This window comes from Notamacropus eugenii, chromosome 5 (assembly GCF_028372415.1).
Source record: "Notamacropus eugenii isolate mMacEug1 chromosome 5, mMacEug1.pri_v2, whole genome shotgun sequence".
Lineage (NCBI taxonomy): Eukaryota > Metazoa > Chordata > Mammalia > Diprotodontia > Macropodidae > Notamacropus > Notamacropus eugenii.
This window is the reverse complement of record NC_092876.1, coordinates 236,982,636-237,033,454: the sequence shown is the minus strand read 5'-3', so window position 1 is coordinate 237,033,454 and position 50,819 is coordinate 236,982,636. Positions and strand designations below refer to the sequence as shown.

General features: G+C 40.5%; 1 protein-coding gene across 1 annotated transcript; it reads left to right on the top strand.

Annotated features, from left to right (window-relative positions):
• Positions 1-26,634: 26,634 nt before the first annotated feature.
• CHRNA1 (cholinergic receptor nicotinic alpha 1 subunit) lies at positions 26,635-50,585 on the top strand. Its single transcript, XM_072612378.1, has 9 exons — positions 26,635-26,805; positions 34,357-34,502; positions 34,634-34,678; positions 35,560-35,669; positions 37,562-37,757; positions 38,719-38,956; positions 46,922-47,145; positions 49,691-49,930; positions 50,277-50,585. The coding sequence occupies exons 1-9, from the start codon at positions 26,763-26,765 to the stop codon at positions 50,406-50,408; spliced, it is 1,374 nt and encodes a 457-aa protein (XP_072468479.1). The 5' UTR covers positions 26,635-26,762; the 3' UTR covers positions 50,409-50,585.
• The last annotated feature ends 234 nt before the right edge of the window (positions 50,586-50,819 follow it).

The following is a 50,819-nucleotide window of genomic DNA, read 5'->3' as shown; positions in this document are numbered from 1 at the left end:
GGAGAAAAGCATCTAAACTAAAGCAAGCAGACACCAAGGCCTGTGTTGGAGATAACATCGTTAGTTATTAGGATATTGGAGGTTTGATTCTCAAGACAGCTGAGGGATCAAATGTCTGGGGTAAGGGAACATTTTCAGACATTTGAGAGTATCCTGTACCTTATTATTACCAGCCATATGGGAGGAGCCCATTAAGAAAATATTAATTATGAACCCATATGCCCACATTCCCATTTATACAACCTCTTTTTGAGAATAATCTACATTCACATTGAGGGCATAATTGACGAAGGAGTGAAAAGAGAAAAGATAGATAGACTATACCAAAAACTATGCTGCCACAGAGCCCATCTCTACAATCATTCATTTGCCAGAAAGGTGCAGAGATACAAAATCAAACTATGCTGTTTATGAATGACAAATAATGAAATCATGTCCATGACTATAGGGAAATACCATGAGAAAATTCCCTCTACCAATACATAGCAACACGTGCTCTGCATTGCATAATCTTAGAAAGTTGCCTTGTGCACTGTTTGTAACTTACCCAGGGTCACACAGCCAGTATTGGGAGAGGCAGGGCTTGAACCTGAATAGACTCCATAACTGACCATCTTGCTACTATGTCATGCTGCTTAAAGTTTATCTATTATGAAAAGTCACTGAATCCATAGAGCACAATGCTACCTTGAAGGTTCTCCTTCAATAAATTGTCTTCCTTACACGTGTAAAAATCATACAAAATTTCTTTAAAAAGGTAGCAGTAGAAATTACTTTGTTCACCCATGCCCTGATTATTGATAGAAACAAATGAAAATGTTGCTTGCCAAAGGTTTTCACCAGTGTCATGATGGATATTCAGCAGAGTCCAGATGAGGGTTGGATTGCCTAGAGATGGTGAGGCCCTCCAGATGCTCATGTTTTTCAGAAACATTGTACCAATTGCATCAATCCTAGAACTAAATTGCAGACTTTCCAAAAACAAATCCATAAGCACTTGAGTCAGCCTAACTATCCATGTTGGATAACTCTACGGTCTCCACCTCCTGCTTCAGCTGCCTTCATGACTGTTAGAACAAAATGTTCTCATCCACCCATTCCACCAGGGAAATCTTCACATGGTTACAAACAAGACCTCCTAACAATCCATTAACTTAGAAATCAGTGTTATGATATGCTGATGGATGGAACTGATCTCTCAATACACATATCTTGATCAGATATGGTGTATGTACAATAAACTGGGCCCATAGTTAAACAGGAGGAAAAGAGAGACTAGATTATAATTGTCTTTGGGAAATGAGTAAAATCCACTTGCAAGCAAATCCAGGAAGCAGAGCAGGAAGAAGTATGGTGGAGAGTATTCCAGGGAAGGTCAATGGGAGCAAGTTAAGAAAACATTGGTTTTGCCACAGTTGAAGGACTTGAAAAACATCATAAACCTGGCACAGAAGAATACTCTGGGAGTGACAGGGGTTTCATTTAGACATTTGGAGATCTGTGTTCATGCCAAAACAAAGCATAATTTCTTGACCTGATTTAATTATAATTTCATCCTTCAAAAAGTGTAGAAACCTACACAGTTCCATTCTCAATACAATTCTCACTTAAAAGAAGGAACTTGTTGCTGGGGTGGAAATGATAAGAAACTTGGAGAAAAGGAACTATTCTTCTTAGGATTTGTGAAAGAGGAAAGGAAAGAAGGAATAGTCCAAAATGCACCTTAGAGTTGGGGAGCTCAGATTTCAAAGAGTGTCTTGAAAGCGAAGGTAGGATCCTATGGATTAACATTCTAGACTGGAAGTTCTCAAGAATAAAAGATCAATGTGGCATCACAAAGAACGTACCACCCAGCTAAACTTTTAAAAACCATGTACAGAAGATGGAAGCAAAGGCAGGAGATGAAAGCTGGGAAAGTGAGGCGTGAGTCCTTGCTCATGGTTTCTGGAGCACTAACGCTCAAAATGAGCTGAAGCTGGCAAAGAAAGCTAAAGAAATAAGAATTTTAAAGCTAAATTTTAAAAAAATCAAAAAAGGGGTAAATGGGATACAGTTAACTGAAGGCAGCAATAATACAGAGGTCTAGTTCTTTGTGGCTTCTGTTTTCTCTGCCAAAAGAAATGATTGTTGAACTGGAAAGAGGAAAAAATAAATGAACAGGGAGACAATGAGAAAGCCACTAGCTGCCCTTGATGAGTTCAGATCAACAAACTCAGATCAACTACATCTGAAGGAACTGAAATAACTGTTAGGTGTGACTGCTGAGCAGCTGCCCATGATCTTTGAAAGATTCTGGAGAAAGGGAAAGGTTCTACAGGTCAGGGAAAGGGCAAGTAAAAGAAAAGAGAGAGGACTCTGTAAACTACACACCAAGTAGCCTGATTTTGATTCCTAGCAAAATGATAAAGTATATAATTAAAGGGAAGGCTGATGAAAATTGCTCATTCAAAAAAACATTTAAGTCCCTATAGTGTGCTGGGGTCTGGACCAGTTGGTAGGAAAACACATACAAAAATGAGGTTTTCCTTACTCTTAAGGAATGTACATTCTTATTAAGGGGAGGCAACATGTTCATAGATTAGCAAATACAGTATATATACAATATATACACAGTAACTGGGGAAGCTCTAAGAATCTGGTGAATCAGAAAAGGACACTTGAAAGAAGTTACAGTCTTTAGACCGAGAGCAAAGAGATGAGAAACATACTTATAGCAATAGCTATTAAGCAAAGGCAAATAAACCATTTTGGCTGGAGCACAGAGTGCATGAGGGACTAATGACTAATTAAACTGGAGAGATAGGCTAGAGCTAGAGTACAGTTAAATGCCAGATGCAGGAGTTTATATCCTAAAGGTAATGAGTAGCTATGGAAGCTTCTTGAGCAGAGCAGTAGCATAGTCTTTAGGAATATCAATTTGCCAGCTGCATAAAGGAGGGATTGGAGAAGGGAAGGAAAGGGATGAAGGGAGGTCAGCAACATATTTCAAATGCCTCGGCAGGAAGTGATGTCACAAAAACCAATACTAGAGTAACTGTAGCATAAGTAAAGAGAAAGGGACAGTTAGACAATAAGCATTTATTAAGCACTTACCGTGTGCCAGCACTGTGCTAAGGTACAAGAGATATGAAAAGAAGCTTCAGTTTCAGTATTTGCCCTTACAACAAGCAGTCTGAATTAATTTCTTTAAGTATTGACTGCTTTGATCTTCTTGCTGTTCAAGGGACTCTCAAAGATCTCACAGTCTAATGGGAGAATCGACATGAAAACAATCAAGTACAAACAAGCTATATGCATGATATATTGGAGATAATCAGTAAAGGAAAGGCACTAGAATTAAGGGGTGCAGGAAAGGCTTTTTGTAGAAGATGAGATATTAACTGGGGCTTAAAGTCAGGGTAGTCAGGAGGAAGAGATGAAGAGAAAGAATATTTGAGTCATGGGGGTAGCGGGTAACAGAAGTGTGTTGTCCCAGGATTTTGTTCTGTGAAGTTTGGGTTCAGTCAAAGGGCTGCACTTGAGGACCTAGAGGACCACATGTGGCCTAGAGGCTGTGGGTTCCCTACCCCTAGTTTGGACTAGATGGCTTCAGAAATTCCTCCTAATTTTAGTAGCCTAAGATTCTGTGAATTCCAGATTCAGAATCAAGAGAGTCATACTTACTAGCTGTGTGATCAGGAGCAAGTCACAACTTCTCAAAGCTTCCTTTTTCCTCATCAGTAAAATAGGAATAGAACCCTCAGAGGGTTGTTGTGAGGATCAAATGAAGTAATTGAGGTAAGTCACTTTTTAAACCCTTAAATCACAGTATAACATAGGTTAGTATTATTATGAAATGCTCAATTCCAATTCTTTTTTTCCTGTTCCTTCTACTGTGCTTTGTTGAACCAATTAAAAATGAGGGTGATAACTAAGAAACTGGCAGATGGGGGGAAAGGGAATAACAAAGGGTCTGGGTCGGGTAGGGAATACACCAAGTCATTAATTGGGCCCTGAATAAAGGAGATGGGTTAGAGGGGGTGGTAAAAGAGACCTCTGAAGGCTCACTGTGACCTCCCATGCTATCTGAAATACAGAGAAAGCTATCTCTCTGAACCTAGCAGTCTCTCCTAACCTTTCCTGCAGAGCTCCCTTCAATTTCTGGCCCTAAAAACATCCTACAGCATAGGACAATTGAGTCTACGTGAGAGACCCTGGATTGACGACCAACAGGTAAAGTTAATTATGAGAAGGGACAAAAAAAGTCAGTCCTTCCATTAAAAACAGTGTCTGTTCAAGAATAAGTGTGGGTATTTTCGATCATGTGGACAAATAGTGAATTGGTCTTAAAAAGAAATTCCAAAGACCCCATTCCCTACCTCTCCATCTTGAATCTTTTCAGGGAATTGGCCAATTTTCCATTGTGTAGAAAATTTGCAAGATATTCCATCACATCCTCATGATCAAAGGAACAGATATTTCAAAGTCAGAGACAAGAGGACCCAGCAAACAGACCAAGCTGAACATAGCTTAGTGTCCTGAGAAAACACTAACACAGACTCCAACAAGATTGCTAAGGCCTATGTAAGTCAAGTCTAGCTTTTCTCTGGATCATTGAATCACAATATTAGAGCATGAAGGCAACTCAGAAATCATCTAGTTTAACCTCATTTTAAAGATGGGAAGCCTGAGGCCCAGAGAATTAGTTACACAACTTGTTCAAGGTTATACAGGATATAAACAGCAGAACCAGGTTCCCGATCCAGGAACTGACTCCAAATGCCATACAGGCATACTTCAGAGATATTGTAGGCTCAGTTCCAGATCACTGCAATAAAGTGAATATCACAATAAAGTGAGTCACACAAATGTTTTGGTTTCCCAGTGCACATAAAAGTTCTATTTACACTATTCTGTAGACTATTAAGTATGCAACAGTGTTATGTCTAAAAAACAATGCACATACCTTGATTAAAAATACTTTATTGCTAAAAAAAAATACTAACCATAACCTGAGCCTTCAACAAGTCTTAATCTTTTTGCTGGTGGAGGGTCTTGCCTTGATGTCGATGGCTGCTGACTGATCGATGAGGCAGTTGCTGAAGGCTGAGGTGGCTGTGGCAATATACGAAAATAAGACAACAATGAGGTTTGCCATATAGATTGAGACTTCCTTGCACTTGAACATTTAGAGGCCATGACAGGGTTATTAACTGATGTACTTTCAAAATTGTTGAAGGTCAGAGGAAAGGTAGATAAACAGGCAACAGCTAGTCAGTGGAGCACACTTAACATTTATCGATTAAGTTCACCATCTTATATGAACGTGGTTCATGGCTCCCCAAAACAAATTCAGTAAAAACAACAAAAGTCACTGATCACAGATCATCGTAACAGAGATAGCAATAATGAAAAAGTCTGAAATATTGTGAGAATTACCAAAGAGTGACACAGAGAAACAATGTGAGCACATGCCATTAGAAAAATTATGAAAATAGATGCTTAAGGCAGGATTGCCACAAACCTTCAATTTGTAAAAAGATGCTCTAGTGCAAAAAATTGTTTTAAAACTTAAAAATGCAATAGTTTCTGAAGCTTCTTGCTTGATTTAGTTACCAGCAAATTTCTAAATAGTGTCTGTGTAATTAAATCAATCCGCACAGAGCCCAGGATGCCTCTTCTAGCATCATTATAAAGTAATTATTACTAATAACATCAATAATAAATAGATTACCTTAGTACCCATTAGAGTTAATAACTGTAACAAATCTAGTGACTGATCATGGGTCTACATTTCTTGGCATGTATTGGCTCAAAAGGTGGCTTTTGCAGAAATCTAGCAAAGTGAACATGTCCACCTGGGACACTAGGCCAGAGACTCAGCTCTTACGTCCAGAAGCAAACTCTGTTGTAACACCAAAGGCTGTGACTCTTAACCATTGTGACATGTGTCTAGTCCACCCACAACTCTTAGTAAAGCAATGCAAGTACTGGAAGGGGAGGGAGGAGTCTATATTAATGCCTATATTTCTTCCCTGGCATCCACCTGGCCCAGAATAAAAGGACCAAAGGGTCTGGGGCTCTAGGATTCGAGAGCCAGAGGCTGACTTCTGATTGCTTAATACCTTTTGGGGTCTTTGTAGTTCATCTGCAGAGATGCTCTGTTTGTAGGTGTGGGTAAGTTATGAAAACCTCCAAGCTTTGGAAATCACCAAGGCACCCCACCCCTCCAGATTACATCCAGATGTGTAGTCCTTCCAAATGCCCAATTGGAAATATGGGGTGTTTTGATGTTCTGAGTGTTTCTCTAAGTTAAACTTTGTTGCTAATTGGTATTGTATCTGACAGGAATGACCTTAAAAAAGGGGGTTTTGTAGTCAATTGTTTATTTCCTCCTGGAACACCACGAGAAGGGACTTTCTTAGTGCCCTGGAGAAACAGCTCCTCTCATTGAAGCTGTAAGCCTGTCTTTAATGAGATGCTCCCAGACAAAGGCAGGAAATAACATTATCATCCGCTGAATCCCCCCACCCCCTTCAGAAGTTTCTGTTGAATGAGAAATTGAGCTGTATCTGAATGCTAAGCAAGCTGGGTTTATTTCATTGCAATATCGTCCACTGCTCATTGAATGCATCTGCATGCAGGCAGTCAGGCTATGGAATTTCTTTTTAACTTACAAGGAAATGAAATGCACAAATGTTATTACTACAGCATAATAACTTGGGTTTAACTGCACTGAAGGAAATGCAGGGTCGCATTCCCCATTGCCTCTATAACTAGGCCACATGGTGCACATCTGGAGGAGGGAAAATTGAATTCTTCCTGCATCGGTTTTCTAGTCCAGGAATAGTAATTCTTCAAATGCTTTTAACATCTTGAATGGGGAATAGAGAAGGAAAGGAAGGTAGATAGATAGATGGTTGTTTCTCAAGGAATGAATGTTGTTTTAGCATATAATGAAAGGAGTAGGCCCCATATGTATAGAGAGGTCCACATGTGGCAAGGGGTATAACTTTGTGTGACTCAAAGGAATGCAGAGTAGACATCTCTAGAGTTTTCATCCCCCACCCTTCTCCAGGTGAGACTTCCATTCTTGACAGGAGGTGAAGCAAGAGGTTGGAGCCAGTCTCCTGGGAGAGAGGGAGTACAAGGCTAGAAGTATGTCTATTTGCTTCTGTAAATATTATTCATCTAGAGAATATGAATGGGTTCCATCTAACTTCTGATCTTTGTCATTTGGGGGCAAGGGGGAGTGTAGGATCCCAGCTTCTATATCCAAGGCTTGACCCCTTTCCTACCTAATACCAGTGGTCAATGAAGTGTTCAGGGAGGACTAGCACCTCTGCTGGGAGAGCTTGCTAAGTTCTTTTCAGGGCTGCTCATCCACCTTTGATGTTCATCCAGTGCCCTATTCTGTGGCCACAAGAAGCAAGAAGCTATAGTATGCACAGTGACCACATCCTGATAAAACCTTCTCAGCAGATGGGCTAAACCAGGCTGAGAGTTAACTGCAAGGCGTCAGACCTGTTGTTGAGTTAGGGCAGTGTCTATCCCAAACATGTTGAGACTTCCCCTGGTGGAATGGGAGAATGAGAACTATTTCTTTCAACAGCTATGAAGGAAGCTGAAGCAAGCATTTAGGAGCACTTGGTCAGAAATCAAAGATTCCAAGGGCATCCACTGAATCCTGGGCCATGGCCAATCGTCTTGACTTTTGTCTTGCCACTGGACTTTAATGACTCTGGAAGAGAAAGTCAAGCTGACAACTTTGTGCAACTCTGCCTCACTTAAATCCAATTCATGTACAAGTTAAAACATTATCCTGTGCTGTCATTGGTCCTCTTAGAAAATGAAGAATGAGGGGAACAGAACCAAGAGAACATTGTACACAGTTACAGCCACATTGTGCAATGACTAACTTTGATAGACTTGGCTCTTCTCAGCAAGGCAAGGTTCTAAGACAACTCCAAAAGTCTCATGATGGAAAATGCTGTCCACACGCAGAGAAAGAATTATGGAATCTGAATGCAGATGGAAGCAGACTATTTGCTCTCTCTTTTTTGTTTTGTTTCTTCTTTCTCATGGTTCATTCCATTGGTTCTAATTCTTCTTTACAACATGACTAATGTGAAAAGATGTTGAATATGAATACATAGAGGAGAGTATATATCAGATTACCTGCCATCTTGGGGAGGGAAGGGAGGAGAAGAAAATTTAAAACTCAGAAACTTGTGGAACTGAATGATGTAAACTAAAAATAAATAAATATTTTTTTAAAAAAATGAAAAACAAACAATGCCACCTAATACCAGTTCCCCATGATCACATATAGCAAACAGCAAAAGAAACTCTTTCATCCAAATCATAGCAAAATAGAAATCAGAGAAGGCATACATAGGAGTTAACACAGAGTGAAGGAGCTTTTCCATTGGGAGCAAGGTAAATCAGTTCAGCTAAGAGTGTCCTAGATCTCACCCAGGGTAAAGTTCCTTGAAGTCTCTAGTGTGCCAACCTGGATATAGGTACATGATGAAGACTGCCAGCTCCTTCCATATCTTCCCAGAGTCTTTTACTTCAGTCAGCCTGAAATGGACTTAACTTCTTCCATCTTCCCTCTTGAAGATGGAAATCAGAAGCACCTGAAACAACTTACCCAGCACTTGAAGTCTCAAAGACTGAAGCTTGAGGAGTCCAAAAGGGGACTGGCCCTAAAGAATCCTAAAGGGGGACTCTGCTTTTTGGGAATCAGAGGGAACTCTGGTTTGGAGAGTTCCATAAGGAACAGGAGAAGGTTGTAGTTCTCTCACCTCTCCCCAATTCCACCTTGGCCTTCATGTAGCACAGGGCTTTCATCTCCACCAATAAGGAGAGAATCTCATATCAATGGGCATTTTGGGTCAGGGGTTACAAGTAGAAGTATCTTTGTTAGTTGTCCCTTTTCCTGAAAGAAAGCATGGCTTCTGCCCAAGCAGCCTCAGAAGGACTTGGTCTCACTTCCTCTCCTCTGCCCACCTCCCCAACTAAAGGACAGAAATCCACAAAGCAAAGGTGTTTGGGGGCGCAAAGTTTTGCAAAATTTTTCTTTGGGTTACAAAATTTAAATTATGCATTTTTTTCATATTTGAGTTTTTTTGTGCTTATGCTTCAAAGATCTCAATACACTTAGAAAGTATTATGTAACCCAAGTCAAAATCTGAAAGACCTCAACATCTTAACAAGAGAGATTCCAAATCAGGAGCCCTGCTTTCAGATCTCAGGTCTGTGATTATTTCTGTGATCTGGTGTGAAATTAGGTCCCCAGATCTCATCTGTAAAATTGTTGGGTAGGACTAATTGATATATAAGATCCCTTCTACCTATAAGTCCTTTGATGCTCAGAATAGGCAGAAAGGGCCTGCAAATAATTAGGGAGAAGTAGAAATATTTGGGGGATAATCCCCCTGGAGCCTTCTTTATTATAAGGAATCAAAGGCATGGCCCCTACCAGCAGTGATAAGAGTGAATGAAGCTGTGTGGACATTTCAAAGGAAGAGAATTTCTTCAACATCAGGATAAATTTACAAGAGTGGTCCAGTCAGACTAGATAACTGCTCCTTGGATTGTATGTTGTTGCCTTTGGGACCCTATGATTTCTTCCTGTATGTGTGAAGCAATGCAACCCCGACTAATCCAGCTGTGGGAATTGGGTCTGGGTAGTGCCTGTCTTTCATCTTAGACAAATTGCTTGGACAAATATGTTACAGTAAACATGTCACTGCATCATCACTTAGGGATCAAGGAACAGGCTGTGGCCCTCTGTGCCCTGGGAGAGTGTCAGAATTCTAGTTAGCCAAGTAATTTGACAGAGGACAATGGGAAAGAGCTTGGGGCAGAATTGGTACTCAATCTGGTACCATCTGTCCATACCCATCTAAATGGGTCTTTCTGTTCACTGTGAATTGGAGATGCTGCTCAGGCAAACTGGACAGACTGTGAGTGGGATAGAAGCTGCCATTGTCAGAACAAGGCTGTTAAATTTGGTTTCTCTTTGAGTGATCTTGAGAAAACCTCACTATGGAACTTTATCATAACCTGTCTAACCTCTGGACTCTCCTGTGAGCTCCCACCAGTGACTCTCTGCTTGGGTAATAACCTAGTTTTGAAATACTAATTGCAGAAAGCACATATTGAAATGATATAGTGTATCATCTAACAATCTAGATGTTGAACAAAGAACACTGAATTGGAATTCCACAAGGGATGTGCTGGTGAATGTTAACAACCAATTCTCAGGAGGGAAAAAAAGATAAAAAGTCTTACTCAGCATCTAGGTGGCACAGTGGATAGTTCTGAAGTGTGGAACACCTGAGTTCAAATCTAGTCTCAGACACTAGCTGTGTGACCCTAGGCAAGTCATTTAATCCTGTTTGCCTCAGTTTCCTCATCTGTAAAATGAGCTGGAGAAGGCAATTGTAAACCACTCCAGTATGTTTGCCAAGAAAATTCGAAATGGGATCACAAAGAGTCAGAAATAACTGAACAACAATAAAGGTTTCTCCATCACTTTCTTAAGACTAAGCAATCAACAAAACAGACAAGGCATGATTTGTAATGTTTACCAGCTTACAAAGCATGACTGCTCACACTGAAAATTTAGCAATGAGCTCTCAAGAGTGATTAGAGTTGGTTCCAGCTTATCATATCCTGTTTCAATCAGAAGACCTTGATTAAAATTCTAACTGTGACTTACTTGATGGGCAATCTAGGGCAAGTTATTTTAACTCTCTGGGTCTCAGTTTCTGCATCTATATGATGAAAGGCTTGGACCAGCTGGTCCCTGAGGTCCCTTCCAGCTCTACATCTCTGATCCTATAATAACAGGACTTTTAAAAGACAACTTTTACGTTTAAAGAGCATTATCCTTGAGATGCAACATGCTCCTTTTACAATAATTATTCCTCGTAATGCTTTGCTGCCGCTTTTAAGAAATTAATTACTTTTACAGTCACTTTATAAAGCAAGCAAGGAAATCAAGCTCACTTCATAGCCATATTGTATTTTTTTTACCCAAAACAGTTATTGTTTATCCTTCATTTTTGAAGAGGACCAAGGACATCATGGGGTAATGTCTTGGCTCGCACATGGATTGGTTTTAAGTGAGGCAAATTTGCACAAAGTCATCAGCTTCACTCTTTCTTCCAGCGTCATTGACAATCGGTGGCAAGACAAAAGTCAGGACTGGCCCTGGGATGCAGTGGATGACTTTGGCATCTTTGATATCTGACTAAGTCCTAAGTACTCCACAGTGCCTGCTTTAGCCATCTTTGTAGCCATTGGAACAAACTGATTTCATCCACCCATTCCACCAGGGGAAGTCTTCATCTTCTTGAGGCAGACAACCCCCTAACTCACTGCCATGTTTGAGGCCTCTCAGTTACCTTCATCCTGGTTTAGCTCACCTGCTGAAAGTGTTTTGCCAGGGTGTGGCCACTGCTCAGGCTTCAGTTTCTTGGAGCCACAGATGGACATAAAATGAGCAGCCCTAAAAAGGGTCAGCAAGCCCCCACACCAGAGGTGTTAGTCCTCCTTGAATACTCCATACACCCACCTATGTACAAGACTTACGCCCAAACAATTTTATATTACATTTGCCACCACAAAGGTTTTTTTAAAACATGTCAAAAAAAACCACAACAAACTAGAAATGAGTGGGTGCCCATCTTTGGAGGAGTAGCTGAACAAATTGTGATATAATAATGTAACAGAATACCATAATGCCCTAATAGTCATGGCTCATACAGTCAGACTCTGGACTTCATCTCCCAACCCACATGTAATATAGAGGTGGATCTGAATATTATAAAATGACTGGCCTACATGTCACTTAGACAGATACATATCAGATGTATAGTCTAGAAAGTCCCATTCAGCATCTCAAGAAGGACACTGTGATTACCATCTCTGTGGAGAGGAAGAAGAGGGTCTTGTCTGTGCTGTCAGAAGTCTAGAGAAGGAGGGACAGGGAGAATCCAGCCAGTGCTGGCTGTGGCTGGGCAATCGCTCCTTTATTCTCTTGTATCCAAGAGGAACAGAATTACATCTATCTACCAGACCTCATATGTTGGTAGCCTCCATGGATGATGCTCTCTTAGGGGGTCAAGATAAAAGTCACTTGCCCTGGTTGTTACTAAAAGGAAGGATAACACTTAGCTTACTCTTAGCCAGCTTCATGTTTTCCTGTCAAACATTGCTTCTTGTCGTTCTTCAGTCATTCCAGTTGTGTCTGACTCTTTGTGACCCCACTTGGGGTTTTCTTGGCAAAGATGTTGGAGAAGTTTACCATTTCCTTCTCCAGATCATTTTACAGATGAGGAAACAAGAAGCAAACAAGGTAAAGTGACTTGAGCAGGTCATACAGCTAGAAAGTGTCTGAGGCCAGAATTAAACTCAGGTCTTCCTGACTCCTGGCCTGGCATTCTATCCACTGAGCCACTTAGCAGTTCAAACATTGGTTATGAGACTCAGTCAAAACTAATAATAAACATCTTTATCAAACCAAGACATAAGCAATAATCAAGGAGGTAATACATATTAGGATGGACCAGCAGTATCAAATTCAAATAGAAATGAGGCCACTAAATCATATGTAAGCATCTCTAAGCATATTGACTTAGAAAATCACATATTATCTTTGTCCTATTGTATTTTTATTTTATTGAATATTTGCCAGTTATGTTTTAATCTGGTTGGATATACTAAGTGGTTGGGTGTACTAAGGAGTGTTGCTGGTGTAATGAAGCCCAGATGGTGGGTTAGAAAATAGATTACACCAGAGTAAATGAGCTCTTTCATTTAAGAGTAAGAATCCAACTGGACCAAGGAGAGAGCCATCTCAATGAAGTCTGTTCATAGTAGTCTCTAGAGTAGCAGGCACTGAAAGTTAAGGGACCACGCTAGGGCTTCTCCACATATTTGCAGCTCAGGAAGATTCCCCATCTAGCTCCTGTTTGCTCTTGGACTCTCTCACTGCTTCCCCAGAGATGTCTCCAAATCTGAAGTTTCTTTTCCGTTGACACAAGTATGTAGGTTCAGCAGTCTCTCGGCCAATCAGAAATCACATCTCCCTTCATATCAAAATCAAAGGTCTGTCCTTTAGGAGACCCATGAAGGTTTGGGGTGGAAATGGGATTATATTAACAACAATATAGTGTTTCAAGGTTGCAAAGAACTTTCCATATGTTATCTTCTTGAGTCCCCACAATAGTACTGTGATGTAGGTTCTATTATTATTTCCATTGTAAAGATGAGAAAATAAGGTTGAGAGAAATTAAGTGACTTGCACCAGGTCACATGGCTAGTCATACTAGTACTATCTGAGGCAGGATTTTAATGCAATCTTCGTGACTGCATGTCCATCACCCCACTGCTGTGCCACAAAGCTACCAAAGAACTCATCAACATGAGGAATTCAAAGGTGTTGATCAGAGCTCCCTCTGATGAGGAGCATAACCAGGGTCTGAGCACTGAGTAACAACGTCCCCCACACACAGTGAAGAAGAAGCACAGTGATGCAGAGTCCAGTGAATGTTATGCACCATTACTGTAATAACATCCGTAAACACAACAGTAAAAGGCAGCTTATTGTAATGACCAATTTTCAATCTAGACTACAGTTTTAAAAACCCATGTCTCTCCCCTTGGTAAAGAGAGTGGCAACTCCAGGGGTAGAATGTTGTATATCCCACCAGAAAATGTTTGCTTTGTTGGTTTATTTTGCTTCTGTTTTATGACAATGGTGTGATAACATCAAGCAGAGATATAATTTTAATGCACATGACAAAGATCTAAAAAAAAAGTAGGACTCTTATCTACATGGGGCATTTGACGAAGTCTTTCATGGGCAATATCCCAATGGACAAGATGGAAAGATGTGAGTTAAAGAATGGTATAGTTAGGTGGGTTTATAGCTGCTTGAATAACTGCATCCAGAGAGGGTTGGCTGTTGGATGGATAGCAACCTGGTAGTGTACTAACTGTGAACCGATAGTGAGTACTGAGTCTGAGGATCCATTCATTTAGTAAACATTTCTCAAGAGTCCACTATGAGCCAGCCACTGTCCTAAGCATTGGAAATACAAAAAGAGCCAAAAGATAGTCCCTGTCCTCAAGGAGTTTACAATTTAATAGGGGAGACACAAAAACAAATATATGCATGGCAAGCTACATACAGGATAAATAAGAAATAATTAAAAGAGGGAAAACATTGGATTTAAGACGGTTAGGAAAAGCTTCTTGTAGAAGGTGGGATTTTAGTTGGGATTGAAAGGAAGCCAGGGAGGTCAGTAGTCAGAGTGAAGGAGAGAGAACATTCCAGGAAAGGGGGAGAGCAAGATAGAATGCCCAGAGATATTGTTTGTGAAACATCCAGGCCGGTGTTACTGGATCAAAGAGTACATGTCAAGAAGTGAGGTGTAAGAATACTGGAAAGGTAGGAGGGGGCAAAGTATAAAGGGCTTTGAATGCCAAACAGAGGATTGCTCCTGGAGGCACCCGGAAGCCACTCAGTTTAAGTTGGCCCAAAGTAAAGAGGTGGGGGAGGAGGAGGAAAGAAAAAGTGGGAAATGAGGCTTGAATGGGAGCAAACTGGAACTTCCCCTCAGTGACCTCTTGAGAAAAGTAGTCTGGAAAATGATGCTGGAGATTTGCCAGGGCAGGGGAGTGTCCTAAATCATTCTGAATCAGAGTCAGTCGAGAAAATCAACACAGAGGGAGGGAGAAATTGTCTGAAATAGGCCAAGGGTGAAATAAAAACAAACATGACTGAAGTAACAACCAGAGAAACTAAGGAACCAAACCATGGGAGAGCGGGGTTGGTAGCAGAGGAACTGGGAACCAAGCAGCCAGCCTGAGGCAGCCAGCTACCATTGAGGAAATGGATGTTTGTTCACATCAGTGGACCCAGCATTTGTATGCCAGCTGGCATCTTATCAGTGAGCATGAGTGTGGTGTGCCAACTGTTGTCATCCTCGTAAGAGAGGCTTCTCGGCTGAAATGCCCTGGCTAGCATTTTTATCAATGAGTTGAATAGAGGCATAGATGTCATGAATACCGAATCTGTGGATGAAATACAGCTGAGAGAGATCCTTAACAAATTATATGGCACAATCATAATCCAAAAAGATCTGGACAGGCTGAAACAGTAGGCTGAAAAAAATCAGATGAAATTTTAAAGCAATAGAAGCAAATTACTGCATTTAGGTAAAAAAAGAAAACAAATTGTTAGGTGTGGTGGTGCAGGCCTCCCCTCCCTGCTACTGAAGAGGCTGTGGCTGTTGGATCACCTGACTGAGGGAGTGCTCAGCCAAAGGAGGGCTAGTGTCAATCAACTCAGTGTCTGGGCTTAGTCCAGCACCCTTACGGTAAGCCCGAGGGAGCAGGGAGCCTCCAGCTTCCTGAGGAGGGGCAAACCCAGGTCATAAAAGGCACAAGCCCAAGCTTTGCTGCTGATCAGTAGTAGAATTGGCTACCTATAAGTAGGTGCTACTGCTTAGCCTGGGTGATATAGCAAAGAAAACAGGAAGGAGGGGAGGGAGGGAGGGAGGAAGGAAGGAAGGAAGGAAGGAAGGAAGGAAGGAAGAAAGGAAGGAAGGAAGGAAGGAAGGAAGGAAGGAAGGAAGGAAGGAAGGAAGGAAGGAAGGAAGGGAGGGAGGGAGGGAGGAAGGAAGGAAGGAAGGAAGGAAGGAAGGAAGGAAGGAAGGAAGGAAGGAAGGAAGGAAGGAAGGAAGGAAGGAAGGAAAGGAGGAAGGAAGGGAGGGAGGGAGGGAGGAAGGGAGGGAGGGAGGAAGGGAGGAAGGAAGGAAGGAAGGAAGGAAGGATGGGAGGGAGGGAGGAAGGAGGAAGGAAGGAAGGAAGGATGGGAGAAAAAGAAAGGAAGAAAAAACAAGGAAGGAAGGAAAGAGGGAAAGAGATAAAAACACAAGAAAGGAAGGTAAAGAAAGGGAAGGGAAATAAATTACATAGGTAATTAAGTCCTGGCTTGATAATAGTCCACATGAAAACATCGGATAGTTTTAGTGGACCGTGAGTTCAACATGAGCAAGTGGTGTGAGAGCAATAAATAGTTAAAAAAAGAAGAATCTTACAGGGAAATGTCAGCTATTCTCATACCTGCCTAGATCTATGATTTCATTGGCTAAGGGGACTTCTAGCAAGAAAACTGCAACCAACACGTATTCACAGTTGTGTCATTTCTGAACCCAGAGGTTCACTGACTGGCCCAGGGCCACACAAGCAGTATTTGTCAGAAGCTGGAGTTGAGCTTAGCTCTGTGTGTGTGTGTGTGTGTGTGTGTGTGTGTGTGTGTGTGCGCGTGTGTGTGTGTGTGTGTGTGCATAGAAGTGTGTATGTAGGGATGAATGATGACATCCCAGTTCTAGTTCCTATGCCTAGCCTATACACACAAATGAGAGGCAATAGCGTGTAGAGGGTCGGTTAAAGTGAGAGAGACCTGGATTCAAGACCTGCCTCTGAAACCTACTGCGGAGTAACCCTGGTGAAGTCGCTGAAACTCTCAGTGCCACAGGGTAGCACTTTAAAATTCTAAGGCGCAGAGGAGGTGTGAGCTTTCTACACGAATGAAATCACAGGTCCAGCCAGTCCTACAAGATAAGAGTGTGTGTACACATATACGTGTGTGTATGTCTCAGTTTGCAACCATGTATTAAGCAGACATACACACATACATACATACATATATATATGTTGTTGTTCCGTGGTTTCTTAACCTTCATGATCCCATCTGGGATTGTCTTGGCAAAGATGCCAGAATGGTTTGCCATTTCCTCTCCAGCTCATTTTACAGATGAGGAAACTGAGCCAAACAGATTTAAGTGATATGCCCAAGGTCACCCAGCTAGTAAATGTCTGAGGCCAGATTTGAACTGAAGTCATCCTGAGTCCAGACCCATCACTCTATCCACTGTGCTAGCTGCCCCAGTTCTAATAATATACACATGCATATATATGTGTGTATCAATGGACAATCATTTGTTAAATAAGTATTCTATATACTCTTATACCTACACGTATTTGAGGTATACGTGTGTGTGTGTGTCTGTGTGTAGGGAGAGAGAGACAGAGAGAGGAGAGACAGAGAGAATGTAAGCTCCTTAAGAACAGAGATTGTTTCATTCTCAGCAGTTCCATCTCTAACACATAGCACTGTGACTAATATATAGTAGGTGCTTAATATATGCTTCTTGATTGAAGCTCACACATAGGTATTTGCACAATCTCACATGGATAAGTGTATTCACACAAACACTCCACTCTCCTTCAGAAGAAATGATTATTACCATCTGTGTTTTGCCAGTGTGCCCAGAAAAGACAGACCCACACCAAACTGTCTCTTCCACCCTGGGAACACGGAGTCAAAGCTGTCCTTGGAGCTGCAGCTGCTGGTTGCTGGGCTTGGCAAGGTCTGCATCTCTGAATAGGTCTCATCTTTGCCCAAATAGAGCTGCCTCTTTCTCAAGTGTTAGCTACCCACCAAAGTTAGCCTGGCATAATGCTCACTGCTCAGCAGCCCGGGCCCAGGATGCTTCTCTTCAGGTTTCAATGTATCTTTGAGTGGTCTTTGAGGGCTCCTGCCCTTCAGCTCAATTCAGCACCACACTTGGGTCCATGACTTGCATCCATTCCCCACCCACCCAGCATCCAGAGAAGAGCGTTCTAAAAGGCTTTTGTTCTGATAAGCTGGGAGAAAGAGAGGAATTTTCCTACATCTTTAAAGGTTTAGAAGGCAGATCAGGAATATCATCAGACCTCACTCTGAGGTTGAATTAATATTATATCTTTCATTCTCCAGGATTACTTTTTCTTAAAATGAAAAATTGACCAAGTTCTCCTACCCATTTTAATTCCCAAATTTGGTGGCAAATGCCTACTCTGGTAAATCAGCATCCACACTAGAGAGAGGAGAGGAGAGTGAGAATGCTTGACCTGAAGTTCCAATGAGATTTGTTGATGGATATTCTTTTCAGCCAATCTCAGGAAGCCTGGAGATGAGATGCTGCAAAGATTCTGATTTTTATCCAGCACAATTCTTAAGGGCAGGGAACAGTGCCAAAAATGGCTTCCCAATTTTCCTTTCAATTCATTTTAGAAGGAGAAAACTTACATATAAATATGTTCTTTATACCATGCTGAAGTTAAAAAAAAAATTTAACTCTTCAAAGGAACTAACAAAACACCTACTATGGGATTAACACAGTGCTTGGCCCATGGTCAGCATTTAATAAATGCTTCTTGATTGGTTCAGTTCACAGACTTAATGAGGGCAGTGTTCATTTGGCAAAGGTTTGGGCTCAGTCAGTGTACTCTGTCCCATGTTTTTTGTTTATGCTTATTTTTTCAAAGGACCAGTGATGACATGGGGTGATGTCCTGACTTGCAGGTGAATTGGATTTGAGACAGTTACACAAAATAGTCAGTCTCACTCTCTCTCCCAGAGTCATCAAAGTCCAGTGGCAAGACAAAGGTCAACACAACTTGACTTTTCCCCTTGTTGACAAATCCCAGGATGCAGTGGATGACCTTAGCTTCTGGGATATCTGACCAAGCTCTAAGTGCTCCACAGGGCCTGCTTCAGCTGCCTTCATGACCACTGGAACAAATTGTTCTCATGCACCCATTCCACCAGAGGAAATCTTCACATGGCTACAAGACCTCCTAAACCTAATCTACTAATTTAGAAATACATGCCCTTGATCCCAAGGAAGCCTGAATGAAAGAGTGTAGAAAAATCAATGCGAAGCTATTCATGCTCTGAGAAACACAAATCAAATTGCAGACCCAACTGCTGCTAAGACAATGGCATCACCATTGTAAATTTAGCAGAAAATTAACATGCATAATTCAATGGAGGAAGCTCAACTATAGTCATAAATTGATGGAAAGTTGACCCGGGTTAGATTAAAGTAACAACAATAACAACCGTCTATATTGAAAACTAATTCCTAACAATTAGAGATGTCCAAAAATGGAAAGAAAATCTTCTGGTGGATGTGGCTTTTTCTCTTAGAGGCCTTTAAGCAAAGGCTTATCAGATATCCTCTAGTTTTTATTATTAAAATAATTAATAATTTTAGTAAATAGTAATTAAAATAATTATGGTTAACAATGATAACAGTAATCACTTGCATTTTCATAGTGCTTAAAGATTTGTAAAGTGCTTTATATATTTCACGTGACCTTCCCAACAACCTTGTGAGGTAGGTACTATAAACATTCTCATTTTATAGAGGAGGAAATTAAGACCAACAGAGGTTATGATTTGCCTTATCATAAAGATAGTGAGTGTCTGGGGTGGTATAGGAACTCGGGTTTTTCTGACTTCCGGTTCGGGGCTCTACCCACTCTGTTACTTAGAAGTTCAGTTTATAATGTCCTTAAAAGGTTGCAGAATGCTTTACCATCTCATTTGATATCGCTAACAACCCTGTGAGGGAGGTGCAGAAAGTCTTAGTGTTATTTCATTTTACAGAAAAGACACTGAGAAGCAGAGGTTGTGACTTGCCCCAAGTGAAGTGGCAGAACCCAGACTGGGACCCAGATCCTGCTACTCCAAGTGTAGTGTGCTGGAGAAAATCCACAATTTCAGATGGGCCTTTATCACTGTGGTGAGACTGCAGAGATTTTAGAGCTAAAAAGAACATTTCAGAATGGGTAACACCACTGTGTTAGAGATGAAGAAACTCAGACTCAGAGAGTTAAAGTGATTTTCCCCAGGTCTAGAGATCAGTAGTTAGTAGCAGCTTCAGGCTTTGAATTGGACGAGGGCTTTTGATTCCAAATCTAGTGTCCTTTCAGTTATAGCGGGCTGCCTCCCATTGACAGCAAGCAGACACACAAATACAGGAAAGATGAGCTTGGTTTGAACCACTTAACTCTAGGCCAGCCTATGGAGGCTACAGAGTAGTGATTTTCAGATGAATTCACTTGGAGCTGCACCATAGGACCTGCTGAGGAATACACATTTTCCTGACACAAGAGCAGGGTTGGACTACTTCTGAGGCTAGTCTGGCCTGTAGGTAACCGGAGCGTTTTTGTATCTTTGAGAGTCCCCAGCAGCTGCCCATCCCTTACAGATTGGCATGGTGAGAATGTGGCTGATATATTACGAAGCCCGTGTATCCAAATAAAAGAAATGTTTCCTGGGTTAAAACCCTGAACTCTTTCATTAGACTTTACCCACATCCTCCCCCTACTGCAGGCTGAAATGCTTCCTTGTGGGAAAATGGAACATTTTTGTCAGCTACTCTTCCTCAGCCTGGGGATGGTGACCTTCATCTGTCTTCTGCTCCTTTTATAACCATCTGTTGCCACCTGCTGGCCATTGTGTTGTGATGCCAAATGCTGAGACCAGGATATATTCAAAAAGTGCTTACTTCAATACCTCAAGGATCTGAGGTTTTATCATACTTGGACACCATCTTCTGCATGAAGCATTTCCTGATCCCCTCAAATGCTAGCATCCCCCTCCCAAAGGATCTTATACTTAACTACTTTGTACCTATTTTCAATTGTTAAATTTATATTTATGCTATAAGTGTGTATACATAAATGAGCATACATGTACGTATGTGAGTGATAGACTGGCAGCTCGTTGCCCAGTCCCCCATTTCATATATACTTATATTTGTTGTCTCCCCCTTGTTGTTTGCCTTTTATTCTCAGAGAGGACCACGACCTCAGGAAGGTGACGCCATGACATGCCAGTGGATTGGATTTAAGTGAGGCAGAGCTGTGTAAGGTCACCAACCTCGCTTTCTCCTCCAGAGTCATCTGTGTTCAGTGGCACGATATGGGTCAGGACAACTGGAGGTGGCCCCAGATGTGGTGGGAGACCTTGGCCTTTTTAAGCTAAAATCTTTCTGAGTATCCTCCCCTTAGAATGTAAGTTCAGAGGGATTGTTTCATTCTATGTAATCATGTCTCTAGTGTGAAGCATAGAGAAACAGGCACATAATTATAACAACTGTTACTAATAGTATTATTATAGGTAAATTCTTATTGATTGGTTAATCAGAGCGGGAACTGTCCCCTTATACACATACAGATATCCATGTTCCTACCTTTGGTAGACTATTTTCATGATTTCATTTTCATATTTGTCATCTAATAGCTACCACGCCAGTAATGAGCATCTCCAGATTTCACTAGACTGGTCCATGGGAAAATGAAATATATCCTGTTGCTGAACTCACGCTCCAAGTCTCTAACTCAGTCAGAACCACCAGAGTTTACACCCTGGTGGTGCTTCCTTTAGGAACCCAGAATGACTCCTATGATACAATGAGACATCAGAGGACTGGCTTCCTTCAAGACCCAGCTCAAAGGCTTCACTCTACACGAAATATTCCCTGATCACTCCCCACCAGTGTACTACTTCCCCGACTTACCTTGTATTCATACTGTATATTTTATGTATATTGTTGTCATGGAAGGTCCTTGCAGGCAGAGATTGCTTCACTTTTGTCTATGCATACCTAGCAGAGTGCCTGGCATATAGTAGTCATTTCATAAATTCATGTTGATTGAACGACTGAATAAGACTTTTTAAGAAAGCAAACATGCCAAAACAGATTCATTCAAAGGAATATTGTCTGCCATCTCTCAATGTAAATACATTCATTTTAATTATGTTCTCACTGGCCAAAACATTTTGGAGGACTTCTCTTTTGCCATTCCCTTCAAGTCAAATTTACAGGCCACAGAATGTAGGAGTTTTGTAGGAATGGAATTCTAGCAGCAGTTATGAGATACATAATAAAGCAGATGATGAGAGACCTGGGTGAGGATGTTCAGCTGAACTTCAAGTGTCTCTTAAAAAGAGGGCACTGATCCCAAGCCCTCTTCTGTCTGCTCACCAACCCCATCTCTCATACAGACACAAAGCATCAAATAATCCTTCCTTCAAGTATCTTTGGGCAGCTAAGTAGCACAGTAGACAGAGCACCAGCCCTAGAGTCAGGAAGACCTGAGTTCAAATTCAGCCTCAGATACTAGCTGTGTGACCCTAGGCAAGTCACTTAACCCTATTTGCCTCAGTTTCCTCATCTGTAAAATGAGCAGGAGAAGGAAATGACAAACCTCTCCAATATTTTTTGCCAAGCAAAACCCAACTGGGGTCATGAAGAGTCTGAAATGACTGAACAACAACAATTCTCTTTCCAGTTCTCAGTTCATCTTCCATTCAGCTGTCAAACTGATCTTCCTAAAGCAGAGGTCTAATTATGTCACTCTCATACTCAACAAACTCCAGTGGCTCCCCGTTACCTCCCAGATAAAATATAAAATTCTCTGTTTGGCTTTTAAAATATTTATAAGCTAGACCCTTCCTACCTTTTCAGTCTTTATATACCTTCCATATACCCTACAATCCAGTGACACTGGCTTCCATCTCCTAGGTCTGGGTATTTTTACTGATTGTCCCTATGCCTGGAACTCTCTCCCTCCTTGTCTCTGCGTCCTGGCCTCCCTTACTCCCTTCAAATCTTGTCTAAAATCGTGCCTTCTACAGGAAGCCTTTCCCCTTCCTCATTTGTATAGTACCTCACCTCTGAGATCATCCCTAATTTATCCTCAATGTGGCTGTCTGTGGGGCAGCGAGCAGGTGCAGTGCCTGGCCTGAAGTCAGTAAGAGTCCTCTTCCTGAGTCCAAATCTGGCCTCAGACGCTTATTACTCTAAGTAAGTCACTTAACCCTTTTTGCCTCAGTTCCTTATCTGTAAAATGGACTGAAGAAGAAAATGTCATACCACTCTTTAAAATGCCACATAAATGCTAACCATTATTAATTCTAGATTGTGATCTGGGAGACTAGAAGAATGACAATATACCCTTGATAGAAATAAAGAAATTAGGAGGTAAGATTGTGGTTTGTTCGTTGTTCTTCATTCTTGATGAGGACCAATCATATCAGGAGGGTGATGTCTTGACTTCAAGTCAATTGGCTTTAAGTGAGGCAGAACTATGCAAAGTCATCAGTTTCACTCTCTCCTCCAGAGTTATCAGGAGGAGGGGAGGTGGGTTTGTGGGAAAAGATGATGAGCTATGTTTTGGATCTAGATTTAAGATGTCAATTAAATGTCTAGGTAGAGTTGTCCAACAGGCAAGTGGAAAGGAGATACTGAGGCTCAGGAGACAAAAGAGGAGTAGATACATAGATTTGGACATCATCTGCATAGAAATGATATTTAAATCTATGGAAGCTGATGAGATTGCTAAGAAAGAGGATATAAAGTAGGAATTCTTAACCTGGGATCCACAGACCCCCAAGGGACCCATGGATAGATTTCAGTGAATTCATGAAGTTGGATGGGAGTGGGAGCATATATACTTATTTTCACTAACATCTAACCAAAATTTAGCATTTTCTTCAGTTACTTTAGCATATTGCTTTGAAAAGGGGTCCATAGGCTGCCAAGGAGGTTTATGAAATAGAAAGGATAAGGACCCCTAGCGTAGACAGAAGAGAGAAAGATCCAGGAGTGTGCCCACTCGTTGGGAGAGGGACATCTGTGATCATCCTATGAAGGAGACCAAGAAGAAACAACCAAATGGGTAGGAGGGGAAATATGACAATAAGCACCAGGATGAAAACCCAAGCTAGACTGTCAGCACAGTCTAATGTCTAATCCTACAACTGGAGAGAAATAGCAGTTCAAAGAAAAGAATCTCTCCTGGCAGCTCTGAGAGGTGAACTGTCTGGCTGGACGAACGGCAGAATGAAGTAAGCATAACCAAAGGAACAATTTGTACTATAATATCAATCTTATTAAAAATGAGCAATTTTGAAGATTTTGATAAACTGATGAAGAATGAAATGAGTGGAACAATTTTATACAATGACAATATTGTAAAAACAATGTTGAAAGCTGTAAGAATGATAATCTTTGCAAAGGCCATTCATGATTCCAGAGGACTGATAATGAAACCAATTTTCTATTACAGAGAGGTAATGGATCTAGGATGCAAAATTAGACATATAAATGTGTGTATTCATATATATACATACACATATGTATATATATAATATACAGTCACTGAAGGAATTTGTTTTATTTTGATTATCTATATTTGTTACAAGAAATTCATTTTTCTTTTCTTTCTTTTTCATTGAGGTTGGGGTACAAGGGAGAGAAAGTAGACTTCTGTTCATTTTTTAAATAGAGAAATGGGGTATGCTACAGATTCTTGCATAGGTTGCTACAAATGTGGCCTGTTCCTTCCAATGAGGTCACTGTATTATTAATTTTGCTTAACTATTTTACTTTGGGATAACAGACCTCTCAAAAACTGGGAGTAATCTGTAAATGTCTGTAGTATAAAAACAAAACTCATCAATAAAACTTTTTTGAAAGAATGAATAGAACTCTCAGGAGTTTACTTCTGACAGACTAATGTGCAAAATTAAAACTCATTTTTATTCTCAAGGGGTTTTTTGTTTATTTCTTGATTCCATTTTTCCTTTCAGAGTTTCTGGAGCAAGAAAGGAAAGACTGACAAAAAATAAGAAGAGTTAACAATAATACTTTCCATCTATTTATATAGCACTCTAGGGTTAACAAAATACTTTCACAGAAATTATTTCACTTGATTCTCACAACAATCAGGGAAGAAACAGGACAGGTATTATTATTCAATTTGCAAGTGGGGAAACTGAGACCTAGAGAGGGTAAATAACTTACTTGACCAAAAATACACAAATTACTAAGGGGTAGGCCTTCTTACCAAAATTCATTGTTCTTTCTGAGAGAGAGAGAAAGAGAGAGACAGAGACAGAGACAGAGAGAGAAGAGAGACAGACGGGGGGTGGGGAAGAGAGTGGGGGGAGGAAAAGGGAGAGGGAGAGGGAGAGAGATACAGAGAGATATAGAGACAGAGACAGAGAGAGACAGAGAGATTATCCCAAGGTCAATCAAGCATTTGTCCCAAGTCTTGGGGGAGGAGGGATATAAAGTGCCCTTTCATTTATTTATTAGTCTGTTTGTTTGTTTGTTTGTTTTACTAAGGCAGGGAAGGAAGTGTAGTGAATAGCAAGCTCCTTCAGAAATGATGCTCTGTGTTCTGGAATCATGGGAAACTGAACTGCTTAGGCAATGGGAAAACATGGTACAAAAATGGAAAAAATCATTGACCTTGGCGTCAGAAGACTATAGCTTAAGTCCCAGCTCTGCCCCTTATAAAAACAGTACTCAAATCATGTTTCACCTCTGTACCACAGTTCCTTCACTTGTAAAAAGGGTGGTTGAACAAGATGACCTCCAAGGTCCTTTCCAGCTCTAAAATCCCAAGGTTCATTCATCTGATGAAGGTGGACACTGATCCCGGAATGAGAGAGTCTAGATTTAAGTACCAGTTCTGCTGCTTTCTAACTGTGTGACCTTAGGCAAGTCACTTAACTTTTCTGGGTCTCATTTTCCTCGTCTGAAAAGTGTCAGAGGTTTGGATTAGATGACCTCTAACGTTCATTCCAGCTCTAAATCTATAATACTTTGATCCAGAATTTCATATATCAGTTTTGTTTAAAATGCAGTGTACTTCTATTCCAGGGCTGTGGGACTCAGATCTTTTCTGTTGTGATGAACTTAGCATCATTCTCACGAGGAAGTAGAAAACAGCTTTGCAAGGCGTTGGAGACTGTAAATCTCAAAGACCCATATATACTAACCATATGGAATTTCCTCTCTGGCACCTGTTAACCCTAGGGTGCCTATGGACACTTTCAGCTAAGTTGGCTGAGGAAAAAAGTATAATTTGAGTCACATCTTGCTCTTTCATGCTGGGATACCACTGTGGAGTTTGGAGGCTGATTTGGTATGGCCTTTAACAAAGACTGCCTCTTCTACAAAGCTGATTTGTATGGGCCCCTGGAGTGTCTGTTCAAAACCTATCTCTCTATATGCTGTAATACTTACCCTGTGGGCAGGCCATTATTTGGAGCAAATTGCTTCCTTGTACCATGTGCTGTTATTCAAGTGAAACTCTTAAGTGTAATTACAAGGGCAAAGTATCCCAGCAGTTGTTCCATGAATGTCCTTGCCCACTCCACCCCCATCCCTTCTCCCGCTCACCCGACATTGGGAAGTTTCTATCAGCCTTAAAACTTCACTCAGTATTGCTTGAAGAAGAGTGTTTTACCAAAGCCCAGCTTTTGCTTAGGGCTGGAAATGGGGCTGGAGAAGGAGGTGGCCAGTGATGTGACCCCAATGGCTCTTTGCTGTTTTCATTTCACTGGAATCTGGTGCCTTGTCAGAGGTCACACAATCAAGTAAAGGAAGGGCTGGGATTTGAACCCCAGATAATACTCTCCCTTCCACCTGTATTTCTTTTGCTTCTCAAATGTAAATTAGAGGGGTGCTTGTCCCAGAGGAGTTTCTGCCAGAAATTTACCAAAGGATTCATTTATTTTAAAGACTTTGCTAATTAGAAGACTTCCCAGTGCTCTGAAAACAAGATTCAATTTACCAAATTGAGGGGAGACTGGCCTTTTGGGGGGGATAGCTTTTTGTGTGTACAGTGGGAGATACCTGCACAGACTGAGTCTCTGCACACATGGGGCTGCCAGAGGTCTCAGCTGTTACAGTTGGGAACAGGTGGTATAAATCAATACCTCTGCAGACTCACTTCCTAAGCCCTCTAGAAAGAAACAGTAAAGCCAACTGGAACTAAGAGAGTCCTTTAGTCTCTGCCTCCTAAAGGCTGACGGCCAGACCCTGCAGGGAGCACCCAGCTAGCCCATGGAGTCCACTCCTACTCTCCTGCTTCTCTGTCTCTGCTCAGGTAAGTGTGATAGGGCAGCTTTCCCTTCGGGTTGTCTTGTGGTGGATAAGGGAGTCTTAGGGAGATCCAAATCAGTGTCTCTTTCCCTCTAACAAAACATAGACTTTTCAATTCTCCAAGCCAGGAGCTACTCTGATAATGCTGCCCCAAGCATTCACTTGACCAGTTTCTGGCTACATAAAGCTTGTCTCTGTTACTTAATTAAAGGAAAAGGGGAATGGTACAAGATTACAAGATGTGGGATCCCGTCGCTCCTAGAACAATCTCTGGCATAACTTCCACTTCATCCCTTTTATTTTTATTTTTCTGATTACAAATATTTATTAGTTAAACCTCAACCCAAATGAATGACCTCTTCAAATACTTGAGTTTTTTAGGCTCTTGTATATTTTTATTTCCCTAAACAATATACTTTTTAACAAATCCTTTTATTTACTCTTGGGAAATTTGGATAAGGTAGAGAGACTGATTGACAGACACATGTGCTAGAGAGATCTATTAATAATTCCAATTAAACTTTCCCTGTCAAGATGAAATACCTCACAATACTAATGCTTTACCTAGTAAATGATATTCTCCCCCCTGCCCCCCAAAAAATATATATATGTATATATTCTACCGACTTTTCCAGGATATCAAATGCATCAAGGATTTAAGCTTGAATTGAAACTATAAAACCTTGTATAGCCCTTGACCCATATTCAGCTCTGGAATGTATCACAACATAGCTGCTGAAACAGTATCCTAAATCCTGAACTTCCGGTCAAGGGAAACAGGAGATGTTTGTTGAGTCCTTAATATAAAATTTACTGTGGATGTCACCTTATCTTGTCCTTCCTAATACTTCTTTGGCAAATGTAGGCTGTTGGTGAAAAAGTACACAGTACCTCATTTTGTCAGTAGCAAAAGACAGACCTGGGAGAGGTGGCCTGAACTAAGATGAGTGAGACCAGGGAAGGTCCAAAATTGATCCAGCTAAATCCGGGACAGGTGGGGTACATTTTTGCTGTTTGTTCGATACAGCTCCCTGCTTTGGAAAGGAAAAAACTTTGTAGATCTCTAGAATCCTAAGGACATGTCCTACATTCTATTACCAGGTATAATAAGTGCTGAAGTATATGAAAAGTATTTAGAGATGCTGGCAGAATCGAATTTGGCTAGAAGAGAATTCACATGGATAGTGCTTAAGCAAAAAGTCTATATTTAGCCTTGAAATGTGGTCAGAGGCACAAAGGGACACTCAGATAAATACAGTCAGGAATATATTCAGTTGATCCAGTTCAATTCAATTTGATTTAACAAGCATTTATTAAGTACCTACTCTGCGTCAGGCACTGTGCTAGGCTATGAGGTACAAGGACAAAATCAAAACAGTCCCAGTCAAATCAACGAATCATTTATTAAGCATCTATTGTATGGCAAGCATTGTGCTAAGTACCGTGGTCAAGGAATTTACATTCTGCTGAAAGGGAAGATGGTCACAGATAAAAAGAAAATAAATAAAAATATATTTCAAGGGATTATCACACTAACAATTTAAGAAAGATCTCTTGTAGGAAATGACATTTTGAGTTTCTTCTTGAAGAAAGATGAGGATCCCAAAAGGTGGCAGTGAGAAGAAAGGGCATTCCTGTCAGAGGGGAGCATGTGGACAAAGGTGGGAAGGCAGGAGATGGAATCTTGTGTTGGGAAATAGGAAGTAGGGTAGTTTGACTGGAATGGAATATGGCAGGGAGGGGGACAGGAAGGGAGTAGAGGGTAGTGATATGTAGTCAACCTGGAGAGATAGATAGACTGGTGGCAGATTGTCAAATAAGAGTGTCAGAAAAACAGTCAAAAGCATTCCCTCAAGTACACAGTGACCTACCAACTGTAAATGATGCTTTTTCCCTAACCCACTCCCCATATTATTATTATAGGCTCCATATAGATGCCAAGGTGGCTCAGTAGGAACTTTTACTCAGATTCAGGGCAGCTAGGTGGTGCAGTGGATAGAACACCAGTGCAGGAGTCAGGAGGACCTGAGTTCAAATCTCACCTCAGACACTTGACATGCACTAGCTGTGTGACCTTGGGCAAGTCACTTAACCCCAATTGCCTCATCCTGGGTCATCTCCAGTTATCCTGATGAATATCTGGTCATTGGATTCAGATGGCTTTGGAGGAGAAGTGGGGCTGGGGACCTGCATAGCTTCCCTCACTCAAAACAAAGTCAAGTGCAAGTCATGTCATTATTTCTCTGATGGCATGGTCTTCTTTGGCAATGAAGGATGAACATACACTCAGATTCATGACCGCATTCCCCATACTATAAGCCTTCATAGGCAAAATCCATTCAGGAAGGCTTGTTTTTGTGTTGTTATAATATACAATCTCATAAAATATCACATAAGGATATTGATCATGTTCTATTTATATAACACCTTTGATTCTAATAACTTCAGAGTACCATATTTTATTCTTGTCTGATTTTGGAGGAGGTAACCATTATTATTTCAAGAAAAAGGCAAATGAACCTATGATTTAATGTCCCAGAACAAGGAACTGGGATTGGAAACAGAATCCTTAAGTCTTGGCCCCTTTCCTGGTCTACTAGCCTGCCATGTAGATCAAGGTCCCCCAGAGTCATCTACCCTACTTACCCAGCCAGGAACAATACTGCTTATAAATAGACTTTGTAAGTCATGGATTTGTAACCGGAAAGTCCTGTAAAGGTCACCTAGTCCTACCCACTCATTTTACACATGAGAAAACTGAGGCCCAAAGCACTTAACTCTTTCCTACCACATATCCAGTCTGTGGTCAAGTCTTATCATTTCCACCTTCACAAAAATCTCCTGTATACAGTTTCTTCTCTCCAACCACACAGCTGCCACCCTGGTACGGGCTCTCATCATCCCAAGCTTGTGCTTTTCCAATAGGCTTTAAATTGCTCTCCCTGCCTCAAGTCTCTTCATTTCAATCTATCCTCCACTCAGCTACCAAAGTGAATTTTCTAAAATAAAGGACTTATCTTATCACCTTCCCCCAATCCTTATGCAATGGTTCCCTTTTAGGATAAAACATACAATCCTCTGTGGAACATTTAAAGCCCTTCTCCACCTGCTTCTTTCCTACTTTTCCAGTCTTCTTACACTTAACTCCCTTCTATGTACTCTGTGATCCAAACACCCTGGCCTATTAACTCTCCCTCATACAGGCCACCCACCTCCCAAATCTATGATTTTTCACTGACTATCCTCCATGACTAGAATGTTCTCCCTTCTTTCCTCCACCTCTCAGTTTCCCTGGCTTCCTTAAAGACTCAGTTCAAATTCTATCATCTTCAGAAGTCTTTCCTTTTCTCCCCCCAGTTCTTTCCTTTCTGAATTTACCTTACATTGACACTGTCTGTACCTCATATTACACAATCATTTGTACATTCTCTCCCCCATTAGAATGTGAGAATCTTGAGGGTAGAGATAATATTTTTGCCTTTTTTTGTATCCCCATCACTTAGCACAGGGCCTGGCACATAGTAAGCACTTAATAAATGCTTCTCTATACTACTTACTCAGCCAGAAGCAATTATACTTATAAGCAGATGTTGCCATATGTTATAGATTTGTAGCTGGAAAGACTGACCAACTGACTGCAATGATGAGCAGTAGCGACAAAGATTTTTAGAAATCCAACCTCCCCCGCTGAAAAGAATGAGGAGAATTTTAATACTTCTAATTAGCATCTATACAAGTGTGGGCTCTTCAGAAATTCACATCTGGAATACTGGCTGAGAAAGAACAGGATGTGTCTGCAGTTTGTTAGGGAAGAAACTTTAAGAGAGGAAGAGGGGGGCGTGAAGACTTTTACAGAACTATTCTTTGCCCTGGATTCTACAATTCCGTTCTTTCTTCTCCTTGGTGGGCAGTGAAGTTGGTCTCTACATTTTCTTGGTGACGCAGTGAAGATCCTCTGCTTTCTACCATATGCTTCCTTCCACCATTTATTAAAGATAACCAGTCACTTAAAAAAAACCAAACAAACCATGCAGCCCGGAAGCAACAAGAGAGCACCAACAGGCTCTTCAAATACCACTCCTGGCAACCCAAAGAGCTGGCACACATGTTTACCAGCCTTGCCAGTCCTGTCCCATGGCATGCAGAGCCAGTAAACTAAGAAGGGCGCAATGCCTCACTCTTTCTGTTCTGAAATGAATTGTAAAAAGTGTGTACTGCAGAACTCCTCAGTAAACTCTCCTTTAAAGCCCCATTGAAATGAGGCAGTTGCATGAGTAGAACACGCAAAAGCTCTTCAGGTTTTACTGTGGGAGGCATTTTTCATGTCCCTAGAGCCTTAGAGATTAGCATGCTTATGAACAAAGATGAAGACACAGGTTTAACCTAGGGAATTGTGCCCAAACACTGAATTTTTGCCTTTTTTCTGAAAATAGAGCAAATGCCAATTTTTACTTTGTATAAAAATGGAGCAGCACTCAGAACTGGACTAAGGGAAAGCAGGACAGTGGATAGAGTATTAGGCCTGGAGTTAGGAAGACCTGAGTTCAAATCCAGCCTCAGATACTCACAATGTGACCCTAGGCAAGTCACTTAACCTTCATTTGCCTCAGTTTCCTTATCTGTAAAATGGGAATAATAATAGCACCTACCTTGCAGGTCGTTGTGAGGATCAAATGAGCTAACATTTGTAATAGTGCTTAGCATAGAGCCTGATACATAGTAAGCTTTATATAAATGTTAGCTATTATCATACCCATAAAGCGGAGTATCACTGTATTTAGCTATGTAGTAAAATAAACCAGCAAGGAGGGAGCGGGTACCACTTCCACTCATAAGAGCTCAACACCTTTCCTTAGAGCAGGATTGCTAGCCCTGTGGGAAAAGACAGTACACATGCATACAACTGTCTCAGCTCTTCATGTTCTGAAGAAGCAATGATTTTAGTCAGTCAGTGCAAGGGTAAGGGAGGCACGACAAGATGTAAAGGACAGTAGGCTGAAGAGAAAAGTAGAAGCTCAAAAAGCAAGAGAATCAACTTAAAAGATCATTTCAACATGGTTGAGAAAGAAGATGTAGATGATGCAGACATTCTCTGTCCTGTTGCAAATAATCTTTCAAAGACCTGTTGAGTGCCCAGATTCAGTCTTCTAAATTAGGACATGTGTTTTTGCAGATAGACCAAAGTAAAGAGCATACGCCCATTTTGCATCTATTAACAACAACAAAAAATAACAACTGAAATGTATATAATGCTTTAAGGTTTCAAAGCACTTTTGTTACTTTATATCACCTGAGGAATGTTTACCTCCATTTTACAAATGAAGATACACTGACCAGATTGCATATATGATCCTGAATATCAAAGTCTGTTTCAGAACTAAGCAAGATGAAGCTATAAGACTAATGATACTCTAATAAAGTCCTTTGTCATAATTTATGCTTCAAAAGGGAGTTCTGGCCTCCATGCCAATAAAGCACACACACACACACACACACACACATATATTATCTTTCAGTATAATGACTGACATTGGAATGCCTTCCATGACAGAGCAACCTCTAGCAAACTTCTATTTTGGTGCCTTTCCATGGCACAGAGGTGATTCTGGGACATTATTGACTGCTCCAGTGGGAGCATAAGCTCTGATAGTACCTACTATGCTGCAAAGGCTTTAGATCTACATCTTGCAACATAAAAATGTCCCATGAGTGGACTAGCCTAGAGGAAAAAAGACTCGACTGAAAATCTGGAGACTTCATGATGAAATTGTTCAGTCAGGGTATCTCTAACAACATGGTGGTTTACACTTGTGGAGGCCATAGCCCGTGATGAAATCGGAGTCCTCGAAGTGTGAAATGATAGGAGAATTAACAGTGAGGCAATATTCAGGCTTTCACAATCACAACAGCTTCCTCCTCCCCCCTCCTACTTGTCTCACATTTCTCAGTTGCCTTCCCTCACCATCTCCTCCTTTACCCCGGTCCCACATGAAGAGGTAGCCATACTACAGACAAGAAGACAAGCCCTTCTACAAGCACACATGATCCCCATTACATTCCATCTTCTCCAGAAGATTGCCTCCTCTATTATCCCCACTCTCACTGATCTTCAATCTCTCCTTGTCCGATGCTGCCTCAGTGGACGCTCAGGTCTCTCCCAATCTCAAAAAATTCTCCCTTAACCTGTCCTTGTCTGCTAGTTATGATGATATGCCTTTGTTTTGCACCTATATTCTTTGAAAAAGCCTTCTAATATTGTTGCCTCTACTTCCTTTTCTCTCATTCTCTTAACTGTCTATAGTATGGCTTCTGAGCTCATCATTTAATTGAAACTCATCACTCCAAAGATACCAGTGATATCTTAACTGACAAATCAAATGACCTTTTCTCAGTCCTCATCTTTCTTGACCTCTCTGAAGCTTTCGACACTGTCAATCACCCTCTTCTAGGTTTTTGAGACATTGCTTGCTCCTGATTCTCCTCCTACATATCTGACAGCTCCTCCTCCACCTCTTTTGTTGGATCTTTATCCAGATTGTAGCTGCCTACCATGGGTATCCCCCAAGGACACCCTGGGCTCTCTTCTCTTCTCCTTCTATACTATTTCACTTGGTGATCTCTTCATCTCTCATGGATTTAATTATCCTATCTTTGCAGATGATTCTCAGATCTCTTTGTTTCTCTCCTGACCTGAAGTCTTATATCTCCAATTGCCTATTAAAAATCTCAAGTTAGATGTCCTGTAAAGATTTTAAACTCAACATGTCCAAATCTAATTTATCTTTCCCCTCAAATTCTCCCTTCTTCCAAACTTCCCTATTATTTTTGAGGGGATCACCATCCTCCCAGGCACCCATGCTCACAACCTAAATGTCATCCTAGACTCCCTTGTGCTAGTAACTTCCTTCAATATATATAGGATTATATTTAAATAGTATATTTTATTTTTAAAATTACCATTTTAAAAATAATTTATGAAGTGACATTTTCTTTAACTATATTCAATAGAATATAAATATAGTTTTATATGTATATATTTGTATTAATAGTTAGTAAATAGTTATTTGCATGTTTCCTCCCCCATTAGATTGTGAGCTCCTTGAAGTCAGGGATGGGGTTTGTTGTTATTTTGTTTTGTTTTGCTATTCTCTGTATCCCTAAAACTTAGCACATTGTCTGGCACATAGTGAGCACTTAATAAAATGCTTTTTAATTTGACTGGCTTAATTAGAGAATAATGAGATGGGCATTCATTTTTGGTCCTAGGAATCCATATTATTATTGTTTATCATCAACATCTTACATATTGGGAAACCAGTTCTGTTTGACTCTCTTATTAAGGAATGTCACCTGTCCAAATGACATGTGTTAAATTCCCTGGGAAGTGACTACCCCAGCAGCTGTGTTCAGAGAGTTTAAGGCGGTAAATAGCCTCATTACGGATCACCTTAGCAAGACTGCTAGTGTGCCATTCCAGTAGTCAGTTACACATCAATTACACATGTCGGTACAGTGGTCAGGAGGAATCTGACAGTGTGTCTTTTGCTTTCTGCAGCTGGTCTTGTCCTGGGCTCTGAACATGAAACCCGTCTGGTCGCAAAGTTATTTGAAAACTACAACAGTGTAGTGAGACCAGTGGAAGACCACCGGCAAGTAGTGGAGGTCACTGTGGGTCTGCAGCTTATTCAGCTCATCAACGTGGTATGAGGCCTCAATAATAGGAGCACACGTGGTTTGAATATATCCTCAGAACTGGTTTCTCACCTCTGCTTCCCCTTTACCTCACCCATTTCCCCTCCCCAAATAATGGCTATTCCTTTTTTTCCCCTTAGGATGAAGTAAATCAAATTGTAACCACCAATGTTCGTCTAAAGCAGGTAATCCAGAAAGAATTTGTGTTCCCATTCAGTCCAGAAAATTCACTTGGGCTCAAAGAAAGTCAATTTGGTAAAAAGGATCAGTTGTAAGAAAAATAGGAACTTGGGCCCATCTTTTAAGTTACTTATTTTCATCACTAGATGATGAGTTTTTCTACTGATCTCTACATAGATACAGTAGCCTTGGAGCTATTGCTACATCTTCTCTGCACCAATACTTCAAATTGTAACTATTCTTTAAGGCTGTAAAGGTGAGCTTATTTTTTCAATGTGAGATTTAATTGCTGAGTTGGATAACTCTTAAGGATCCTCTTGAGATGTGATATTTTAGGCTTCTAAGAATTCTTTTGATTTCTAGCCCAGAAATATTAAACTCCTCTCCGGCTTTCTTGGGAGTGACAACTCCCCATCTCTAAGTTAGGTTAACATTAACTGAAATTATGTGGAGTCAATAACAGACCATATAAAAGAATCTCCTGGGAAAGAGATTCCCTGTCCTCTGTCAAGTGAACAATTTGGGTTTTCCAAAGGGTTCTTACTCATAGGAAATGTGTCCCTTCTTCAAACTAATACTTTTATGTTATCGTATGTTATTTAAATTCACTGGTCATTGATATGGGGTTTATCTTCAGGACCTGTCATGTCTTCAACAGAATGAATAACCACCCAATATTCTTTTCATAATGCCATTTTCTTGAAGAGAAAATTCAGTTCATAGGCATTCTAGGTTCTTAAAGTGAAAACTGAATTCTTATTCAAACTCTTTCTTACAGAAGCACAGTGTCTGAATGAAAAGTGGCCATCCCTAGCTCTTGTCAACATTAGATTTATTTGTACTACTGTGAGCAGTGTTTCAACTGGCTAAATTTCTTCTTCTTTAGCAATGGATAGATTACAATTTAAAATGGAATCCAGAAGAGTATGGTGGCTTGAAAAAAATTCACATTCCATCTGAAAATATCTGGCGCCCAGACTTTGTTCTCTATAACAAGTAAGCAAAATGGACAGACCAGAGATTGTTCTGTGGAATCACAAAACAAAGCAAAAATGCAAAGTCTGCATTTGGCTTTGCACCTGCTAGACTGCTCGGCAATGTTAACATTAAATAAATCTTAAAAAGAAAGGATGGAGTTACCATGCTGGTTGCCATATGGTACATCGTGTTATGAATAGTAACCCTGATTGGAGCCAAATTAAATCAGAGTTGGAGGGTGGGGGACATTTAATCCCTAAGAGCTACTGACGAGTATATGGCAAATGTCCAAGGAACCCAAGCTCTATATATTGGAGTTGTTTGGAATTAAATGTCCTTTCTACCAAATAGGCCTGAACTGGGGTTGTTATTCATCACAGTCTACACATCATCCCAAGACACTTAGTGCTGTTGATTGCAAAGGATGCCTGAGTTAAGCATCCATTCTGCTCCAAACGATGGACTTCATGTTGTGAAATGATAATGTGATTTCAGACATTTGGATATAATGACACATTCATTATCATATGCCCTTCATTTGTCACAAGATGCTCACTTCAGAGAGCATCTCATAGTCTGGAGCATTCAATGTCGGGCTCAAGGATGTAGAGTCTGCCATTATACTACAAAGGACTGGGGAAGAGTAGGCTATGTTTTATATCATGCCTGCCAGGGAAAGTAGTAAGTGCTATTGAATGCAAAGATGCCCTTTGAAGCAGCCATTCCCCAATTTTAACTCTCTACCATATATTTGCTTATTATCCCTAGATTCCAAGCTCAGCCAAATTACCTAATCATTTGTGCAACCTTTGGGGACAAATATGCTGATATAGCAGGAGTATCTTAGGCAAAGTTCTTTTTTCAGTAATAGTCGGAAAGAAGCAATTAAAATCCCATGGTGTTTTTGACAAGCTCTATAAACTAACTCAAGGAAAACACCAAGAAGAGGAAATACTGGTGTTTACTCAAGGAAAGGGAAGTTTAGTTTATCCAATACTTTTCCATATTTTGCTTCAGGAGGGTACAGAAATGAGTTACACTCAGGGGTGACTAGCATTTCCAAGAACAAATGAGAGTGAGAGATCTATAAAGGAAATATCAGGATCTTTTGACTTGTGAACATGGAATTTGGGAGACAAACATTAAATAATTGTTATTCAGGATAACAACAGCAGCAACAATAATAGCTAACTGTGGTATATATATACTATATATACGTATATATAGTATATGTATATAGCACTTGAGATTTTCAGTGATATATGTTTGTATACTTATGTACTAATTCATTCAATGTTCACAACTACCCTATGAGAAAGGTAGTATAATTATCTTCATTCTACAGATGAGGATACTGAGACTGACAGAAATTAAGTGACTTGCCCAGGGTCACACAACACTAAATGTCTGAAGCAGGATTTGTACTCGTCTTCTTGATGCCAAGTCCAATACTATCACTTGAGCCACTTCATGCATGGCTCATCTATTCTAATTCATATGATTTCTGAAAGGTGTCCAAGAAAGAGATTTAAGGATAGTAAACTTTTTGAGAATTCATTTTTTAGCATATTTTATCTTAAAAACTCCTGGGCTTAATGAAACCACATCATTTCACAACATGCAATTCATCATTTGGAACACAATGGATACTTAACTCAGGCATCCTTTGCAAACTAAAATTTCTTGTCTGTGTGAAATAGGCAAAGGGGAGTCCAAATGTAAATGCTAAAGAGCAGAACAGGGGTGGTGGTGGGAAATGACCAAAATCTCCAAAGCATAAGGTGAAGAAAAGAATGACAAACTGAATAAATTAGTTGACTGTTTCTCCCATTCACACATTGAAACTTAATTTCTAAGAATCATTTGCTAATTTCTAAACATTATCCCTTTCTTCCCCTTCTTATTCCTAGTGCCAATGGTGACTTTGCCATTGTCAAGTTCACCAAAGTTCTCCTGGACTACACTGGACACATCACATGGACACCTCCAGCCATCTTTAAAAGCTACTGTGAAATCATAGTTACCCATTTTCCCTTTGATGAGCAGAACTGCAGCATGAAACTGGGCACATGGACCTATGATGGCTCAGTGGTTGTCATTTATCCAGTAAGCAAGGGTGGGGACTGGCAAGATCAGAAGCAGGGGCTGAAGGAACAAGATGCCACATTTACTTTAGCTAGGGGCAAGGGGAAAACACCAGGCTCTTTCACAAAAGAGTCATCCCTTCCCTGTTCTCTATTCCATCCCATCCCACCCTTGCCCATTTCAGCTCTGACTTACTATAAAGGCTTGATACAGGAATCTGGAGATGTTCTCATCAGCCTCTCTGCTTAATTCCCTGGATCAGAGAACTCTGTACTTGTCTCCAGCTACTAAAATCGTTAGCTGCATGGTCATTAAATTGTCCTCATCACTTACTCCTCCATCAATGGTACTTCCCACAAATGACATTCAAAGCGGATCTCCAAGCTCAACAAATGCCTTGGATTGTTTTTTTTAATGCCCAAATAGAGCAAGAAGATTGGGTTCCACTGATTATATTTATACTGACCCAACAAAACACAAAATTGATAAACTTCAGAGAAAGCTTTGTCCATTAGTTTATAATCTCCTCAACCATGACTATTGTTAAAAATGATCACACTAATTTTGCATCTGACCATCTGGTTTTAAGTTCTGATCTCTGACATTTTCCCATGTGACCCTGGGAAAGCCATTTAACCTATCCAAACCTTTGTTTCTTCATCTATAAAATACTTATACGGAATAATACCCATGGTGCCTTCTTCACAGGCCTGTTGCCAAGAAAGTACTTTGTGAACCTTAAGTTACTATATATAGAATGTGAGTTGCTGTCATGAGAAGGCTGAGATCCAGAGGAATTGAGTGACTTGCCTTAGGTTCCATAGCTAATAAGTAGCAGAGCCTGGAGTGAAACCTAGGGATAGTTAGCCAAGTCAACGCTTCCTCCACTGGGCCACACTGCCTCACCCCTGGCTAAGACAAGCTGCCTCTATTCATAGTTGTTTTGTTGAAAAGATTTCGTATTTCCTTTGCACCTTCCCAGGAAAATGACCGACCTGACCTGAGCAACTTCATGGAGAGTGGAGAATGGGTGATTAAGGAATCGAGGGGCTGGAAACACTGGGTTTTTTACGCCTGCTGCCCTGACACTCCCTACCTGGATATCACTTACCATTTTGTGATGCAGCGTTTGCCTCTCTACTTCATCGTAAATGTCATCATTCCCTGCCTACTCTTCTCCTTCCTCACCGGCCTGGTATTCTACCTGCCCACAGATTCAGGTAGGTACATCTGCTGAGTTTATTTCTGACTATGCTAATTGGTCTCCTGCTGGTATTTCGGGGGAGAGTGACCAAGAGTCATTTACTGTGCTACATGCCAAAGAATACTGTTCCCCACCTCCCAGTGCTAACAAAGAAAGATAGGTAGGTAGACACAAAATTTTCATTCCCTCAAAAAGCATTAGAGCTTATTACAAACTAAGACAGCATTGTTAAGGACAGACATTAAGAAGATGCAGACAAATGGCATGCTTATCAAATATGGAAAAGACAGGAAGCTGAGAGGGATGGCTAATGTGTTAGATGTCAGAATTGGTATCCAAATGGATCTTGACAGGCTGGGACAATGTGCTGAATCTAATATGCCAAAATTTAATAGGGATAAATAGAAAATATAGCATTTGGTTCAAAGTCAATAGTCTAAGTACAAGATGGGGAAAGACATGGCCAAAACAGTTCATGTGAATAGGACCCATGGGCTTTAATGAACAGCAAGTTTACATGTCAAGGGTGTTATAAGGTAGTAAAAAAAAAAAACTAATTTCATCTTAGCCTGACAGAAACAAGCAAGGAATTCAGAATGAAGAAGTCAGTCCTATATTCTGCCCTGGTCAGGTGAAAAGAGTATTAGTATTTCAAGTCATTAAATTCTAGAAAGGACATCACTACTCAGTCAGTGTTCTTACACCCTCATCCCAGCTTTGTCCCTGCTCTGGGTCACCTGCCTTCTCTCCCACCTGTTTTCCTCCCTTCTACTCTCTTCTCTCAGTCCACCTCCTTCACTTTTCTTCCAACTGCTCAAGGTAGTCCATTGAGTGATAGGACAAGGTGAAATAGAGAGAGTTGGGAGCAGAGACTGTATAGGACAGAGAAAGAAAATGCCACACTTGAAAAAAATTAGTCTGTTCAAAGTGATGCTTTCATTCTTCTCCTCTCCTCCTAGGCTTCTTGGTTGTACGTTACCAAACTATCCCATTACTCAACTCCTCTGAAAAGTCTCTCTAAAAGTGCCCTCACTAGTGTACAGCTCCATTGTCTCACCACACACCCTGGAAAGGAGCCCTGATAGATCTATTTGCAGGAGCTAACATTCTTGCCCTTTATATCTGAGACAAATAAACCCACATATTCCCTAGCTGCCAATTCTTTCAGGAATCAAGCCAGAAATATATTTCACAGGATAGCAGCACCCTTCAGGGTAGAAAATGTGTGTGTTTGTGTGTGTGTGTGTGTGCGTGTGCGTGTGTGTGTGTGTGTGTGTGTGTGTACCACACTGCTTACCATTTATCAACAATTTATAACAGACAAGGAAAGAGAAATATTTTTAAAAGGTAGTTTTTATGAAAAGAAAACTTCAGAGAAAGGACACTAGATTATCTATATGTATATATGTACATGTGTACACACATATTCACACATACACATTTATATAAAGTATGTGTGTACATGTATTTGTTTGTATATATAGCAAATATAGAAATAATGTTGTAATATGGATTTGTATTCCTAATTGAAGGCCTGATACCCAATTTTCCCCCAAAAAAGAATCAGAAATGCCATATTTAATCAAGTATTTTAATCAATTATAAGTGGTATGTATGCATTCTTCATGGCACTGAGATTGTGTGTGTGTGTGTGTGTGTGTGTGTGTGTGTGTGTGTAATATCGGTTCAACAACAACAAATCACTTTAAGACTCACAAAGTTTTTTCCTCACAATAAGCCTGTAAGGCCAGGAGTCCAATATTACTACAAATGAGGAAGCAGAGAGGTGTTCTATACTCCAGTAGTACTAGTACTACTATCTATATAAAAATAATAATCACTTACATTTCTATAGGACTTAAAATCAAATCCTACTTAATTTAAGAACTACTGGAGCATTACTATCTTTAATAATAATTTACATGTATATACAGGACTTAAATGAAGTCCAAATACTATTGTCTGCAATAAAAATAATAACTTACAATTATATAGGACTTAAAATTACTTCAGTACTAGTGGAGTAATAATAACTAATATATTTATATAGAACTTAAAAGTAAGTCCTATTTAAGTACTACTCTCTATAATAATAACTTTCATTTATATAGGGCTTAAAGATTTAAAAATTATTTCACATTATATTATCTCATACGCCTCATGACAACCCTGATGAGATCATTTCTGTAGGTAGTATGGTCTCCATTTTACAGGTGAGGAAACTGAGGCTCAGAGAGGTTAAGGCACTTGCCACAGTCACAGCTGTTCCTATTCTAGGAAGGATTTGAACTCAGTACACATTTCTTATTCTACTTGTTTGAAATGCCTGACTAATTTGAACTGCAAAAAGACAGAAGATAAAAGCACACTTCCATTGAAGTCATGGAATTAAACTTCTCCTTTGAGAAGATTTTGACAGGCATCTTCAAAGAGAATTTTAGAGTCATTTCTGGGTGCCTGGTGCTTGTCTGCTTTGCTGCCCTCCTCTCACTGCAAATGTCCCTGTGGCAAAGACAGGCATTCCATTGCATGTTGTATTTTTAAAAAGTAAAAGGCAACATAGAATTTACATCCTGTTTACAACTAAGTAAAAATACATGTGCATACATTAACAAAACTTGGAAGAGAAGTGGCATGACAGGAGTCCAGGATCATCTAGAGCCTTCTATGGGGCCATCATGTCATATGGGTGATGCTGTGTGAATGTCACAGTAATGTTGAGCTTGTGGTCAGCAGTAATGACTTTAAGCCAAGGTCTAGGGGCTGAGAGGAGGGGGATGGTGTGGTACAAGTCTCCCCTAGATAGGGCAGTTTAGCTCCCTGAGTTGCCTATCATATACTATTGTTCCAACTATAGTTATATCTCAGATAAGTGAGCCCCTTCCTTTCCCCCTCCTGTCCTGGTGGATCCCTTCTTTAAAGAAGGCATTTCGAGATGATAGGACATTCTGTCTTGTGGAACTTGGGACCTTCTCTCTTCAAAGAGCATGCCTTAGGGTCCTGCCAACCTCACTTACTTTCTGAACACTCCAGAGCCAGTAGGAACACAGGGAAAGAAAAATGTCAAGAACTTGACTAAAAACATGAGGTGGAAATTTCCAAGAATGTGGGCTAGGTTTCAGCATAAAATACTAGTTAGCACTCACAGGCAGTTGGATTAGAAGCAAGCCAGACACTTGAGAGAGATAACAATCACTGTGTGTGTGTGTGTGTGTGTGTGTGTGTGTGTGTGTGTGTGTGCACGCCTGAGCTGCGAGTTTATTGCAGTATATGAACTCAAGAAATTACTAGAAGCAGCTAGGTGGCACAGCAGATAGAGTGCTGAGCCTGGAGTCAGTAAGACCCATCATCCTGGGTTCAAATCTGGCTTCAGACACTCACTAGCTGTGTGACTCTGGCCAAGTCACTTAACCCTGTTTACCTCAGTTTCTTCATCTGTAAAAAGAGCTGAAGAAGGAAATGGCAAATCACTCCAGTATCTCTGCCAAGAAAACCCCAAACAGGATCATACAAAGCCAGACACAACTGAAAAACAGCAACACATCTGTTAGCTGCAAAAGCCCATAGGAGCTGGGGAATAAAACGTTTGTTTCTAAGGAAGTAAGCAGGTCAAAGAAAAAGGCAGAAAGGGTGATTATCATATATGTTATTAATTATCCCTGCTTTACAGATGGGAAAATTGAGGCCAATAGAGGGTAAGTGCTTTGTCACAGGGTCAGTAAATATATAAGGCAAGATTTCAGCTCAGGTCTCACTGACTCTAAATCCAGCACTCTAACCAGTGGGAAATCTCATCATATCAGTTCTTAGTCAGGATGTTCTTCTCATTAAACATCATCAGATACAAGCACTCCCAAAGCCTATATTCAAAGCCATTCTTGCATCATAGGAACTGCCAGAATTTACGTTCCATGAGAACCCTAGGAAAACTTCCAGTCATCATGCAGCATCATATTAATACTTAATTGGAAGCAGTATTCATTATGCTTCACTGAAGTAAAATTGCTTACCTATAGATATGTATTCTATATGTAGAGACGTCTATGTGTGCATACATGCACATGTATAAGGCAGCTAGATAACATAGTAGATAGAGAACTGAGCATGGAGTCAGGAAGATCTGTGTTCAAATCCTCCCTTAGTCCTTTATTAGCTGTGTGCCCCTAAAAAAGCTACTTAAACTCTGAGGGGTTTTTCCTCATCTGTAAAATGGGAAAAATTACAATAATTGGCATTTATATAGTGCTGTCAGATTTTCAAAGTGCTTTACAAATGTCATCTCATTTTGTCCTTCTAATACCTCCTGGGATGTATTATGCTATCTGTCCATGCACCACCTAGCTGCTAGAAATTGCTTCACAGGGTCATTATTAGGATCAAATAAGGCATTTATGAAAAACACTTTGCAAACAAAAAGCTGCATGAATGCAATATGTTATTGTGGTTGCTATTTTCAGTAGATAGGTGTAGTATTATCTCTGGCCATCCCACTCTTAATGTGCCTGAATTTGTTTGCACTCACAAGCGAGGCAGAGTCAGGTCTAGGTGGTCCTTGAATGGGAGATCACCTGGGAATCCTGGGTGCTGTAGGCTTAAAAGAGAGGCAGTATCCTGAGGGATTAAAGAACTGGCTTTGATGTCAAGAAGACCCAGGTGAATCTAATCGCATTTCTGCCCCATACTGACCCAGTGACCTTGGGCACTTCAGTTTACATCTTAATGCCCCCAGAAAAGTCTTTTAGACCATTGTAGCTGTTGCTTATCCTTTGTTCTCAAAGAGGCCCAATGACATCACCAGGGTATAAAATCTGTGCTAGTAGAGGGGAGCTTCTTCACTGGAACTCCTCTCCACCAATGAAATTGCAGCCCTGATCCAAATACATATACAGGAGGTCAAATTGGTGGTGTTTCTGCTACGCTCCAGATTAGAATCTGTTTTCCCAGAATTGGCTAGGCAACATGTTTACTGTAGACTGCCTATCTTAAATGCCAGAAGAAATGAGAGAAGGAGTTGTGCTTGGGAAACTACCAGTGTGGGAACTCCTTCCACCAACATGGTCAGCAATCAGTCTACAACTTGGTAGAAAAGTCCTAGAATATCACCTGAGGCATACAGACGTGAAGTGATTTGTCCAGGGTAACATAGCTTATAATTAGCATGGGGAGGATTCAAAGCCAGGTCTCCCTGATTCCAAGCCTACCAATCTATCCAGTACACCAGATTGCCTCTATCATAATTAATAGTATGGTATGCATTAAATGTAATGCAATCATAACCACATAATGACCATAAGTACAAGGGTGTAAATTGTAGAACACCACCAGAGCAGGTCACTGGGAGTCAAGAAGAACCTAGATTTATTTCGCCATCTGTGTACCTCCTGTGAGGAGGACAGGCTAGGAAAAAATGTTACAGAAAAGTAAATTAGGTAAGTTCCTTTCCAAAACTGGCACTCACATAGACCTCATTTCATGAAGGGATGAAAAAAAACATCATTTCACAATTCCCTTGTTGCCTTATGTCTTTGAAAGCTACACACGGGTGCATTTGTAGTTCATGGATCAGCCAAGCAAGAGTGTCACTCAAAGCTTAAAGCTGGGCAGTTGAATACTTTGTTTATCAGCAACTTGTCATTAAAAAGCTTTCCTTGGCATTATCCAGGAACAGCAGTATATGAGCTCAGGTAATTACTATAGGCGCACATCTGCTAGTTCCAAAAGCCCCTAGAAACAGGGGAATAAAATGTTTCTAAGGAAGCAAGCAGGTCAAAGAAAAAGGCAGGCAGGATGGTTGTCTAATTAACTGTATGCCAGTGAAGGGCACCGGACAGAGAAGAGAAGAAAGCAAAGAGTTTGCAGAAAACATGAAAGCCCAAGGAGCCCAAGGAAGGTCCCCACCAACTGGTGGATGATCATCTTTCTGATGACCCATTTAAACATGATCATGCTCCAGTGCACTATCCTGGGCCCTTTTCTCCTCTGTCTTTTGGCTCCTCATCAACATTCTTGGTTTCCATGATCATTTCTATGCCAATGGTTCCCTTATCTATACATCCAGACCTAAATTTCCTCAATTAGATATACATTTATTAAGTACCTGATACGTGAAAGATACTGTACTATGGGCTGAAGATAGAAAGACAAAAATGAAACAGAGCCTTGAGGAGCTTACATCCTACTGACCTCCCTGGATCCAAGTTTCCTCACCTATAAAATGACAGAGTTGGACCGAATGACCTCTAGGGGGCCCTGCTAGCCCTAGATCCCATGATCTTATGAACCTACAATACTGAGAGGTTACATATATCCTCCGTCCAATCCCACGTTACCCACTGAAGACTAGATACCTCCATTTGGGTGTCCCCAGCATCTTAAACTTAGCATACTCAAAATTAAACTCATTATTTTCCTTCCCCCCATACCCACTTCTCCACCAAACTTTCCTATTTCTGTTGAATATGGCCATCATCTTTTCATTTGCTCATATTCATAATCTGAGTCATCCTTGATTTTTTTTTCTCTTCCTCACACTTACATTCAGTCAAATACCTTCCAAACCTCTCTCAAATTGATCCTTACTCCTATGGATACCTAGTTCAGACCTTTACTCTCTCTCATCTGGACTTCTATAGCCTCCTCCTTGGCCTCACTGCTTCCAGTCTCTCTCTTTTTCAATCCAGTACGTGGAGATATAGCTGCAAAGTTAATATTCCAAGACACAGATCTGACTATGCCATTACCTTATTCAAAAATCTTGAGTAGCATCCTATTCCTTCTAGAACAAAAACCCAAAACACTCAGCTAGATATTTTAAATGCTCCACAACCTAACAGCCACCTTCCTTTCTAGATTTATTGCCTTTCTCTATATTTCAACCAAACTGTTGGATTTACTAGCTGTTCCCCAGATTTGACACCCCATTCCCCATCTCTGTTTTCATAGACTGTCTGTCCCCCATGGCTAGAATGTTTTCCCTCCTGATCTTGTAATCATTAACTTCCTTGAAGGCTCACGTGAAAGCCTGATCTCCCTGACGACTAGTACTCTCTTCCTGTAAATATATGCATTTACTTATCTGTGTATATGGTATGATCTCCCCACCAAGCCAGCAAGATATAAATTCCTTGATGGTTGGCACTTACATTTCTGGGGACTTTTTTTATCCCCAAACACTAGCACAATGCCTGAGCTGTGGTAGACCCTTAATAAATGTTTGAATAGGAGTGATCATCTCTAGAATACTGTAGTCCCTTCATTTTGAGAGGTGGCAAAGTAGATAGTCACTGGGCCTGGAGTCAGGAAGATCTAAATTAAAATCCTGCTTCAGATACTTCCTAGTTGTGTAACCCTGGACAAGTCACTTAACTTCTGTTTTCCTCAGTTTCTCCAGTTGTAAGATTGGGATAATAACAGCACCTACCTTGCAGGGTGGTTTTGAGGATTAAATATTTGTAATTTGTAAGATTATATTTATAAAGTACTTAGCACAGTGTCTGGCACATAGTAGGGGCTATAGAAATACTTATATCCTTCCCCTTCTCCTGAAATTTCATTTCATCCCTGGGCTCCCTATTAATATTGCCAGCTCAATTCAATGAGACAAAACTGTGTCCTTACATGAGATTTTATAAAGGGAAAAGGATAAAAAGAAAAAAAGCACCTTTATGAAAAAACCTATGAAAAACTCAAGATATATGAAGTTATGCAGGAAGACAAAATCCTACAAGGTAGAAGAGAACATTTGTTTTTAAAGTTCCTTTTTGAAAATCATTGAAAAGGTCAAAAGACCTCCACTTGTCTAGTAGTAATTGTAGGAGTACCTTTCATGGGGGGATGAGACTCAATAATGATGAAATCCTTTCCACCTCTTTGATATCAGAAGCTCCAATAGAAAACAAGGTTATGCATTATTTCAGAGGTAGGGGAAGAGGAAACCGTCTTGGTCCAGCCAAATCATCATTTTGTCATTTTTTTCTTTCAGGAGAAAAGATGACTCTCAGCATTTCCGTCTTACTTTCTTTGACTGTGTTCCTCTTGGTTATTGTGGAGCTGATTCCCTCCACCTCTAGCGCAGTGCCCTTAATAGGCAAATACATGTTGTTCACCATGGTCTTTGTCATTGCATCAATCATTATCACTGTGATAGTCATCAACACCCACCACCGCTCTCCAAGTACTCACGTCATGCCCGAATGGGTGAGGAAGGTGAGTGGGGCCATTTCCAAACATCTTGTGTTGCACATTTGAGGGATGCTCAGTCATGATGGACATCTGTAAGTCCATCATAATACACCAAAGCTGATAGAACTCTGACATTAAGGAACCAAAAATTCTTTCTCAGCGTATCTTTGTGGGAGCCTTCTTTCAATTCTTTCTCAACATGAATAAAACATGTAATATAGATCTCTGAGGGATAGAAAGCATAAATTGAAAATCTCACCCCAAATACAACCTCAAAGAATCTTTCTGATCAGGGAGAATGATTAAACATCCCTTCTCCTCTTACTCACAGGTTGTAAGATTTTTGAAATAACTTTTTACTTTCATCTTCTTTGTGGAAACCAGTGCATATCTGCTGGAGGGACCACCTATTGAGAAATGTAAATCAGGCCTGGGATGGAGGCTGGAAGTAGAAGGAATTCTCTATGAAAAGACAAGGCAGAGGTCTACAGGGATCAGGATGATGACAAGAAGACGGGGCCATCAGAGAATGGCTCCATAGTCGAGACTTCATAATGGAAGACAGTAAAGATATGAATTAGGGGTACAGAGGGTTTGGAAACAGTGGACTATTTTAACAGATTTTTTAATAGATTTTTATTGATCTCTTTCATCTCTGCATTGTCTAGATTTCTCTCTGTATCTCTTCCACTTCTCATATCATGTAGACTTAACAAATGTAGAAGAGTCAAATGAAATCCTCTATATAAAGCACTTTGCCAACCTTAAGGCACTGTATGAGGGTCAGCTATTATTATCATTGACATAGAATATTTATAGCACTATGGAGGAAATTATGGAGCAGTGGATAGATAGACTAATGATGTCAAACTCAAAAACAGAAACTGAGGCCATTCATTAAATTGTCCCCGGGGGCTGCATATTGACTTAGAAAATCACATGCTAACATTAGCAATGTTTTATTGTATTTTTATTTATTTGTTAAATATTTCCCAACTACATTTAATCTGGGTTATAATCTGGAGTATTATGGGCTATGGCTACAATGCTGCTGTGGGCAATGTGTTTGATAACTCTGTTCTAGAGAATCAGACTTGGAGTTAAGAGGATCTGGTTACAAAATCCCTTACCTATCCCATGCTAGCTCTATGACCATGGACAACTCATTTAACCTTTCTGGACTCTAAGCAACTCTCCCAGAATATGAGGGACCAAAAGGGTGCTGCCCCACATTGGTAAAGAGTTTCCTCACCCAAGAGTTCCCCAAACTGTTCATCACAGGCCCCATCCCTATCCATACATGTTGGATCAGACCTGTGATTTCACTGGTACAGGAAATTTCCAATAAGGAATAATCTTCTACTAGTGCTGGTCAGAACCTACTCTGCAGTTTGTCTTAGAGACTCACCAAGAGCGTTAAGAGGTCACACAACCTGTTCAGCACCACCGAGCCAGGCTGCTCCAGAGGAGAGACCTGAACACAGGTCTTCCTGGCCCCAAGGCTAACTCTAGCCACTACTGCACAAGGCCTCTTTAAGTCTGTGTGCACTATATTTCAATAATAACAATAATAAAAAGCTAAGATTTATACAGTACCCTAAGGTACACAAAGATTTTTATATGCATTAGCTCACTGGAGTCTTCCACAACTTCTATTGGGGCTGTAGGACACAAACTTTGCTGCTCATTTAAAAATGTAAATAAAAGAAAGAACAGAGAGACAAGTGAGTAGAAAGCACCAAAGAATACATTGGAGAGAAGGTTCTAGGGACCAGGAAATAGCCTAAGCAAATCCAAGTCCCTGCTGGCTGCTATAGTGTCTTGGGGAGGGTGTTGAGGGTTTTTAGGATACCCTAGGGCATCGCCACAGGCTGGACCTGCAGTCTAGACCACTGATTACTCCCAGACTTCCTTGCTTCTACATCCACCCTTAACATTCCATTGAGTGACTCTGGGGACTGAGGAAGTAGGAGCAGTTTCCCTTGCAGACTTATATATTCACATCACATTCAGGGGATATTTCATCTTGTGTGGAGTTTGTGGGTAATATCTGCATCACTGATGCTTTTCCTGCATGGCCTCTTTTGTGGAGCCATTAGCTTAGACTTAGGCAACAAACTGGAGGTGGGATTTACCTTGCTTTCTTTGTCTTAGAGACATCTACACAAGATGGGGGAATTATAAATCAGAATCTTTTAAATGAAAGAATTAAAGACTGCTAAAAATCTAAGCATCCCAGGGTTTTCTGACAAAACCACACAGGAATCCAAATGAATGGTATATTTTTATGTATGGTACATGAAGGAGTTTTGTATAGTTGGAGTGCCAGGGTCTTAAAATACTCCTCAGAAGATCCATACAGCACTTTTTCTCAATAAAAAGAAATGGGAGAAACCCAGTGGAAGTCTGAGTTTGCAGGCCAGTGTGCAGAACAGGTTCCCTCCAGTGGCAAACATATTATATTACAGAACATCATTGTTAACGGTGACATTCTGTTCATCCCCAGAGTCATTTCAGAGGGGTCATTTCTGAAACGATACTTTAAAATAGAATATTTTTCCTTCTTTAGGTTTTCATTCACACAATCCCAAATGTCATGTTCTTTTCAACAATGAAACGACCATCCAGAGAAAAACAAGAAAAGAAGATTTTTACAGAAGACATTGACATTTCTGAAATTTCTGGTAAACCAGGACCCCAAACCATGGCCTTCCACTCTCCACTCATCAAACATCCTGATGTGAAGAGCGCCATTGAGGGAGTCAAATATATTGCAGAAACCATGAAATCAGAACAAGAATCCAATAACGTAAGTGAAATAATTCGAGAGTTTAAAAAATAATTTAATTATACTTGTGGATAGATAGATTAGGCTTAGTGGGCTGGTCGGCTTTCAGGGATGGGGTCAAGGAAAATTTTCATCACGTTTTCATATTATATGAGCTCAGAAAATCATCTATTAAAAATCATCCATTTGTAAACAAAGAATAATAATTGTTGTCGGCAAATCATTTTTGAGTGCTTTGAAGTCTCCAAACAAAAAAGAGCTCTGCAGAAATATTAAATGATACCAAATCTACTAAACTATTGATCCTAGGAAGATCAGTGATTCTTTTAAAGACATTCCATTCTAACCCCTTCTTCCTCCATCGTAGGCTGCTGAGGAATGGAAGTTTGTGGCAATGGTCATGGACCATATTCTTCTTGGTGTCTTCATGCTGGTGTGTATTATTGGAACCCTGGCTGTGTTTGCTGGGCGCCTCATTGAGTTAAATCAGCAAGGATGAATAAGAGAGCTGATCTCCTCCAGCAAAGAGGGAGGAGGAAAAGGAAAAAGAGAAGAAATGAGCTAATTTCATACACTCTCATTTACCTAATATTTCATTTATCTTTACTTAACTCCCATTGTACCCAAACAGGAGAGTAAAATTTTTCAATAAATGTATCTGGATCCCAAAAAGAAATTTACAATTCTTGTTGGCATACTGAAGCTGTCTGCCAAAAATGGTCTTTTAGAGTTAAAACACACACACACACATATATACACACTCACACTCACACACACATTTTCTACCCTGAGGGGTGCTGCTATATTGTGATAGCACACACACCTATCTTACAATACAGGAAAGTGGAGAAGAAGGGGATAAGCAGGGTGGGGGGGATGATGGAAGGGAGGGCAGTGGGAGGAGGGAGCA

Bases quoted from the DNA above. Each gene is read 5' to 3' on its own strand.
- CHRNA1 (XM_072612378.1), top strand. From the start codon at position 26,763: ATGGAGTCCACTCCTACTCTCCTGCTTCTCTGTCTCTGCTCAG. The intron at 35,670-37,561 runs GTAAGCAAAATG...TCTTATTCCTAG, and splicing joins GACTTTGTTCTCTATAACAA to TGCCAATGGTGACTTTGCCA. The intron at 49,931-50,276 runs GTAAGTGAAATA...CCTCCATCGTAG, and splicing joins CAGAACAAGAATCCAATAAC to GCTGCTGAGGAATGGAAGTT.